This window comes from Triturus cristatus, chromosome 3_1 (genome assembly GCF_964204655.1).
Source record: "Triturus cristatus chromosome 3_1, aTriCri1.1, whole genome shotgun sequence".
Taxonomy (NCBI): domain Eukaryota; kingdom Metazoa; phylum Chordata; class Amphibia; order Caudata; family Salamandridae; genus Triturus; species Triturus cristatus.
Genome location: NC_140583.1, coordinates 95,938,739 through 96,010,827, shown reverse-complemented (window position 1 = coordinate 96,010,827; position 72,089 = coordinate 95,938,739). Strand labels below are relative to the sequence as shown.

General features: G+C 43.1%; 1 protein-coding gene across 1 annotated transcript; it reads right to left on the bottom strand.

The window, feature by feature from the left end:
• Window positions 1-49,453: 49,453 nt before the first annotated feature.
• LOC146859743 (endogenous retrovirus group PABLB member 1 Env polyprotein-like) lies at window positions 49,454-51,001 on the bottom strand. Its single transcript, XM_085646113.1, has one exon. It carries the CDS (start codon window positions 50,999-51,001, stop codon window positions 49,454-49,456), a length of 1,548 nt encoding a protein of 515 aa, XP_085502239.1.
• Between the last annotated feature and the right edge of the window lie 21,088 nt (window positions 51,002-72,089).

Here is a 72,089-nt window from a genome sequence, read left to right as displayed (position 1 = left end):
TTATCTGTCAGCAAATACATGATGTTACCAAATGCTTCTCTCACAGTGGTTCCCAAATGCACACAGACTCACAGTGTGATTCTAGACAAGCAACACTATCACTAGGAGTATACCAAAACTCATTCACTACTGTGGAAGGGGTAAGGGTACTGCACACAATCTACATATTTAAGTACTGCACTTTAGTGTCAAAGCCTGACTCATTTTATCAATGCATAAGCAAAGACTGGCTTCTAATGGTACTAAAACTTGACAACATGACCGGTTTTAAAACAGTTCTCTGTCAGCAAATAAACGATGTTACCAAATACTTCTCTCTCAATCCTTACCCAAATGCACACAGACTCACAGTGTGGTTTTAGACAAGCAACACTATCCTAGGAGTTTACCAAAACTCATTCACTGGTCTGGAAGGGGTAAGAGTACTGCACACAATCTACATATTTAAGTACTGCACTTTAGTGTCAAAGCCTGACTCATTTTATCAATGCACAAGCAAAGACTGGCTTTTAATGCTACTAAAACTTGACTACATGACAGGTTTTAAAACAGTTATCTGTCAGCAAATACACGATTTTACCAAATGATTCTCTCACAATCCTTACCCAAATGCACACAGACTCACAGTGTGATTTTAGATAAGCAACACTATCCTAGGAGTTTACCAAAACTCATTCACTACTCTGGAAAGGGTAAGGAGACTGCACACAATCTACATATTTCAGTACTGCACTCTAGTGTCAAAGCCTGACTCGTTTTATCAATTCATAAGCAAAGACTGGCTTTTAATGCTACTAAAACTTGACAATATGACTGGTTTTAAAACAGTTATCTGTCAGCAAATACACAATGTTACCAAATACTTCTCTCACAATCCTTACCCAAATGCACACAGACTCACAGTGTGATTTTAGACAAGCAACACTATCCTAGGAGTTTACCAAAACTCATTCACTAGTCTGGAATGGGTAAGGGTACTGCACACAATCTGCATATTTCAGTACTGCACTTTAGTGTCAAAGCCTGACTCATTTTATCAATACATAAGCAATGACTGGCTTCTAATGCAACTAAAACTTGAAAACATGACAGGTTTTAAAACAGTTATCTGTCAGCAAATACATGATGTTACCAAATGCTTCTCTCACAGTGGTTCCCAAATGCACACAGACTCACAGTGTGATTCTAGACAAGCAACACTATCACTAGGAGTATACCAAAACTCATTCACTACTGTGGAAGGGGTAATGGGACTGCACACAATCTACATATTTAAGAACTGCACTTTAGTGTCAAAGCCTGACTCATTTTATCAATGCATAAGCAAAGACTGGCTTCTAATGGTACTAAAACTTGACAACATGACCGGTTTTAAAACAGTTCTCTGTCAGCAAATAAACGATGTTACCAAATACTTCTCTCTCAATCCTTACCCAAATGCACACAGACTCACAGTGTGATTTTAGACAAGGAACACTATCCTAGGAGTTTACCAAAACTCATTCACTACTCTGGAAAGGGTAAGGAGACTGCACACAATCTACATATTTCAGTACTGCACTCTACTGTCAAAGCCTGACTCGTTTTATCAATTCATAAGCAAAGACTGGCTTCTAATGCTACTAAAACTTGACAACATGACTGGTTTTAAAACAGTTATCTGTCAGCAAATACACAATGTTACCAAATACTTCTATCACAATCCTTACCCAAATGCACACAGACTCACAGTGTGATTTTAGACAAGCAACACTATCCTAGGAGTTTACCAAAACTCATTCACTAGTCTGAAAGGGGTAAGGGTACAGCACACAATCTACATATCTCAGTACTGCACTTTAGTGACAAAGCCTGACTCATTTTATTAATACATAAGCAATGACTGGCTTCTAATGCAACTAAAACTTGAAAACATGACAGGTTTTAAAACAGTTATCTGTCAGCAAATACATGATGTTACCAAATGCTTCTCTCACAGTGGTTCCCAAATGCACACAGACTCACAGTGTGATTCTAGACAAGCAACACTATCACTAGGAGTATACCAAAACTCATTCACTACTGTGGAAGGGGTAATGGGACTGCACACAATCTACATATTTAAGAACTGCACTTTAGTGTCAAAGCCTGACTCATTTTATCAATGCATAAGCAAAGACTGGCTTCTAATGGTACTAAAACTTGACAACATGACCGGTTTTAAAACAGTTCTCTGTCAGCAAATAAACGATGTTACCAAATACTTCTCTCTCAATCCTTACCCAAATGCACACAGACTCACAGTGTGGTTTTAGACAAGCAACACTATCCTAGGAGTTTACCAAAACTCATTCACTGGTCTGGAAGGGGTAAGAGTACTGCACACAATCTACATATTTAAGTACTGCACTTTAGTGTCAAAGCCTGACTCATTTTATCAATGCACAAGCAAAGACTGGCTTTTAATGCTACTAAAACTTGACTACATGACAGGTTTTAAAACAGTTATCTGTCAGCAAATACACGATTTTACCAAATGATTCTCTCACAATCCTTACCCAAATGCACACAGACTCACAGTGTGATTTTAGACAAGCAACACTATCCTAGGAGTTTACCAAAACTCATTCACTACTCTGGAAAGGGTAAGGAGACTGCACACAATCTACATATTTCAGTACTGCACTCTAGTGTCAAAGCCTGACTCGTTTTATCAATTCATAAGCAAAGACTGGCTTTTAATGCTACTAAAACTTGACAACATGACTGGTTTTAAAACAGTTATCTGTCAGCAAATACACAATGTTACCAAATACTTCTCTCACAATCCTTACCCAAATGCACACAGACTCACAGTGTGATTTTAGACAAGCAACACTATCCTAGGAGTTTACCAAAACTCATTCACTAGTCTGAAAGGGGTAAGGGTACTGCACACAATCTACATATCTCAGTACTGCACTTTAGTGACAAAGCCTGACTCATTTTATCAATACATAAGCAATGACTGGCTTCTAATGCTACTAAAACTTGACAGCATGACCGGTTTTAAAACAGTTATCTGTCAGCAAATACGTGATGTTACCAAATGCTTCTCTCACAGTGGTTCCCAAATGCACACAGACTCACAGTGTGATTCTAGACAAGCAACACTATCTCTAGGAGTTTACCAAAACTCATTCACTACTGTGCAAGGGGTAAGGGAACTGCACACAATGTACATATTTAAGTACTGCACTTTAGTGTCAAAGCCTGACTCATTTTATCAATGCATAAGCAAAGACTGGCTTTTAATGCTACTAAAACTTGACAACATGACAGGTTTTAAAACAGCTATCTGTCAGCAAATATATGATGTTACCAAATGCTTCTCTCACAATGGTTACGCAAATTCACACAAACTCACAATGTGATTCTAGACAAGCAACACTATCCCTAGGAGTTTACCAAAACTCATTCACTACTCTGGAAGGGGTAAGGGTACTGCACACAATCTACATATTTAAGTACTGCACTTTAGTGTCAAAGCTTGACTCATTTTATCAATGCACAAGCAAAGACTGGCTTTTAATGGTACTAAAACTTGACGACATGACAGGTTTTAAAACAATTATCTACAAGCAAATACATGATACTACCAAATGCTTCTCTCACAATGCTTACCCAAATACACACAGACTCACAGTGTGATTGTAGACAGCCAACGATCCCTTGTACAAAATTCATTTACTAGTCTACAAGATCTAAGGTGACTGCACACATTGCAGAAAATCTTCTACTACAGATTAGTACCAACATGTTTCTCTCAAAATGATTCCTAAATGCACACAGACTCACTGTGTGATTCTAGACAAACAACACTATCCCTTGCACTAAACCAAAACACATTTCTTAATCTACGAATATTACATTTTAGTGTAGAATCATTGCTCATTTTGCAAATTCATAAACAATGACTGGTTTCTAATTGTAACAAAATATTTAAAAAGCACAGTTATCTGTCTGCAAACACATGGAAAACACAAATGCTTATCACAGGATGGTTTCTACATGCACACACACTGTCAATAAGATTGTAGACAAAAAAAAGTACTCCCTGCACTTTAGCAGGAGAAACACATTAGTTTGATTAAAATCAAAATAGACCACATACATCCCCTCACAATTAAATAATTCACCTTTGAAGTTGTTTTGTAGATTAAGAAGTATATCAGTCACACACCAGATTTTCTTATACAGAATCTCTGCACTCTGCACCTGTCAGCAAAACCAAAGAATGGCAAAGATTCCCTCTCATTTTCCACACATATACATGTAAACATCAAATAACATTCCTTCCCACATAAATTCAAAAGCTAACACACATTTCTATTGGTTAAACATTTCAACCCTTACCAAGTGACATAAATTTGAACCCTACCCCCAATCTGCCTTCTGCCTGTTACCATAGAAACAGGTCATGGAACACTGAACTGAGCACACAGGTCACAAGTTCAGCACACAATGTTGCTAATCAATACAGCAAGTGTGCTTGACTTTTCAACATATCAGCTTATCATATATAATGTTCCTTTCAATCAGTTTTTGTTAAACAATAAGAATCATGCGTGTAAAAAGCAGAAACATGCACCCTAACTTTCAGTGTAGAAGGTTGTCAAACAACCAATGATTTCTTGTCTTTTTTCAAAACTGCATCTTAGCCACCATTTTAGAAAAATCTTACTTTTCAAACTGTCATTTCATTTACAGAAACCATCTGAGTGCATCCAGACCTCCCTTCAAGATGCTTAGAGTGTGGATTGTGGGACACAGCTATATTTTCTGGAGCCAAAGGTATGCAGAAAACAAAGACATTCACAAAGACCTAGGTTTGCCAAATGTAGACATTAAATGGATTGGACAGAGAGGGTTAAAGTGGCACCAATTTATGCCATAGGTAAAATCCTTTATGCATATCCAACACCCTGACCTCATAATAGTGCACTGTGGTGGCAATGACCTAGGCACTTTGACTGGGGTAGGTCTGGAAATGCTTATGAAGGACACTTTTGCAGAAATGATTTCACTTTTTCCCAAAACTGCCTTTGTGTATTCTAACATATGCCAAAGGCAGAAATGGAACTGGTCCAATCATTTTTGTCCACAAATTGATAAAGCTAGGAAACATGTGAATAAATCTGCTTCTGCTTTTCTCCGAGACTATAGAATGGAGTCCATTTAAAATAACAATCTGCGCTTTCATATGCAGGAGATGTATAGGAGAGATGGAGTACACTTTACTGATGAAGGGAACAGAGTCTTCCTCAACAACTTTAGACTGTGTATAGGTACTTACTTATAAGTACCAAAAACTCTCAATGAACACAACGGCTCTTTTTAGAGCCACTCAAGAACAAAACACTTAAGCTTGATGTTTATCTCCAAAAAATTTCAGTTTTTTTTCCTTGGGTCCGCGCACCCAATGCGTTAGGAACCGCGCACCCAACGCGTGAGAAACCGTGCACCCAACGCGTTAGGATGCGCGACTCCTAATTTTATGGTAAAAAAAAATAGCCCCTATCACTAATTTTTATTATCCCTGGGGACCCCATGCCTCGGGGTTTATTAAAAAATGTTGGGGACCATGGGGGGAGCCCCCACGGTCCCAGCCGGCTCTCCGCGTCCTTCGGGAGCCGGCATTGCTTTTCCACATGGGGAGCTGCTAACATGCAGCTCCCCGTGTGGAAAAGCAATATCGTTTGGATTTTGAAAGAGAGAGGAGGATTCCCTGCTCTCTCTTTCAAAATCCAAACAAAGTTTTCTATGGGAGGGCGGGAGACTCCCGCCCTCTCTTAGCAAACAACAGTGTGCTGGTGGTGGGCACCCCAGGTCCCCAGGGCCCTCAAGGGCTCCAGGAGCGGCCCACGCAGCGCCCCTCCCCATTTATTTGTAAATATTTTGCCCCCGGAGGCTAATTATTAACGAAGCACGGAAGCCCGCGCTTAGTTTTTTTTTTTTCCGGCCGGATCTGCGCACCCTGCGTGCATTTCGCAGATGTTTTTTTTTTTTAAAGGGGGTGCCAGGGGGTCCTCCTGGGACCCCCTAAGCAACACTAGAGGGTCAGAGTATTTATACCCTGCCCCCTTTACATCTTTCACAGACTTATTTCCCTTACTTAATCAGCCTCGCTTCTACCGAGGCACAAAATGGCTGCCAACAGTTCCTGGTTTCGAATGTAGACAGACACTTGACAGCCAATTAGCATTCAGTGCGTGATCGGGAGTGTGCGTGCTCGGTTCGCAGAGGGTGCGCTTAGGGTGCACATAGGGTGCGCGGATCCTCCGAGGATTTTTTACTCTAATTTTCTCAGGAACCACTGAACGGATTTACACCATTTATGCAAAAGGTACAAGTCTGAACTGAGGACTACCTCTTTGCCAAATTTGGTGTAATTCTGTTCAGCAGTTCGGGCTGTAGCTGCGTCAACAGGTCCTATGGGAAATTGTATGGGGAAAACGCATTTAGGGACCCCCTTTTTTCTCGGCCACCGCTTGACAAATCACCACGAAACGTTCAGGATAGTAGCGGAACACAGCTGGCCAAAAGTTTGGAAAATTTCGCGAAGATTCGTCAACCGGCACTAGACTTATTGGGAATAGAATGTTGCGGATTTCCTATGGAAAATAGGTCCTAACTATAACTACCTACAGGCGACCGCCAGTAGGTAATATATATCTATATCTATATCTGACAACATAATAGGGGAGGATCTTCCATCTAACCCCCTTATTACATTCAGCTTTTGGGACATTGCAAGGTTTCTTCCCATGCGGCAAGTGTAAAGCCTGCAAAGGAAGTAAGAGGATTCTTTTCTGTGACATCCCTAATGTGAGCATTCGTAAAGACATCAGGAAGTTTCTGACTTGTACCACACCCTATATAGTATACTGTCTCACATGCCCATGTGGCTTGCGTTATGTGGGCAGCACTTTTCATCCTACTAAGATCAGGATATTGGAGCATATGCGGGCGATAGCAAAGGGGGATGAAACATACCCTGTTGTGCGGCACTTTGATAAGGTGCATGATCGCAACAGGGATTTGCTCTGGTTTTTTTTGCCTCGATCATGTACCGATTAATCCTAGAGGGGGGGGACAGGATTTTGAGAGTCTGGAGGTTGGAGTCGCGTTACATAATTGATCTTCAGACAAAGACACCTTTGGGTCTTAACAGTAGCGAAGAGTTTGCCATTCATTTGGGGGAGTGAGACATCTGCGAAAATTAGTCTGACCTAAATTAGACATCTGATTGAACAGTTGTGTATAATTTCAAGATACTCTCTATAAGGGACATATTTGTATATAAGATGATCCATGTATTTCCCACCGTTACTCTTTTCCTCCCTTTCTTGATTTCTTGATTTTTCAATGTGATTTTCTTCTCTCCTCTCTGATTCTCTTTGATTGTCACCAAGATTTGATTTGGAAGTTCTAGCCCATTTGTATATAATTGTATATAACTGTAGAAAACTGAGTAAAACATGCGATATGGAAATAGGCTTCCCAGAGGCATGAGGACATCTTTTATAAACTAGTGTCAATTTTCTCCAGTGTGTTGCCCATACAAGGCGAAATGTGTTGTTTTGTTTGGTTTTATTAGCCAAAATGAATTTTTTGAAATGGCGCCGGTCTTTATACATTACCCATCAGTGGGTGATATTTGATCAATGTTTCGCATTCCATGTGCAAGGTATTTACTATTGTGACCGAGAATTACAGTTTCTTGAGTTGTCTGTATATATAGATGACATCATTCAGTGAATGTGGTTTAGTTTGAAATTTAAATATGTATTACATATATACCAATCTGTATTGAAGATTGAGTGGATATATAACTGTCTGGATGGAGGATTTAGTAGCTGTCTGAATGTCTGTTTAAGTGAGTAATTAAAAGTGTCTCACTTAATACATGGATTAGTAGCTAAACTATGTGAATGTGTGCATCACTGTCTCTGTTGTTGTATAACATGCTACATCAGTTGGTCACTAACTACATGAGTGTGTATATTAGTTATTGATTAGTTGGCTGAGTATTTGTATGGGACACTGAGTTTGTGTGTGGTTGGATGGGGTGTGTGTAACTCTATGCATAGATGTGTGAATGGTTGATTGACTAGGTGTATAGGTTTAAGAGTGCATGTGGAAACAGTTGTTTGGGTGACTGAGTGTATTTATTTGTGTGTTGGTGAGCGGATATATGTTTTAGTTGTACATCTTCAACAAAGTAAAAAAATAAAAGGCATTGTATGTGAGAGTTTGTGTATATAAATAAGTATATATAAGAGTGAGTTATTGTGAGAGGAACTATATGAATGAGTGTATAATTGTAATGGTGATTTTCTAACATATTAACTATGAGTTACTATGTGTTTGAATAAATGAGGTGTTGTGTGTATAACTGTGTAAGTGAGTAAATGTATGTGTGATTAATTTTTTTCATGAGTGAGTAGGATGACATAACCAACTAAGATGATGTGTCAATGTCTATATATGTGTATGAGTGCATTTGATAGTGTTCTATTAATTAGTGACTGCATGTATAAGTGATTCTGTTGTTGAATGGGTAGTTGTGTGTGTAGACTTAGGAATCAGTGAGTGGGTATGTAGTAACTGGTATTGGGGTGTCAATGGTTTCAAATATGGTACTCTGTATTTTACAGTGAGTGATGAAAGTTTATACTAGTGTATGATGAGGTGTGTCAGATTGTCACGTGGATGATGTCATCAGTGATGTCATCAGTGATGTCATTTGAGATGTCATCAGTGATGTCATCAGTGATGTCACTGACCATGTCATGAATGATGTAATATGTGACATCATCAGCAGTGCATTGCGGGCGCGCGAGTTATAGTTAGCAGAACTAACTATAACGGAGGAATTTCTATGGTTTTGTACGAGTGAAATGTGCAGCTAACTATAACACCCCTGAAATCTATAGTTTTTTTTTCTGTGAATTTCTAAGGTTTTATAAATGCTAATTTCTAACTATAACGTCTCTGAAACCTATGGATTTTTCAGTGAATTTCAAAGCTTTTTTAAATGCTAATTTCTAACTATAACGTATCTGAAACCTATGGTTTTTTCTGTGAATTTCAAAGGTTTTTTAAATGCTAATTTGTAAGTGTAATAGTAGTTATACCTATTTTTTTGTACTGATTTTCTACAGTTTTTTAACTGTTTATTTATAAATATTTTATTCATTAAATAACATTATATATTTTTCTGAAAATTGCAAAAAAAACTAACAAAAAATAAAAACTGAAATATTGTTTAATTTTTTTGTTAATCTTTTTATTTTAATATATTTATATTATTTTCTTTTTTAATTTTTTTCCCCAAAATGTTTTCGGAGTCGTGCACCCAAAGCGCACACATCACGAAGGGGGTGCGGATTCTAGCCGCCATTTCGTGAAGGATCCGCGTACGGTGTGCGACGGCTGCGTGTTTTTCAGTTACATCATATACATTTACGTGATGTGCGCGATTGGTATGCGACCAGTCCACGACTCCTGCGCATTCGTGACACATGCGCATTATGGTACGTGACGCTTGTGCGGTGGCGAGTTCTGCATGATGTCATATACCTGCTGGGGCACGCTGGGTGCGCGACTCCCGCAAAAAAATGTTGTATTCTAAAATTATATGTATGTGTGTTTGATATACATATTAGGGCAAGAGACTATGTAAGATATTCATAAAAATAATATATTTGTACTTATAATAAACTTATAATATTTTTAAATATAGTCACGTCGGGTGCGTGCTTCGTGAGCGCAGAGTGCGCGGATCCCATGTGACCTCAAAAAAAATTATTTCATTGGTTCATAACATTTTCCACTGTAACTATTGAAGGACCCTACCCCTTTTAATCATTCTTGATGGAGCATCTTTAGAGAGACATCTCTTTTCCTACAAGAACCCTTTTTGCTTGTTTTTTTTGGTGTTTTAAAAAATATCAAAGAAAATGGCATCTGGACAGCAGCAGCAGGAGAAAGTATCTTCTGAAGAAGAATTCTTGCAGGAGACACCACGTCCACAGAGGTCGGAATCTGTTGTGTGGAAATTCTTAACTTTTCCACCTGGAGAGAAGAAAGTAAATGTGAGAAAGGTGACGTGCAAAATTTGTGACCAAGTCTTGTCAAGAGGCAGTGAAAAAAAATACTCTTGTGGCACTGCTTCTATGTACAAGCATCTCCAGACCACACATCCTCTCAATCTTGCTCGGGAGGAAATGAGGCGAGCTGCTTTGAACCCCTCACCTGCTGTGGCAAGTACATCTGGAGCCACCTCAGGAACACCTGCAATGGACATTAGGCCAGAATTCGCATTTCTCGAGCAACACTGTATGAAGTGTAAGAAACTTATATGCTTCGGTGAGCAGTCGGTGGATGCAGTTTGTACTGCGCAATGCAACCATCGTTGTTAATTTTTTTGTTTTTTTGTTTTTGGAATGATACGTAATTCCAAACGTTTCCTGTTTTATTCGTTCTTTTTTTTGTTCATTTTTTGAAAAAACACAAAAAAAAGAAGAAAAAAAAAGTTATTATCAGAACTACCGTATCTCGTTAAAGAAAGAACTATAATTGCAAGATAATGTGTGAAAGTTTGGTTGAATATATGTATGCAGCATGATTGACTGAAAGAATGCATTAGTAGTGTATGCTGAATTTATAGGTGAAGATTTATGAGGAAGTACTGCAGCGTGACACTGCAAGCTATTTAGCTGCACTGCACTGTGGCACTTCCAAAGCACAGGGATGTGACATACGTACATGAATATGTTGCAACTCTGTGCTTCCCTCTGCACTGCTGCACAAACTGCAGCCATGCGGTGACACAGGCACCCTTGCACCATGGTGCAAGGATGTCTGTGTCATGTGGAGATTGTTTTTGTGCAGGAAGGGACACCTTCCTGCACAAAAAACAATCAGTAAAGGCATTTTCCTCTTTCAATGTATGCTGTGGAATGCAGCATGCATTGAAAGAAGAAAAAATTAGGAGAAATTAAAACAATTCTCCTTATTGCACCTAGCTACACCAACTCTAGGATGGCGCAGCATTCACACACATCTCCAGATTTACGATTTCTCATAAATCTGGACATGTGTCTTGTTCTATGGGTGTTGCATGGGAACACCCACAGCAACACCTATGGGAAGCCCCTTCAACGCAAATTTCTGTGTATGAAGGGGTCGTATTTACAAGGAGAGGAAAAACCACGCAGGGTGGCTTTTCCTCTCTTTGTAAATATGAAGGAGTGCCTGGCGCCATCACTACGTTACAAAAAGTGACGTACTGGTGGTGCAGGGTGCTTGTAAATCTGCCCCATAAGTGCTTAGGTATTGGCAGACTGATACAATAGGAACATAGTGCTGGATGGGTTATTGAAGAATTGCATGAGACCGACAGGAGGTATTCTACACTGCATGGGTACTACTACAGTATTTAATGGAGTGGACCAATAGTATGTATCTGCTTAGAGATTTGTAGGGATTATGCACAGAATATTTTATGTGTACTTGTGTTGGTGCCTTAGTCATTTTATAAGAATACCACTAGTAACTGGAATGATGACAGTGCTGCAAACAGAGTGAACACCTAATGTATAAGTGCTTACGTATTGGTGGAGTGATAGGATAAGTAGATAGTGGTAGATAAGTGATTAAAGAAGTGCATGGGACAGACTGGACAATTCATACACTGCATGTGTACTAACTGGGTATTTAGAAGAGTGTACCAATAGTATGTAGCTAGTTAGAGGTCTGCTTGGATAGTGCACAAAATATTATAGATATACTTGTGTTGGTAGCTAGGCCATTCCATAAGTTCATGACTAATAACTGGAATAATTACAGTATTACAAACAGAATGTGTAGTGAATTTATAAGTGCTTAGGTATTGGTGGAGTAATAGGATAAGTAGATAGTGCTGGATGGGTGACTGGAGAAATGCATGGGACAGGCAGGAGGATTCCTACACTGCAGAGGTACTAACTGGATATTTAGAAGAGTATATCAATAGTATGTAGCTGGTTAAAGGTCTTCATGCATCGTGTACAAAATATTGTACCTGCACTTGTATTAGTGGCTAGGCCATTCTTTAAGTATCTGACTAATAACTGGAGTAATTTCAGTGCTGCAAAGAGACTGCATGCTCAATTTATAAGTGCTTAGGTGTTGGTGAAGTGATAGGATACGTAGATAGTGCTGGATGGATGGATGGAGAACTGCATGGGACAGACAGAAGGATTCCTAGACTGTATAGGTACTAACTGAGTATTTAAAAGACTGTATCAATGCTATGTAGCTGATTAGAGACCTGCATGCATAGTGCACAGAATAATGTAGCTGTACTAGTTTTTCTGACTAGGCCATTCCTTAGGTACATGACTAGTAACTAGAATAATTTCAGTGCTGCAAAGAGAGTACATGTTGAATTTATAAGTGCTTAGGTATTGGCGGAGTGATAGGATACGTAGATAGTGCTGGATGGGTGATTGGAGAAATACATGGCACAGACAGAAGGATTCCAACACTGCATAGGTATTAACTGGGTATTTAGAAGAGCGTATTAATTGTATGTAGCTTGTTAGAGATCTGCATGCATAGTGTACAAAACATTGTACCTGTACTTGGGTTAGTGGCTAGGCCAATCCTTAAGTATATGACTAATAACTGGAGTAATTTCAGTGCTGCAAAGAGAGTGCATGCTAAATTTATAAGTGCTTAGGTATTGGCAGAATGATAGGATACGTACATAGTGCTGGATGGGTGAATGGACAAGTGCATGGGAGAGACAGAAGGATTCCGAGACTGCATAGGTACTAACTGAGTATTTAAAAGACTGTATCAATGCTATATAGCTGATTAGAGATCTGCATGCATAGTGCACAGAATATTGTAGCTGTACTAGTATTGGTGTTTCTATGGTTTCTAGAATGGTAGTCTGTATTTTAGGGTGTGAGCAGGTGCATCAGATGATCACGTAGATGATGTCATCAGTGATGTCACTGACCATGTCATGAGTGATGTAATATGTGAAGTCATCAGCAGTGCATTGCGGGGGCGCGAGTTATAGTTAGCACAACTAACTATAACGGCAGAATTTCTCTTGTTTTGTACGAGTGAAATGTCTAACTAACAATGACGTCCATTAAACCTGTGGTTTTTTCAGTGAATTTCTGAGGTTTTTTAAATGCTAATTTCTTACTATAATGTCCATAAAACTTGTGTTTTTTTCAGTGAATTTTATATATATGTATTTAATCTCCTCTCACTCTTACAAGGAAGGAATCAGCACTCAGGTTGTAGTTTGGAAGTATTTAATCTGCAAATGACGTGATCCACGCGTTTCGGCTCGTCCGAACCTTGATAACGATACAAGACATCATTGTAGCATCCTTATTTAAATGTACAAATGCCTCCGGTTACCAAAATTTCCAAAGGACTACATATTACTTTAATCCAAAAAGCTGGCTGCCATATTGACCTGGTCACGATGTGAAAATTCAGGAATTGATACAATAAAGAAAAGAAAACAAGTGTTAATATGCACACAATGTCATTACAGCATATCTTGCCCAGTGACCGCCATACCTGTATGTTCGTCAACGTGACTTATTCATAATAAACATACTTAGAATTGCAAATATCAACATAAACAATGAACTACACATTACTTTAAAGTGAAAGGCTATCGGCCATATTAACCCCTTCAGCGCGGTGCAGATTTTCGCGCTGTGCTGAAGGTTCTATTGCGCGGGTGGGGCCATGACGGAGCGGTTTCATCATGCGCACAGCGCAACCAACGCTCATGACGGAACCGCTCCATCATGAGCGTGGAAGGGGTTAATCTGGGCACGTTGCGTATTATAATGGTTCTTACGCGAAAGAAAAGGAAAAAAAGGGGTGTTAATATACACACACTATCCCTAAATAAAGTTCTAGCGATTATAGTTCCATTCCATTCACAGCTCATTTGAGATGTCATGAGTGATGTCATGAGTGATGTAACTGACCATGTCATGAATGATGTAATGTCTGAGATCATTAGCAGTACATTGCGGGGGCGTAAGCTATAGTTAGATCAGGTAACTATAACTGCTGAATTTCACTGGTTGTGTATGAGTGAAATTTGTCTAACTATACCGTCCCTGTAATCTTTGTTTTTTTCAGCAAATTTCTAGTTTTCTTTTATGTTAAGTAAGATGCATTTCACAATGGATGGTGTGGGGTTGGAATCAGGGCCTGGCATTGAGCTGCCCCCACCCAAGCTTGCTGTTCCTGCCTTCCCTCCTCCTAGCCATCCATTGTCCAAGTCTATGTCCCTGCTCCCTTATTACAGCCCTGTGTGGCCGTTGTCCTGCCACTGGCATTCCCGCCTTCTCTGAAGAGTTAGTGTGCTGCCCCATCCACCTCCTCCCTATCCTCTGTTGTCTGAATCCATGGACTAGCCTCCTCCCTCCTGCCATGCATGGTCTGATGTGCTGCCACTGCCCTCCATTTAGCATGATGTACCAGTCCACTCCTCCTGCTCTCCATTGTTCAATTCTATGCCCCATCATTGACCTCCTGCTGGCCTCTGTGCTTAGCTTGCTGCCCCTATTCTCCTTCCCCCTGCCCTCCGATGTCTTTGTGCATGCCCCTGCTCCATCCTTTTTGCCCACCATGTTCCATGGACCTGCCACTCCTATCTACTCTGAGTGTTCTGTTGAGCTGCCACTCCCCTCCCACCTGCCTAGCATTGTCAGATGACTGTAACCTGTCCCTGCCACCTCCACCCTGCCTGTCCACATTCCATGCCCCTATCCCCTTCCTCCTGTCCTCCATGGTCCATTTTACTGCCACACCCTTCTGCCCTCCCTGGTCTGTTGTGCTGCAACTGCTCCTCCTGCTTGCCCCGCATGGTCTGTTGTGAGGCCCCTTCCCCTGAACTCTCTTTTCTGTGCACAGGTCCTGACCCTCCCTTCTATCCTCCATGGTCCTTTGTGCATGCCCCTACATTTGTGCTGCCACTAACCCTCCCGCTTGCCATGCATTGTCGTCTGTGCTGCCACGGCCACTCCCACCTTCCCTGTGTGGTCAGCTAGCTGCCCCTGACCCCCTCCCACCTTCCCTCCATGGTCTGTGTGTATGCCATCATAGTCTCACTGTTGCTCTCCATGGTGTGTCTTGCTTCTAGTGCCCATCCTGCCTGACCTCCATGGTCATCTTGCTGCTCCTGCCCTGCCCCCTTGCCCCAGCCCTCTGTTTCCATGTGCAGACCCCTATTCCTGCCCTCCTGGCTTGTCTGTTCCATTGTAATGTCCCTGATCTGTCCCTCATGCCCTTTATGGTCTGTTATGCTGCAGCTTTCTCTCCTGTCTGTCCATTATGGTCAGCAAGCTACCATTGCCTCTTTCCCCTCTGTTCTCTGTTGTCTATGTGCAGACCCCTATTCCTGCCCTCCTGGCTCGTCTGTTCCATTGTAATGCCCCTGATCCGTTCCTCGTGCCCTTTATGGTCTGTTATGCTGCAGCTTTCTCTCCTGTCTGTCCATTATGGTCAGCTAGCTACCATTGCCTCTTTCCCCTCTGTTCTCTGTTGTCCATGTGCATGGTCCTGTCCCCTCCCTATTGCTTTCTATGTATTGTTGTGCTGCACTCCCGTCCCGCATGCCCTGTGTGGTGTATTGAGCTGCTGCAAACCCTGATGCCTGCCCTGTAGGGTCAGTTTGGTGCACCTCTCCATGTCCCTCCTGTCCTCTGTTATCCGAGTCCATGTCCCTACCCCAATTCCTCCTGCCTTCCATGATCCAATGTACCATACTTGCTAACATTTTGAACTTGGTAAGAGGGAGATTTTGAAAAACAACTGGGGTATTGATTTTCCCCTTTGACTTACATTAAAACAGAGGAGATTGTAGACAGGAGACAGATCAAATAAAGCCCATTTGAGCTTAAAAACATTGGACGTTTCCTGGCTGAATCGGGTCTGTTGGCATGTATGGTTGTACTACCACTGCCTCTTCCTTCTGCCCACAATGGTCTATTATATTGCCACAGCCTCTCTTGCCAGTCCTGTATTGTTGGTTTGTTGCCCCTGCCCCCCTTTCCACTGCCCTCCATAGTCTGTTGTGCTGCCACTGCCCTTCCTGCCTGCCCAGTGTGGTCAAATTGTTGACTCTGCACCCTCCTGCATTCCTTCAATTTTCAGAGTCCGTGCCCCTGGCCTCTGCCTCTCAACAGTATCCTAATGAACAACTAGATTGCTAACATTCTATATTTATTACAAAAGTGTGGAACTCCTGACGTCATTTTGATGTAATCAAAACTGTAATACCTAGAGAATTTCCGTTAGAAATTACATATATGAGAGGGTCTTATTTGCATCAAAATTATGGTTAGTGCTCTAAAAAACTAAAATGAGGACATAGTTTCTGAGTTTTCAAAAAGCGACAAAGCACTTTTAAATTATTTGTTATCTTTATGTTTTTTTATCCCGATGACCACTTGATTAAATGTTGCACTTAAGGGAGAGGATGTGGTGTTACTTCCAGAGCTGCAGACTTTGCAACTGGGGAACCAGGTTGGAGTTTCTGCTTCAGCTCGTCATTCTGTGATTCTGGTCAAATCACTAAGGGGCATATTATCAAGACAGATGATAAAATTATCGCCACTTTAGCGGCAGAAAACTGCCGCTAAAACGGCGATAATGGCCTTGATAATATGCGCTATGGAATTCCAATTGAAGCTCAGGTTAGATGTCATTCACATCTACCATGGGCTTCAATTGGAATTCCATAGAGCATATTATCAAGCCCATTATCGCCGTTTTAGCGGCAGTTTTCTGCCGCTAAAGCGGCGATAATTTTATCGCCTGTCTTGATAATATGCCCCTTAATCTCCCCATGTCTACAATCAAAATGAATGTGTTCTTGTATGATGTAACCAATGCTCATGTAAAGCACTCCAATACTTAACAAGTCTGCACTATATAAAACTGCAAAAACACAAAAAATAAAAAGTGTTTTGCACACTTCTGTCATTGGGCTACATGTGGGCTACATCTGGGTGATATTTGTGCTACATTTGGGCTCTTTTGTCTCTGGTGGCCATCTTGGGAGATTTATTTGTTATGAAGTTTCCTAATTTCCTCATTTACTGCAGTCTCCTCAGTAAGAAATGCTTTCAGTTTTTTACTTTGATTCCATCAAGAAGGTATTCAGATATGTCACACATTTGCCATAAATTCTGAATGTTTGCTCTCTAGTTGCTCATTAGATCACTGGAGTCAAGATACTGCTCACCACGGTTGTCTGGTGCTGGTATTAAAAGTGCATGTTTCAGTCTGCATGAAAGAATTTTTTAATGAAATAGAAGAGGATTTGAGAAGTCACTCAAAATGTGACCTAATTTTTCTTTCTGCAGCACTAATTATACTTTCTACGGCAAAATGAACCCCCTCAATTTTGTTCCTTTTTATATTAAATGTTTTAAGAGTTACCACATTATTCCAATCAAGATGGCTTCAGGTATACAATATTTTTGTCATAATTAGGACTGTTAGCACTCTAGTTGTTCTTTAGAACACTCTGGGAAGCTGCAGTAGAACACAAAGGAATCAACTGACAGTCTCTGCCCTTGTTGGATGTACATGTTTTACTGAGAATGTCAGATTTCATTCTCACATGACTGAGAAAGATAATGTGAATTTCTAGAAAATATACTCTCAGTTTAGCTTATAGATCACCTTCCAAACCTCTATGGGAAAAGCATGAGAAAATAGTTTTCTCTCAAACATGATTCATGATATCCCAGCAGAAGGCTTTTTCACATGGTAAAATCACCTTAGAACACACCACAATTCCTAAAAAGGGTATGGTACCATCAACAAATGATTTATAATGTCACTAAAGTCTTAAAATCTTCTATTAACTGCAATGCTTTTTAATGAGGTGCTATCATGTATATTGGTCCCAAGATGGCCGCCAACACTTCTTGGATGAAGTGCTTATAGCCAATCAGATCTCATGATGAGATGTGTGGTTAGGCTCCGCCCAGATATATATTTCTTTTTCCATTAATATTTTAAAAACTACTGAACGGATTTACACCATTTAACTAAAAGGCACAACTCTGAACCAAGGGCTACCTTTTTGCCAAATTTGGTTTAATACCGTTCAGCAGTTTGGGCTGTAGCTGCGACTAAAGGTTCCTATGGAAAATTGCATGGGGAAAACACGTTTTGGGACCCCCCTTTTTTCTCAGCCCCCGCATGCCAAATCATCCCAAAACTTTCTAGATAGGAGCGGACCGGAGCGCCCCACGAGTTTTGAAAATTTCACGAAGATTCATCAATCGGCGCCAAAGTTATTGGTAATAGAATGTTGCGATTTTCCTATGGTAACTAGGACCTAACTATAACTACCTACTGGCGACCGCCAGTAGGTAATATTATATATATATATATATATATATATATAACCATAGGTTTCACGCCTGATATAGTTAGGAATTAGCATTTAAAAAACCTTAGAAATTCACTGAAAAACAATAGGTTTTAGGGGTGTTAGAGTTAGCTGGCCATTTCGCCCGAACAAAACCATTGAAATTCCTCCGATGTAGTTAGTTGTACTAACTACATCTCGCGTGCCCGCAATCCACCGCTGATGATGTCACATATTACATCATTCATGACATGGTCAGTGACATTACTAATGACATCTCAAATGACATCACTGATGACATCACTGATGATATCTTCCAGTGAATGTGGTTTGGTTCGTTATTTAAATATGTATTATATATATATATATATATATAGCAATTTGCATTGAAGAATGAGTGGATATATAAATATAAATATCTGGATGGAGGATTTAGTAGCAGTGTGATTGACTGTTTACTTGACTAATTTATAGTGTCTCACTAAATATATTGGATAGTGACTAAACTGTGTGAATATCTGTATCACTTTATCAGTTGTTGGGTAAACTGCTGCACCAGTTGGTTACTAGCTACGTGAAAGTCTATATTATTTATTGATTAGTTAACTGAGTATTTGTATTGGAGAGTGAATGTGTGTGTGGTTTGGTGGGGGGGGGGGGTGACTGCCCAAAGATGTGTGAATAGTTGATTCAGTAGGTATATGAAGTTAAAACTACATGTTATAACAGTTGTTTGGGTGAGTGAGTATCTTCATGGGTGTGGCGATGAGCCAATATATGTCTCAATGGTACATGTCCAACAAACTAGGAAAATAAAAGCCAGTGTATGTGTCAGTTGTTGTATATAAATAAGTATACATAAGACTCAGTGATTGTATGAGTGACTCTATGGATAACAGTATACTTGTAATAGTGTTTTTTATAACACACTAAGTATGAGTTATTATCTATATGAATAGATGAAATGGTGTTTTTATAAGTGTATAGCTAAGTAAAAGTAAGTATGATCCATTGTTTGCATAAGTGAGTAGGATGACTTCATAAGTGATTAGGATGTGTGCTGGTGTGTAAAGTCGATATAGGTGTATAAGTATATTTGATAGTGTTCTATTGATCATTGACAGCATGTATGAGTGAATTTATAGGTAAGTGATTAGATGTGTGTATAGATCTAGGAATCACTGAGTGGGTGTTTATAAACTTGTATTGGTGTGTCAATGGTTTTAAATCTGGCACTCTGTATTTTACAGTGAGTGATGAAAGGTTATACTAGTGTATGATGAGGTGTATCTGATTGTCACGTGGATGATGCCATCAGTGATGTCATCAGTGATGTCATTTGAGATGTCATCAGTGATGTCACTGACCATGTCATGAATGATGTAATATGTGACATCATCAGCAGTGGATTGCGGGCGGGCGAGATGTAGTTAGTACAACTAACTATTATCGGAGGAATTTCAATGTTGTTGTTCGAGTGAAATGTCCAGCTAACTATAACACCCCTAAAACCTATTGTTTTATCTGTGAATTTCTAAGGTTTTTTAAATGCTAATTCCTAACTATATCAGGCCTGAAACCTATGGTTTTTTCAGTGAATTTCAAAGGTTTTGTAAATGCTAATTCCTAACTATATCAGGCCTGAAACCTATGGTTTTTTCAGCGAATTTCAAAGGTTTTTTAAATGCTAATTCCTAACTACATCAGGCCTGAAACCTATGTTTTTTTCAGTGGATTTCAAAGGTTTTGTAAATGACAATTTTTAATGTGTTAATTGTTATACTGATTTTTTTTATACTGATTTACTACATTTTTTAAACTGTTTATTTTTAGATATTTTATTTTTTTAATTACATTATACATTACAATACAAAATATACTTTCTCAGAATGAATTACTTTAGTTTAAATACTTTGCAAATAGGCAATAGACTTTTAAGTACAGTAGTTACAGTTGTTGCAATGGGCAACACAATTTCAAACACAATGCAACATTGAGCTCAATGTGAATTTCTAGTCAAATGCAATTAGTTACTTTATGGATTACTTTTCTAACCACAGAACTGGATCATAGATTCAGTCCTTGGACATCTCCTGTAAACAGTTGAGTAAAAGCGTTTTGGTTGCAGTAATTATTTTTAAGGAATATTATTGTATTTTAAAAATTGACACAGAAACTTTTTCACATAGAATCACCAATGTTATCCTATGGCCGAAAATTCACTTAGCAGGTAAGTAGTGTTATTGTTACTTTTTCTTACTCAGTGGTTGATCCTGGATCCAGCACTGGACAATCTCCTGTAAACAGTTGAAAGAATGTGTTTAAGTCATACAGATGATTTTTTAGGAATATTTTTATTTTGTGAAAATAGACACTTAGAAACTTTTCTGATGAAACCTACACAATGGATTCCTATAGAAGGAAATACAAGTTACTGGCAAGTACGCTTAGAATTACTTTTCAGAGTCAGTGCTGGGCTAAAAGATGCAGCCCTGGGTTCTCTCCTGAGAACAGGTGAGTAAATCGGAATTCGTAGTTCGGCTGATTTTAGAGGAATATTTGTACGTTTCAAAATTGGACACTTAGAAACTTTTCTGCTGAAAACCACACAATGGATTCCTATGGAAGGAAATACAAGTAACTGGTAAGTACACTTAGAATGACTTTTCAGAGTAAGTGCTAGTCTAAAAGATGCATCACTGGTTTCTCTCCTGATAACAGGTGAGTAAATCGGAATTCGTAGTTCGGCTGATTTTAGAGGAATATTTTTACATTTCAAAAATCGACACAGAAACTTTTCTGGTGAAAACCACACAATGGATTCCTATGGAAGGAAATACAAGTTACTGGTAAGTACTCTTAGACTTACTTTTCAGTGTCAGTGCTGGTCTAAAAGATGCAGCACTGGGTTCTCTCCTGATAACAGGTGAGTAAATCGGAATTCGTAGTTCGGCTGATTTTAGAGGAATATTTGTACAATGGTGATGGACGGGGGCGGGGCCTGAGGTGACGTTCGCCAACACGCCCTGTGGCACATTTTATGTTGGGGAATTAATTCCTCTTCAATCCTAAGGTCCCCTGGCGGCCAACTAGCCCACCAGGTACCTCTAGTAGGCGCCAGGGAGCTGCATTGCAGAGTGTTGTAAAAAGGGGCGTGGCCTCTGAACACCTCTCCGCAACGCAGCCCCCTGGTGCATACTGGAGGTTCCTGGTGGGCTAGTTGGCCCCCAGGGACCCCCAGTATTTGAGGGGAATTAGATCCCCCTCTGAAAACGCGCCAGGGGGCAAGGAGGGGGCATGGCCTCCAGCCCGATCCCTTCTTTTTTTTTTTTTCTTGTTATAGAAGGGGGCTGTGTAGCCCCCCTTCTTTTTCTAATTTATTGGCTGCGTGGCCCCCCTCCCGAGGCCATAATTTGCCCCGGGGACCCCACCCCCCCGGGGCATGGCCCTTTTAAAAAAAAATTGTTTTTTGGAGGGGGGCTGCCTTGCCCCCCTCCTGTGGCCCCTTTTGACCCCAGCGACCCCATCCCCGGGCCGTTTTTTAAATGTTATTTTTAGGAGGGGGGCTATGTGGCCCCCTTCCTGGGCCACTACTGGCGCCGGGGACCCCATCCCACGGGGTCTGGCCACCTCATTGGGGACCATGGGGGGTCTCCAATCCCCCCATGGTCCAAGCCGGCTCCCCGCCTCCTGCGGGAGCCGGCATTGCTTTTCCACATGGGGAGCAGCTAACATGCTGCTCCCCATGTGGAAAAGCAATCTGCTTTGCTTCATTGAAGCGAGAGCAGGTCTCCCTGCTCTCGCTTCAATGAAGCGAAGCAGTTTGCAATGGCAGGGTGGGAGCCGTGAGGCTCCCGCCCTGCCATTGCAAACAGCAGTGTCCCGGAGGTGGGCACCCCGGGACACTGCAGGAGCCGGCCCTGGGGGGTAGCGGTCCCCAGGGCCATCATTGGCTCCAGGGGGAGGCTGCGCGGCCCCCCTCCCACTTAATTTAAGGCCCCGGGTGGTGGTCCCCGGGGCTTGTGTTAAATAATTGGTGGCGATCCACGGAGCATGTGGGGGGGCTTAACCACCCCCCCAGGGTTTATTTTTTATTTTTCAAACAAGCCCCGGGGCCAATGAGCCCCCCCACCCATGTATAATAAAGCCCTGGGGGTGGCGGGCCCCGGGGCTTGGGGGGCCCCTCTGGGCCCCCCATTATAATATACTTATTGCCCCGGGACTTGCCCCCCTCTGGGGGCTAAATAAAAACGAAGCGGGATGCGCGGATCCTAAGCGCATCCCGCGATTTAAAAAAAATATATATATATTTTTGGGCCTTGGGGTTCCTTGTGGGATCCCCTGAGCAGGCCTAGAGGGTCAGAATGTTTCTACCCTGCCCCCTTGTTGCATTTTGTGCCTTTTTGGGGGGTTTTTCTTGTGCCTCAGTCCTACCGAGGCACAAGATGGCTGCCAACACTTCCTGATTCAGAGTGTTGGCAGCCAATTAACATTCAGCTCGTGCTCGGGAGGGTGCAGGGAGGGTGCGCGGATCCACAGAGGCCATAGATATATCTATCTTTTTAACTCTAATTTTCTCATGAACTACTGAACGGATTTACACCATTTAAGCAAAAGGCACGAGTCTGAACTGAGGACTACCTCTTTGCCAAATTTGGTGTAATTTCCGTTCAGCAGTTCGGGCTGTAGCTGCGTCAACAGGTCCGATGGGAAAATGCATGGGGAAAATGCGTTTTGGGACCCCACTTTTTTCTCGGCCCACACTTGACGAATCACCGTGAACTTTTGAGGATAGGAGCAGACCGGAGCTGCCCAAAAGTTTGGAAAATTTCGCAAAGATTCGTCAATCGGCGCCATCGTTATTCCAAATAGAATGTTGCGGATTTCCTATGGAAAATTGCTCCTAACTATATCTACATACTGGTGACAGCCAGTAGGAAATATATATATATATATATATATATATATATATATATATATATATATATATATATATATATATATATATATATATATATATATATATATATATATATATATTACCTGTTAGGACCCTGTTTCCATAGGAAATCCGCAACATTCTATTTTGAATAACTTTGGCGCCGGTCGACGAATCCTCGCGAATTTCTCAAAATAGGTGGGGCGCTACGCTCCGCTCCTACTCTGAAAGTCTCGGGGGGATTCGTCAAGCGGGGGCTGAGATAAAAGGGGGGTCCCAAAACGCGTTTTTCCCATGCATTTTTCCATAGGACCTTTAGACAGGGCTACAGCCCGAACGGCTGAACAGAATTACTAGAAATTTGGCAGAGAGGTAGTCCTCAGGTCAAGGAAGTGCCTTTTGTAGGTTTGGTGTAAATCTGTTCAGTAGATTCTGAGAAAATAGCCTTTAAATCAATATATATATCTGAGCCAGCTTACGGTACGCTTACCGTAAGCTTACCGTACGCGTACGGTGGTGTGCGCGAGCACGATTCTGATTGGCTGTTACATCTAAGTAAACATTCGAATCGGTCAAAACCAGGAAGCGGCGGCCGCCATTTTCTCTCTCGCACTCTGAGGGGGGGGCTGTAAACAAAGGCAAAAAACATATAAAGGGGCTGTTTAGACAGCGCCCATGCACATAGCCATGTTAGTTGAGTCCTCAAAGATCCCCCAAGGCCAAAAACGGTAAATTTTTATTTTTTGAAAATTTCGCCGATTACGCTTACCGTACGCGTACGGTGCGCTTACGCTAAAAATTTTAATAAAAAAAAAAAAAACACTCTCTGTGCATGGCATATTATTGTCATCACTTACAAATTAAATTTAACAGATTACCTATCAAAAGGAAGCGCATAATATGTCCTCCATGTGCGCACGGTGCGTGCCCACCTTGCGTGTACGGCACTAACTGCGTAAAGTGGGCGCGCGGTGCGCGAAGCGCACCGCGTGCTCACTGTGCGCGCACGGTGCGAACTGCGTTAAGTGGGCGTGCACGCCACGAATGGCGTAAAGTAACTTAGCATTTAAAAAACCGTACAAATTCACTGAAAAAACCATAGGTTTCACACACGTTATAGTTAGGAATTAGCATTTAAAAAACCTTGCAAATTCACTGAAAAAACCATAGGTTTCACACATGTTATAGTTAGCGGAAATTTTACTGATAAAAAACCAATGAAATTCCCCCGTTATAGTTAGTGCAGGCAACTATAACTCACGCGACCGCAATCTTCTGCTGATGACATATGTGTCTTTATGAAAAAAAAATATTTGTAATATATGTATAGCTAAAAATGTATGGAAGAAGACATGTGCAAATAAGTGTCTAAATACAGTATTAGCATCAGCAGAGGATTGCGGTCGCGTGAGTTATAGTTGCCTGCACTAACTATAACGGGGGAATTTCATTGGTTTTTTATCAGTAAAATTTCCGCTAACTATAACATGTGTGAAACCTATGGTTTTTTCAGTGAATATATATATATATATATATATATATATTGTTATAAATGGGATTTCTGTTTGGCTAAGGCTTGCGCCAAAGCCAGGCAGAAACCACCAGGCTTATCTCAGAGGCAATATGTAAAGCGTTTGCGCAACACACACACACAGCAACACACTAGGCACACCACAAAAGAAACTCCACATAAGGTTATATAAAAAATAGCCTTTCTATTACCATAAACTCATTAGAAACCTAATCACACATTTATACTTTGCCAATTGGCACGGGCAATATTCACAGGGGATTATATACAGGACCGGGCCAATCGGGCCACGGTCAGAACCATCACAATGCAAGTATGTAAATCTAAAACACTACCAGTCACTACTGGTACTATAATGACCTTAGCATTATATCACATTAGCATAAACACATTATGCCCTAGGCCTCACCAGCATAACCACAGTATGCCATAACCTCCTAAGCCTAAATACATTTCAAAGCATGTGACACAAAGTATAAAGATTTTCTTCTTTATTTCTCTTGGTTGGAGATTTCTTGTATTTCACATGTTCACATAGCCGTTGGCAGAGATGATTCTAACACATAATGCTTTCTTGCATAATGGTGAGTGGTTCTTACAGCGACGCGGTACTGCGATGGGCTCCAGATTTGCTCCATCTTATGCAAACCTCTTCATGGGGCTGTATGAGGTGGAGCATGTCTGGGGTCCAGGAGCACAAGCTTGGGTTAATAATGTGATCTTCTATGCACGATACATAGATGACATCATTATGATATGGCATGGTACGATTGAACAACTAAAGGAATATCACGGTTATTTGAATACCAACAATTTTAATGTAAAACTTACTATCCAACACTTTGAAACCAACATAGAGTTCTTGGATTTAAAACTGTTTATTGTGGATGGTAACATACACAGTGACATGTATAGGAAAAAGACTGCCTGCAACAGTTATTTGCATGCCACAAGTGCACACCCACGCTCAACCATAGAAGCAATTCCATTTGGAGAAATGCTTCGCGCTAGACGAAATTGCAGTCTTGAATCTGATTTTAAAAACAATATCAAGAAAATCAGAAGTAGATTTACACAGAGAGGCTATAATCAAACATGTTTGAATAAGGCCGAGAAAAGGGCTATGACCCTCAAGAGGAAAGAGCTATTAATCACCAAGAGAGAGAAAAAAACAGATAAAGAGAGTAGTGAATCTGGGATATATTTCATCACAGAATACAATGCCTTAAATAATCATGTATATAACATCTTAAAGAAAAACTGGCATTTTCTCTCAAAGGATGGCTCGATAAGCACAATAACATCTAAAAAACCGAAAGTAGTATACCGTAGAAGCAAGACCCTTAAGGAAGTTCTGAGCCCGAGTTATATCAGGGATTCTCCTATTCTGAGGTCCACGTTGTTACCGGATAAACCACCTGGATTCTACACCTGTGGTAACTGTTGTATATGTCAATTTGGTGTTAATAAGAACAAAAAATTCAGCAATAGCTCTAGGGAATACACCATAAACTGTTTCATCAATTGTAACACGGAATTCACGGTATACATGATCATATGTGCCTGTCAGAAGAAATACATTGGCAGCAGTATACGCAGCTTAAAATTACGTATACAAGAACATGCCATAGCCATAAAGAATGGGAATGATAAATATCCTGTCTCTGTGCATATACAAAGCGAACATCCAAATGACAAGAATTTCAAATTCTATGGCATCGATCATGTCAGGATGCCAGAACGAGGAGGCAATAGGGAACTGATTTTGAGGCAGCGGGAGGCGTCATGGATATGTCGTCTCAGAACCGTACAGTTTGGTCTTAATGCCAATGATGAAATGCATTATTTCCTATAACATCCTAGGAATTACCCTGAATAATGAGGGAGCTGAGGATATGTCACTATGGAAACATATATTCTTGTCCATAAAGTTGATGATCAAACAAAAATGCCAATATAGCTAATGATGAATTTTGTTAGCAGTCACATAATTAAATATCTTGTGTGACTATTATTTAATTGGGTATGGCTTAGAAAACCACACCCAATAATCTGGGAGCAAAACATCTGTAATTGTTTTTGTACATATACATAGACAACACATAGAAAGATCATGCAAACATCACAATATTGTTGTCGTCTTTAGTCTGGGTACAATTATAATGCCAATATAGTTAATGATGAATTTGGTTAGCAGTCACATAATTAAATATCTTGTGTGACTACTATCTAATTGGGTATGGCTTAGAAACCACACCTAATAATCTGGGAGCAAACATTTGCAATTGTTTTTGCATATACACAAAGACAACACATAGAAAGATCATGTAAACATCACAATATTGTTGTCGTCTTTAGTCTGGGTATAATTAAAAATAAAGAAATTAGTGTCATGGAAAGCTTTTTGGCCATTCAAAGATGGCCGCCATAGTCGTTAATTTTTACATAGTTTATGCACAATGTAACCTATGGACACAACTTTGTGAGGCATGCGTCGAATTCTACCAGATAATATTGGTCTACATCATATTGAGGTTTGGAATTACTTCGAATTATAAAGATTTTGAATTTATTTACTCGACATTTCCTAGAAACAAGCTTACATCGTGGGACATGATATATGCCACCGTGACTGCCAGGTACTTGAAAGTGATAGAATTCAATGGATAATCAGAAGAATATTGATTTAATAATGCTACTATTCTTGATTACCACTGTTTTATGACATATGATGATACTAATTCATCGGAACGCCTGGCCACTTAAAGATGGCCGCCATGTTCTCCTGTTACTCTGATTACACCGAGGTATCAGGCTAGTCACATGACTTTGTGACTTCCGGGGGCTGATTATAAGAAACCGCGAAAAATGCATGGGCGGTTTTGCTGCAACCATGATTTGAATACGCTGGCTATCAGACCGCTACAAGTAAGTTACTTAAACAATCAGCCGTACGAAATTGCATGCTACAAAAGTTTTGAGTGCAGGTATATATAAGCGAGACGTACTTTGTCATCCCTAATTCTGTTTAATTTGGGTTCGCGTGGATCGCAAAGCAGGCACCAAATGTGTTGCTTAACTTAAATAATCACTAGACAAGCAATTGGACCATGCCCGTAACCGTGAATATAGTCTAGCAAGTCCTATCACAAAAAAAAAATAATAATAATTTGAATGACCCATTGGCGCCTCGACGAAAGATAAACGTAGAAACGGCAGTTTGTGTATTCGCCGCAACGGCGCAAGATAAATATAAAACGGCACTATACGCTACATATGTCATGACTTGTAATCATTATATCTAGAAATATTAACATAAGATGAAATACAGAGTATTAACGGGAATCTTTTAAACCGAGTAGGTGTTTTTAAAAAATAACGAGTATAGGACCTTTTTGACCATACACATTAGACGATGAGAGTGTATGAAGTGATATTATTAAGGATTCTGTAAAACTTGTCCAGATCTCTATATGTGTCTAAGTTTTAAAATTCAACAATGAGTTTACATATTATATACTATACTGCATCTATGTTTATGCCGTGGTGTTTGAATGCACATGTGTTGAACAAGGGAGAAATTACATAAACAGCATTGGTCTGCAGTATACTATATGGCTCTAAAAACAAAACTGACAATTAGCCCATGGACATTTTAATAAATTGTAAGCTGATAGCGCAATTACTTTCTATCTTACTCACGACATTTGTTAATAAGAAATGTTGTGACTGACGTTATGATTGTGTATATATATATATAAAAAAAAAATTATTTTAGTACAATATGTGGCTTTGAGAAGTATTCATCGCAGAATCCATACCATAGGAAATTTCCATTACAGAAGGATCGTATACATGATATATTTGAGGTATGCGATATATATATGGTTTGGATATGAAATAACATATAGCAACAACTTCTATAGTAGGAATCACTAACGCTAAATGAAATTGTCATATTAGAAAATATAGAGTGTTCACTTGTCATAGAACGTCCTTGTCGTTATACATCTTGTGATTTGCGATAAACTAGAATAGTTTTCATGTAATTAAAATAGTATGCATGTCTCTAATGAGTATGCCGTAGAAGGTTTAATACAAATTGAATAAATGAATGTGCTGAATTCAGAAAAAATGATATCATATACTGGTGTCTATGGAAAACCATGCATATGTTTATGAAGCTAATAATGTGGTTAGCCTATGATGCAAGATATACACATTCTATTGCAAACAAGTTTTTCTCCTATGATTTCATGCCTCGGCCTTTTTTTTGTCTTGAAGTTGGCAAAGTAATTGAATTGTTAGAGGTGCCTTGTGGTTTTTAAAGAAATAGTATATATTTTTATAATATGTTTGGAGAAATTATTATAAAATAAGAAATTTGAGAATTTTTCATGTATGTTTTCTTGGTAGCCCTGAAGAAGTCTCGTGTGAGACGAAACGCGTTGGCTACGGCTATGTGAACATGTGAAATACAAGAAATCTCCAAAGAAGAGAAATAAAGAAGAAAATCTTTATACTTTGTGTCACATGCTTTGATTATACGATAGTGTATAGTGTATAGTGCTGAACCTTTTGTGTTTATATATGTTGATGTAGGATTTTATCCTGCACCTTTGGGAGTAAAGAGGGGAGTACTCTCTGGTTTCGTGCACTACTATTCACCGATTACGGTAACCACTGACATTTGCTGGGTGCGGATTCAATCAGCCTCTACCCTCAGTTTTGTGCTTTTACTAAATACATTTCACATTAGATCAGAACATTGCGCATAAATATCCTAAGCATAAACAAGGTATGCGATCACTGTAGGCATGAACATTTATGCATGGGTCATCTCGTTAGGGCCTGGCGCCCTACCAACACTCTCAACTTACCCCCAGGCCAACTGGCCTTTTCTAGGGCTCAAATGCCCTATGTCCAGCAAAGTCATGGCTCTACAGGACCGTCTACTGGCCCTCTGGCTGCCAAAGCAGCAAACAAGAAGTGCGCAATGCACTGGGGATTGGGGGAGTGTGTCTCACCCCTCTCCTCATCACCAAAAATGCCCCCAAACATTGCAGCTGTCCGCCACGGCGGTACAGCTGGGAACCAAACAAAGAGGCACGGGTACCACTGTCCCATTCCGGGACTTCTAACTACCAGTTATGGCCAAGTGAGCACCGATAATGTGCCCCGATCGTCGCAGCTGCCCTCTGTCAAGAGGGGCAGCTGAGAGAAATGCCTTGGCACTACGGTGCTCTGGGAACCCTCAATCGGTCCCAACCATTTAAAAGAGAAGCCCCACTCACCCGGGCTTGGCAGACTATCCTCCCGCTGGGCTCCTTTTCGGGACTCTGCAGGGGGACGACTCTGGTACTGCGCTGGGATCGGGCGGACACAGGCTGCTACCCCTGTACTCCGCTCCCATCTTCATGTGGCACGCGGGGCTTCCTTCACTGGTACGGGAGACCCACCTCGCATCCAGCACCGTGTCTGCCTGTTTTCTGTTTCCTGAGTAAATTAATTGTTCCTACCTTGCTACACACTCCCCGGTCTACCGCGAGTCTAACTCGATTGTTGTGGAGGGAGTTACAGACATTTGCGGTTTTGCAGGGAGTTCGGCGTTCTAGCGGCCCGGCTCCCCCATAAAACCGGATGCTCTCTGCGACGTGCAGCGAACACGTGCAGCGGGCGCACCGGTGGCACGCCAACGGCATGCCAAAGGCAAGCCCGTCTGCGCCCGTCCGCGCCCTTCCGTCGCCGGGAGCAAGACACCCTGCTCCTTCAACATCACCTCTCGACAGAAGTATTAAGATCGTTTATACCAGTAGTGATCTAATGAAGATGAGAGGGCATTTACAAGCAGGATGTAATTGGCATAAACACGTGCAAAATCCTAGTTATTTAGAGGGACCTTTTGCGTGCAGAGCATGCAGATTCCAAAGCGTGGACAGCGACTCTGTGCTCTCTACCCTTGCCAACCCACCCACCAAGACCACCCATACTAGGAAGACAGAACGGAAGCTTAATAATACTAGCACATCTACATCATTGGAGTGGAAAGGTTTTCTCGACAACATTAGGTCATTGCCGAAACACGCCTTAGAAATATGGGACTGGTTGGATTCTGAGAAACCGGACTTTGGCTTTCTGACCGAGACCTGGTTAAAGCCCAGTTCCACCCCTGTAATCACAGTGGCTCTCCCTGAAGGTTATAAATTACAAAGACTAGACAGACAACATAAAATGGGAGGAGGCATAGCCATTGTATATAGAGATTGGGTGACAGTTACTGTTCTGGAGGAACTAAGTAACGAAAAAATTGAGATTCTTGTGTTTCGGTTAGATCTCACCCCTCAGTCGAGATGGAAGGGAGCTTTAATCTACCGACCCCCAGGCCCCATTGCAGACTTTTCAACTAAGCTGGTGGAACTTATAGCGCCACATGCTATTTCTACCAAACATTTTCTCCTACTTGGAGATGTTAACATACACAGTGAGTGCGCGGATAATGCCGAAGCAATGGCTTTCCTCGCCGACCTTGCAGCTCTAGGTATAACTAAAATCAATGATGGTCCTACTCATACAGCTGACCACACCCTGGATATTATTCTCACAAATTCACCCCGTATTACTTGTGTATCTCCTTGGACAATTAGCTGGTCAGACCATGCTTTCATTGATTTTATGATTTGGGGACCCAGAGATATGGAATAGTCGGGCTTTGTCACCCCTGAAGCCTATTCAGCCATTTTCCATACCCATGGGATGGGGAACATGAAAAGGTAGAGGAAGGATTAGCTCGCTTTAATGCTTTGGCAAAAGCTGCTATTGATCAACTTGCACCTTTAAAAACCTCTATGGGCAAGTCAAGACAGGTTCAAGCAGCTTGGTTTACCGTGGAATTACGCACAGAGAAAGGACACTGCAAAAACCTTGAGAGACGGTGGAGACGGTCCCACGATATTGGTGATAAAGAAAAATACAAGATTATACTTGCCCAATACCACAAAAATATTAAAATCGCTCGGAAGACTTTCATCGCATTGCAGTTAACCAAGGCTGGGAGTGCCCCAAAAGTATTATACCAGATCCTTAAGACCTTCACAAATCCTAAAGCGTGTGATCTGGAGGAATCTCCCTACCAAGCCTTATGTGACACGATCGGGGAATATTTTGAACAGAAAATAGAGGCTATCTATGATAAAATCATTACAGCTAGCAATTTGAGTCCAGCCACAACTCATGAACATCTTTCAGACATAAATGGGGACACCTTTGATGAGCTTCCCTCCTCTGACTTGTGAAGAGGTGTAAGCCTTATTACATACCGTCAGATCAGGCTCGCCCCTTGATGTTGTACCAGCCAAAATATCGGCAAGCCTCTCAAAACAACGGTCTGCCCCTACCTGTTCCCTTTTGAATGCATCACTAAAGGAAGGTCATCTACCTATAGAATGGAAGGCAGCACAGATCATCCCACTACGTAAAAACACCAAGGCATCCATGAAAGATCTATCTAACCTGTGACCTATATCTCTCCTTCCGCTCCTGAGCAAAATGTTGGAAAAACATATCAACATACATCTATCAGCCTATGTCGAAGTGTCAAACTGCCTGGATGTGTCACAATCAGGCTTCAGGCCGAAATATAGTACAGAGACAGCCCTAGTGGCAGTCACGGACAATATTAGGCTATCATTAGATAGAGGTCAATCCACCTTATTGGTGCTTTTAGACCTCTCGGCGGCATTCAACACCGTAAACCATCAAATTTTGCTCAGAAGATTAGAGGAGTCCGGGCTAAAAGGAAAGGCATTGCAGTGGATGACCAGCTTCATCTCTGACTGCTCCAAGACAGTTAGCTTGGGTTCGTATATGTCCAAGTCTAAGAAGTTGTCCATCGGAGTACCACAGGGAACCTGTTTAAGCCCTACTTTATTCAATATCTACATTGCTCCCTTGGCCAACCTTATGAGGACATTTGGATTTGTTCCAATATCTTATGCAGATGACACCCAGCTTACCTTCTCCTTTGATAAACACTCTACTACAGCCCAGACTAACTTCTCTGCCAGCATGCTAGCAATATCTCAGTGGATGAGTACCAACTATCTCCAACTAAATGCCAGAAAAACAGAGATTATGTTTTTTGGAGAAGCCACCTTGTTGTGGAGACCAGAATGGTGGCCCAGGGAGCTAGGTGCCCTCCCCGCCCCGAAGGCATCAGTAAAGAATCTTGGGGTGTGCATCGAACAGAGATTAAACATGAAGGAGCAGGTGTCTCAAATGGTTAGCTCATGCTTTCATGTATTAAGCCTTTTGAGGCGTGTGTTTCCGTTTTTGTTCCTGATCACACACGGAAGACTCTTGTCCAGTCTCTTGTCATAAGTCGACTTGACTATTGTAATGCCCTACTGATATCGTCCAATGAGGCTGCGCTGGATCCTTTGCAGGTGGTGCAGAACACAGCAGCGCGTCTGGTATTGAACGCCCCCTACAGATCTCCATCGAACTTGCTACTGCAGAAACTGCACTGGCACCCGGTGCGCAAGCGAATAGTATTTAAGGTCTGCTGCATTACCCACAAGGCAGTATACAGCAACAGGCTAACATACTTGATGGAGAAGCTGTGTCATTACACTCCCCTTAGAGACCTGCGATCCAGCTCAAAATTACTTCTCAAAGTTCCGCGCATCTACAAAGCTAGGATCGGGGGGAAGGCTTTTTCCTACCTTGCCCCTTGGAACTGGAATTCACTTCCCTTAACACTGAGGCAATGCACGGACTACCTCCGCTTCAGAAAGTCCTTGAAAACATTTGTATTCTAGATGTCTCTTTCAGCATCGTCTTTTTTCCCTATTTGCCCGCAAGCGCGGAGATACCCTTTCGGGGGTGATTCAGGCACTATATAAGCAAATACATAAATAAATAAATACATTTTACACGCCGGCCGCGGACTTCCCTCCTGCCTAACTTCCGGCTCTTAGGCCCCGCCCTCCACAAGGCCTCCAATGCCTGACTTCCTCCTCTTCTGCATGCGCCGGGAGATGGGGAGCACTGCTTTCTTCCGGGAGGGCATGATGTCCCGCCCTCGCTGACGAGGTCACCGCGCCTCCCCTCTACTTAGCACTGCCTCCGTTGGGCTTCCTGTTGCCCGGGTAACCGGCCGAGTCCTGCCGAGGGCCTCGGCTGCGGCTCCCTGCAACTTGCAAATCGGAAGCACTTCACCACGTGCTAGGCATCTCCTTGAGCCAGCACTGGGACTGGCAGACGGCGCCCTGATCAATGCTCCTCATGCGCTTCCTTCTCTTCTGAATGCGCCAGGAGATGGGGAACACTGCTTTCTTCCGGGAGGGCGCGATGTCCCGCCCTCGCTGATGAGGTCACCGCGCCTCCCCTCTACTTAGCACTGCCTCCGTTGGGCTTCCTCAATTCACGGGGAGCCCAACCCTCTCCATGTACCGCTCCACGACATGCGTGGAAAATAAGGTCAATGCGAAGCGCCCAGCCTCTACTACTTCTGCACATAGCATGGCCACATGCTGCTCCTCGGTGCTGGCTGGCAGGGGCAATGCAGGTAGTGCGCACATGAAGTGCTGGTCAGCAGGAGCCCTCCTGGGCTCAGGGAAAAGCACTCACCACGCGCTTGCTGCTAAATAACCATCTGGAAGTCTGGGCAATATTCCAAGGGGCTCCCTCCTGCAAACATTAGCAGGAAGCCCTCAGCACTCCCCTACACAGAGTGCACAGGCAGGCCAGCGCACTGGGGCTCCAAGACAAACAGCAGACCCTTCAGCTGCCAAGCAGGGCAGCAGGTCAATCCCCAGCGGCTGTTCTTCCTGGTAGACCGGCAGCCTGCCGGTCTCAAGTAGCACCAAGCACAACACTTTCATGGGGTCACAGCCCCTTCATTTATAGGACATTTTTCTTTTTGTCACAGCACAGGGCTTGGGGGAACCAGTTGCAACTGGTTCGCGAGCACTCTGTTTACCAAGCTCCTGTTTCCTATTGTTAGGTGGGGGCTCGTCATTAGACACACCACAGGGGGGCGGAGCCAGCATTCACTAAGGCAGGAACACTCCTATTCAGGGACAGGGGATTACTCCTCCCACTACTCCCAGCCCAGGTGTCCCATTCAGCCTAGCGCTGACTCATCCTGCACCTCATGGAGCCGCCCACAACATTCTGCCCCTGTCACTCACAAGCCAGACATGCAATTCACATCAGGCAGGCAGACACATTAAACACAGAAATGCCAACTTCTAAAAGTGGCATTTCTAAAATGACCACAATAAATTTGCGCACAACATTGCGCAGCATTTATTCACACAATTTCATACATACCAGACTTGACCACACTACACCTCTCATAAAAGGAATAACCACTGACACACACTTATCAGGGAATCCCCCATGCATTCCTATGGGAGGGCAGACCAATCTCACTAAACGTAACACAGAGCGGACGCACTTTACACTGGACAGCAGTGCTAAAGTACCTAGAGGCCTAAAACCACCAACACTACATAGGGAAAAGGCTGGGAGACAAGCAAATAGTTTAGGGGTGAACCTGCCAAAAGGGCGAAGTCCAACACACATATATATATATGAGGTATAGTTAGCTCAGCTAACTATACCTCGCACCCCCGCAATGCACTGCTGATGACATCACATATTACATCACTGATGACATCACTGATGACATCTCAAATGACATCACTCATGACAATCATCCAGTGACTGTGTGTTTCTTTAAAATTTAAATATGTTTTATATATGTGCCAAGGTGTATTGAAGAATGAGTGGGTGTATAAGTGTCTGGAAGGAGGATTTAGTAGGCGCGTGATTGACTGTTTAAGTGAGTGATTAAATGCGCCTTACTGAATGCATGGGTTAGTGACTAAACTGTGTGAATGACTGTATCAGTCTGTCTGTTGTTGTATAAGCTGCTGCATGGGTTGGTCAGTAGCTACATGAGTGTCTACATGGGTTATCGATTGGTTGCCTGAGTATTTGTATGGGTGCCTGAGTGTGTGTTTGGGTGGGTGGGAGGTGTGTGACTCTGTGCATAGATGTTTGAGTGGTTGATTCACTGGGTGTATGGGTTCAAGAGGGCATGCAGAAACAGCTGTGTGGGTGGGTGAGTGTGTGTATGGGTGTGTGTTGGTGAGTGAATTATTGTCTCAGTGGTACATGTCCAAGTAACTACATATGTAAAAGGCAGTGTATATGAGAGTTGGAGTATATAAATGACTATACGTGAGAGTCAGTGATTGTGAGAGTGGCTGTATGGATGAGTGTGTACTTGTATCAGTGATTGTATAAGAGAGTAAGTATGTGTTTGTTTCTGTATGAATAAGCAATGTGGTGTGTGTATAACTGTATAGGTGAGTAAATGAAAGTGTGATTGATTCATTGCATGACTGACTAGGTGTGTGAGTAACTCTGGATGAGTGGTGGTGTGTGAGTGTCTGTAAAGGTGTATGAGTGCATATAATAGTGTTGTATTGATGAGTGACAGCATGTATGAGTGATTGTATTGGTGTATGAGTGGATGTGTGTGTAGACCTAGGAATCAGTGAGTGCATATGTAGCAACTGGTATTGGTGGTGGAGAAGGTGCATCAGATGTTCATGTGGATAATGTCATCAGTGATGTCATCAGTGATGTCATTTGAGATGTCATTAGTGATGTCATCAGTGATGTCACTGACCATGTCATGAGTGATGTAATCTGTGACATCAACAGCAGTGCATTGCAGGGGCGCGAGTTATAGTTAACTCAAGTAACTATAACGGCTGAATTTCTCTGGTTTTGTATGAGTGAAATGTCCAACTAACTATAAAGTCCCTGAAACCTATGTTTTTTTCTGTGAATTTGTAAGGTTTTTAAATGCTAATTTCTAACTATAACGTCCCTGAAACCTATGTATTTTTCAATGAATTTCAAAGGTTTTTTAAATGCTAATTTCTAACTATAACGTCCCTAAAACCTGTGTTAATTTCAGTGAATTTCTAAGGTTTTTGAAATGCTAATTTCTAACTATAACGTCCCTGAAACCTATGTTTTTTCAATGAATTTCAAAGGTTTTTTAAATGCTAATTTCTAACTATAATGTCCCTGAAACCTATGTTTTTTTCAATTAATTTCAAAGGTTTTTTAAATGCTAATTTCTAACTATAACGGTCCTGAAACCTGTGTTTATTTCAGTGAATTTCAAAGGATTTTTTTAAATTCTAATTTCTAACTATAACGTCCCTGAAACCTATGGTTTTTTCAGTGAATTTCAAAGGTTTTTTAAATGCTAGTTTTTAACTATAAGGTCCCTGAAACCTATGTTTTTTCAGTGAATTTCTAAGGTTTTTGAAATGCTAATTTCTAACTATAACGTCCCTGAAACCTATGGTTTTTTCAGTGAATTTCTAAGGTTTTTAAATGCTCTTTTCTAACTATGCCTACATAGGTAGGGCATGTGCAGAAAGAGGAAGAAAGGTGCAGTAAGAAGAGCGAGAAAAAACCATGAGAGGTGCAGAAAGAGGCCTTGTGGCAAAGTCATCCTGTGCCCTGGACACCCCCCAGCTTTTTTCTGACTGGTACTGGACGAGTGTGTGGGTAATGCTTGGTACATTGCATGACTGCATGGATAGTGCCTGAGTGATTGCATGAGTGCATGGGTAATGCCTGGGTAATTTTATAACTGTATGAGTAGTGTCTGGGTGATTGCATGAGTACAAAGGTAGTCCGTGGGAAATTTGTAAGTGCTTAGATATTGGCAGACTGTTTACATGGGTAGTGCCTGGTGATTGGAGGAATGCTGGGTGATATCTGGGTGATTGCATGAGTACATGGGTATTGCCTGAGTGACTGGAGAAGTGCATGAGTAGTGCCTGGGTGATTGCATGAGTGCATGGGTAGTGCCTGGATGATTGGAGGAGTACAATCATAGTGCATATTGATGATTTTTTAAGTGCATGCTAGTGGCTGAGTGATTACAGAAGTGCATGGGTAGTACATGGGTGATTGGAGCAGTAAATGGATAGTGCCTAGGTTATTCCATGAGTCGATAAGTACTGCCTGGATGATTGAAAGAGTGCATGGGTAGTGCCTGGGTGATTTCGAAAATGCTTAGTTACTGCTTGGGTGATTGCATGAGTGCAGAGGTAATGTATGCATGATTGGAAGACTGCATGGGTAATGTTTAATTGATTGTATTAGTTTATGTGTAATGCCTGGATGATTGCATGAGTTGCTGGGTAGCGCATGGATGTTTGTAAGAGTGCAAGGGTAGTGTTTGGTGATTTTATAACTGCTTCAGTATTGGTAGAGTGTTTGGATAACTGGATGACTAGTAGCTGGGTAATTGGAGGAGTGCATGGGTAGTGCACAGATGAATAGAGCACTGTATGGGTAGTCCCTGAGATATTAAATCAGTGCATGAATAGTGCCTGGCTGATTGGAAGAGTGCTTTTGTAATGCCTGGGTGTTTTTGTGAGTGCATGGGTATTGCTTGAGTGATTTTGTAAGTGCACGGGTAATGCCTGGGTGATTGCATGAGTTTGTGGGTAGTGCCTGAGGGATTGCATGAGTGCATAGGTAATGCCTCGGTGATTGCATAAGTGCATGACTAGTGCGGGGGTGATTGGAGGAGTGCATGTCTACTGGCTGGTTAATTGAAGGAGTGAATGAGTAGTGTCCGGGTGATTAGAAGAATACATGGGTAGTGCCTGGTTGATTGGAGCAGTGCATCAGTAGTGCCTGAGTTATTGCATGAGTGGATGAGTAGTGCATGAGTGATTGGAGGACTGCATGGGAAGTGCTTGGGTGATTTTGTAACTACTTGGTTAATGTCTCGGTGATTGCATGAGTATGGAGGTAATGTATAGAGGAATGGAAGAGTACATGAGTAATGCTTGACTGATTGCATTACTTTATGGGTAATGCCTGGATGATTGCATGAGTGCATGGGTTGTGTCAAGGTGATTGCAAGAGTGGAAGAGTAGTGAGTGGTGATATTATAAGTGCATGGGCATTGGTGGAATGCTTGGATAAGTCTATGGTCACTAGCTGGTTGATTGCAGGAGTGCATGGGTAGTGCATGGGTTATTGCAGCAGTGCATTGGTAGTGCCTGCATAATTGTATCAGTGGATGAGTAGTGCCTGGGTGATTGGAAGAGTGCTTTTGTAATGCTGCGTTAATTTTGTAAGTGCATGTGTAATGCGTGGGTGATTGCATGAGTTTATAGGTAATACCTGGATGATTGCATGAGTATATAAGTAGTGCCTGGGTGATTGCATGAATGCATGGGTAGTGGCTGGGTGACTGGAGGGGTGCATGGGTACTGCCTGGGTGATTTTGTAAGTGCTTGGGTAGTGGCAGAGTGAATGCATGAGTGCTTGGATAGTAACTGGGTGATTGGAGGATTGCATGAGTGCATGGGTAATGTCTGGGTGATTGGAAGACTACATTGCTAATGCTTGATTAATTGCATTAGTTTATGGGTAATGCCTGGATTATTATATGAGTGCATGGTTGGTATCTGGGTGATTGCTGGAGTGTGTGAGTACTGCCTGGGTCATTGGAGGAGTGCAAGAATAGTGCATTGTGATTTTATAACTGCATGAGTATTCACAGAGTAATTGGATAAGTGCATAGCTATTGATTGGGAGCTGAGCGCTAGAACACGTGGTCTCTGCAGAAGGCGCTCTTCACACTGGGCTGTCTGTCCATGTGGGCTTGTGCCTTAGCATCATTACACACGCCGGTTTGTGTGTTGTGTGTTATAAAACAGAAACAGCATATTCACTAACGAGTCTGTTACACAGCACACCCAAAGAGGGAGTGCTAATGATTAAGTGCCCATGTGCACACTGGTAGACCACGGTGCAAATTAAGCAGTAGTTTAAAGTCTAAAATTGCCAAACTGATGTAGCAGCATGGTTGCCTGCTCCTAAAAGATGAAAGCCTGAACGCTAGAACGCTTGGTCTCTGCAGCAGGCTCTCTTCACACGGAGCTGTCCGTCCATGTCGGCTTTTGCCTTAGCATCATTACACTCGCCGGTTTGTGTGTTGTGTGTTATAAAACAGAAACAGCATATTCCCTAACGCCAAAAGAACAAGTGCCAGTGATTAAGTGCCCATGTGCACACTGGTAGACCCCGACGCAAATTAAGCAGTAGTTTAAAGTCTAAATTTGCCAAACTGGTGAAGCAGCATGGCTGCCTGCTTCTAAAAGATGAAAGGCTGAGCGTTAGAACACGTGGTATCTGCATCATGCTCTCTTCACACTGAGCTGTCCGTCCATGTGGGCTTGTGCCTTAGCATCATTACACTCGCCGGTTTGTGTGTTGTGTGTTATAAAACAGAAACAGCATATTTCCTAACGAGTCTGTTACATAGCACGCCCAAAGAGCAAGTGCTAATGATTAAGTGCCCATGTGCGCACTGGTAGACCCCGGCACAAATTAAGCAGTAGTTTAATGTCTAAAATTGCCAAACTGATATAGCAGAATGGTTGACTGCTCCTAAAAGATGAAAGGCTGAGAGCTAGAACACGTGGTCTCTGTAGCAGGCTCTCTTCACACTGAGCTGTCCGTCCATGTGGGCATATGCCTTAGCATCATTACACTAGCCGGTTTGTGTGTTGTGTGTTATAAAACAGAAACAGCATATTCCCTGATGCGTCTGTTGCACAGCATGCCCAAAGAGCAAGTGCTAATGATTAAGGGCCCATATGCGCACTGGTAGACCCCGGCCCAAATTAAGCAGTAGTTTAAAGTCTAAAATTGCCAAACTGATGTAGAAGCATGGTTGCCTGCTCCTAAAAGATGAAAGGCTGAGTGATAGAACACATGGTCTCTACAGCAGGCTCTCTTTACACTGAGCTGTCCTTCCCTGTGGTGTACTGTAGTTCCTATTTCCCTTAATGGCTCTGCGCATTGGAATAATATACACTATAGTTTTTGCATAGGACTTAGGTCAGTATGCTCCTATCGAGTACATGAAACTTAATTACTTGTGTGTGCCAGCTAACTCAGAGGTCACTAGAAACTTCTTGAATGAACAAGAAGGGATTAGTATCTGACAACCGCATAAACATGACAACTTTGTTTCTCTTAGAATCGGAACGCATCTAAGAATCGTGGAAACAATAGATAACAGTTTCACTCAGTCAATCGTGCATGCTTAGTTTCTTCAGAGTTACACGGAAATAGATAGACGGGCGTTTCAATAAAAGGGTTAATTGAACAGTCTTGTTTCTCGTGTAAGAGATATGAGCTGTTACAATCATTAGACAGTAAGCAAGATGTAATACGCACAGCGTAAGCAGTAACAAGGAATAATACTGCAATAGCATTGTCTTTTAGTTATGACATATATTCATATATACATACATAAATAACACAGGCTAAAAAGTGAATACTCGTCTAATGCTTCCAAATTGTTCTACCAGAGTGTACCTAACCTAAGTGTAGTATGAGGGAAGAAGAAGGTGCTGTTTTTTATAGTATGGTGTATACTAAGTTTAGTATGCCAAGAGTCCGACTAGGTTCTAGTCAGCTCCATACATTAGAATGAGAGAGGTGGGAATCTCTTTTCGGGTCTCAAACTCTAACACCCCGCGAAGGGAGTCAGAAAACTGGAAGCTGGATTTTCTGCAAGCAGGGATGACAGCATCTGGTCTGTGCGTCAGGCCAGGATATTGTCTCCTCCGAACTTGCCGTGGCAAACCGTGCAGTCAAGTCGTGCTGAGTCGTGCCGAGTCGTGCCGTGGTTTGCCAGGGTAAGGGAAGGTATATTTATACCTGGAGGGTGCTTAGGAATGCTAGCATTGACGTAAAGTCGGGCAGAGGAAGACGTCATGGATGAACCCCTAAGGAATAGTAGTTCATGCATAATAGATGAGTTCTTGGAGAAATCAATAATCCTAGCTAGGGAAAGTCCTGTTCGGCTTAAGGGTCTGGTTTCTAAGAACACTTTGTGACGCGGGATGGACAGATGTAGGTGACCATGCCTGTATTTGGATAGCAAGGCTAATGCCTAACTAAGGACTGGGTTTTAATGCCTAAATAAGGGCAATGTGAATTGTGCCTATATAAGGACATGATTCAGGGAAGCCTATTTTGGGTGTCTAAATCGAAACACAACACCCACTCTATTGACGAATGATTGATATTACTAAATGCTAAATATGCTAAAAACATAAATTGAATATCACGTATTCACTAAAAACATTTGTAAAAGCATACTAAAAAGAGTCCTTGTTAAATGTTTGCTGCACATGCAAAGTTGCTGTACATATTAAAGCAATGTTTCATTCTAAGCATATATTTACAGGGAATGCTAAGTGAATGAACAGAAATATATAGACACATATGTAATGAAATAGTCCAGTGTTACAGAAAGGAAAAAACAGTTCAGAGCCATTTCACATCATGATTACATAAATGTGGAAAAAGTCGACAATGTGTCCCTGGAAGTGTTTCAAAGAAGTCTGTTCTCTATGAATAGTTCTACTGTAAGCAGAGCTTTAAGCCATAAAAGAAATAGTCAATATTCACAAAAGTGCGATCTTAGGAAAGATCCAAATTTTGTCTTTTTGTTTTGAAAAAATGAAAGCCGAATTTATAGATTACATGGTACACTGTGAGCCAAATCAAAAGTTATTTGAAGATGCTGGGGAAAACATGAAATCCTCTAATCCTGTAGACAAAAAGTTGTCTATTATTGTCGGTGATGGGTCAATGACCTCGTTTAGAAGACTAACTGCACATAGATGTGATGCATTGTCAGTAGCAGTGTTTGTTGATACCTGTGTGCCTGTTGATCCATCTCGTACCTCAGCAGTAGCATGTTGCGTCTGTGAGATCTCAATGAATGCCGTCATCAGGATCGGTAGCCTCTGGGGACAACACATGGCATGGGCCGTTATCAGGTCCAGCAGAGTATCGATATTCGTTGGCACGACTGATGGGAGTGTTAGACAGATGTCTAGCACGCATTCTTCACCGCAAAGCAGGCAGCGTAGAACAGGTAAGATGCCATCTTGCCAGATTGGTCTGAACGACAGAAACAATGTGGTATTTAGTTCTCGTAGACAGGTAAACCCAATAGTTGTACTATGCGCTCACAACACTTCCTTTCCAGGAGAGCATTCTCCAAGCCCCAGGGAGTGACGCTGGTGGATTGGCTTGCCATAGCGCAGCAGTAGGAATAAAAATAGGATTCCTGCAACGAGTGCTAGAAATAGCGGCAGACCACCAAACACCGAGTGCATGAAGTTTGGAATGATTCCGAGGACTGCTTGAAAAGGTATTAACAGTTCCAAACATACGGTCTTAAATACATGCACAATACCGCTCGTATCAGACATGTTAAAGATACGTCCCAACATTTCTGTGAAATGTGTAGGGCAATTTGTCCTTAACAGAGCCTGTATCACAGCCGAAGTCCTTGCGACTTGTAGATCATAGGTTTCTTTGGCCGAGGTCAAAGGCACGTTTGTTGTAAAAGAATGGCTTTTATTCTGCTTAAAGTATCAATTCGTATAGAAGAGATGTTCGGTGAAGGCCATAAAGGTGACTCCCTGACTGTGTCTATTTGGGGAAACAAGACTTGCATACAGCAGTTGACCCTGGAAGTAACCGTCACTAGATATGGGATACCTGGCAACATGCCACAACAGCTCTGATCGTTCAACATGAGGTAACTCCCATTTGAAAATTGTCCAAACGTTGGATTAATCACAGCGGCTGGTGAACCTTGTAGGTGGTAGGATACATTTGCAGTGGAACCGCTGCAGGCCCCGTGTAAACTAATATCCCGACGCATGAGTGAACCACTCAGTGCATTTTTACAGTGTGTACCGCTAATAAACACTTCACGCCTCCCACTCCAACATCTGTGTGTGTAAGGTAAATCCCAGGATGTCCTGATGTATTCTTTACCCTACCTTTCATATTTGCCTACTGACATGTGTTTAAGGCAATACTGAAAATGGAAAGTTGTAACAGTCAGAGTTATTTTGCCATGTATGATCCATTCTGTAGCTGGTTTTTCTGCTACCGTAAATGGCAATTTTTCCAGTTTTTCAATGCTCAGCACTATATACTTTGCTCCCCTTTGTGCCAGTTCGATCTGTTTATCAGTGAGATTGTAATCAGAAAACAGAGAAGACGTGTTGATGAATCACCAAGGCACATAGCCTGCACATAAGTTTTGTAGCATCCAGCCTAATAGCAGAATAGAACGTAATTGAGACTGGCCTTGACGCAGCAGGACAAAATCTTGTTCCACAATGTCTATAGCAGAGGATACAATTTTGGCCAATGAATATATCCTGGATGGCAGAGTCGTTAACCCATTGTCGACCACAGCAAGAGATTTCTCTAAATTAATATGATCAATTTCTCATATTCTTTCTGCAGCGTCTGCTTGGGTAACCTTCCATATTTCATTGTAAGCAGCATTGATGCCGGCATATATGAAACGTTTTTGACGCAGTTTTCTTGGACCTAGCAAGAATTCCCTATGGTCTGCATCTTCTTTAAGTAAAGATAAGTGTTGTTTCACATCCTCTAGTGTAGATGTCTGTAGCCAATCAAGGCATAATTTTCCTACTCTGTACGTTGTTACTACCCCTGGATGCTGTCTTTGAACATAGCGTGGGTCTGGCCTATTGATTGTGAAACCTTGTGTTTTGTTCAGGAATCTTTCTTAACAGATGTTTGTGTCTGTGGGCCAGAGCAACCATTTTTTCCATTCGGAAGCTGATCTGTTGTTTTCTAAGATAGTATGTACGTCGACCACACCCTGTGTAGTGCTATTACTTGCAGGTGTAGGTATGGACAGTTTGTTCATGTCTTTGATCTTGGCTAAACCAAGGCAAGACGTTTATTGGACAGTGTCATTCAAAAACATTATCTGCTGTGGGATGATGCAGGCTCTAAACAAAGCTTCTATCCTCTGCACTTGCCAATCTTTTGTACCCCAGACAGATTTTGTGTCAATTGTGTCTTTCCAAAAGTCGAAATCCTGTCTAGACAGTTGAGTAATAAAGGCTACAGAATAAATCTGTTTGGTATTTGCTAACATATTTTTCGTTCCTGTTTTGTTCACATTTTTAAAGTAAAACATTTCTGGATTGGATGTATTGTACCCTAAAAAATATGGAGACTTCATTTCAAACGTTTTTGAGCTACCTCTTGGTGGTGTAGGACAATGTTCTCATTGGTTATACATAAATATATTTCTAGGTGTTGCAGATTTATGCAAGAAATGATCACCATAGTGGTTGAACCCTCTAAGTATTCATGGTTAGAGAATGCAGCAGACCTTTCTAGATCAGACATCATGTTATTAACAGTCTCAAAGTCCCAATCATCATAATAGGTACTGGAGGTAATAATGTCACTTAATGATATCTTAAATAAATATGAATCTTCAAAAGTTCCGACGGAACAAATATATCACAATCCGTTTTTTCCCAAACTATACCATCTTGTATAGGAACGACTGTGATGTTCACTGCTGACAAGTCACTTGCTTCACAATGGGATGATTTGTGTGGTTTCAAAAGTAAGTTCACATTTTTACTGCCTGTGTCCAAAGGAATATATCTTCCATCTATCAACATGCTCAGAGTTATTACTAAAGCTAGCCAAAGTAGAAAGAAAAATATTCCAGTAATAACCCATAGTTTAATCCATGGTGAAACCAGATAAATCTTTTTCACATGTTGAACAAAGTCTTGTGCTTGTTCTTTGAAAGTTATTTTTGCTGGCGTCTTTTCAGGCTTGATGGGATCCTCAGAAAAAGTATCAAAGTTAATGAAGTAGCCAGAAGCAGTTCTGTCAATGGTTGGAATTGCACCAGGATTCGTTGAAATCGCTGGAACCAGTGGATCACTTGCTACGTTGGTGTAGTCCGGTGTATCAGGACGAACTGTTATTTGGGTTTCAAGAGGAATAAGTTCCATAGCATTGTTGCTTAGTCCTTCATTTCTTACTGTTGGATTCTCAATGGTGATGAGTCTTTCAGTTTGAACCTCTTGGATAGTAGCTAGAGGAGTGCGTCTGCTACTTGGTCGGAGTCCACATGGCCTACTGCTTAGTATCGGCCACATAGTGTGGTTTGATGAGGTCGATGGACACAAATCTTTTCTCCTTTTTACTAGCAAGGGGCGGCAGAAGTACTGTTCTTGATCCGTGGATTGCTAGGACAGGTACCGGTTGTCTGTAAGAAGGCCCAAATTCCTTCTTGTCCGCGATCTTCTCTCTGACTAGATCCCCGAGCTTTGGGATCCAGACAGGCCTTGCTGGGATAGCTGGATTATCCTAAGTGGTGGTTGGCTTCAGGAACACGTTGCTTTGTTTCGATCTTAGCTCATTTAAGTCCTGTAAAACAGCCAAACGATCTTTGATATCAAATGGTTTATTTTCCACCACTGTGCCTTTACATTCGAGATCAGGAACCTACATTCTTGTCCCAAATAGGACCTCATATGGAGTGACCCCCCCTAGAGAACATCTTGGCAAATTGTTTAATGAGCGTTGGACCCCATAAAGATGTTTAACCCACCCATCACCCGAACCTAATACCCTAGCTGTTATAGACCGCTTTATGTCCCGGTTTTTCCTTTCCACAACCGAACTTCCCTCAGGATGGAATGGAGAGGAGTACCGCAATGCAACGCGCAAACTGGCCATGGTTTCTTTGTGAGCCCGAGAGCTAAACGCAGGGCCCTGGTCAGAGTGTAGCATACCTATTGCGTATGTGCCGATAAAGACTTGCAAATCTTTTATAACAGATCGAGCGTCAGCCGAGCTCTGAGGCCACATCCATAGGAACCTTGACTTAGTGTTTGTGGGATTGCATTCGTCCAAGAGGACGCCTGTACGTAGATAGTCCAATGCTGTCTAACAATGGTGTCTGTACTGGGCAGGCTACTTCGCAGCCTGGTGTCTGGTGGCGTTCTGCCCTGCGATCTCTATTGCAGTCTATGCAGTTATTGATGAAGATGTGAATAAGTGTATTCAATCCAGGCCACCAGTACATCTCTTTTAATGTTAAAATTGTTTTAGAGATCCTCTGATGTGACAGACCCTCTCCCAGATGTGCTTCATAAATCAAAGCTGCTCTTCGTTCCATTTTGGAATTACCCTCTCCCCCACTCCAGGGATTCGTGCAAACGGAACGCTGTTCGCATCAATTATATACAAGTATTTGAGTGGAAACTTTTTAGGTAATGCTGCACCGCTGCCTTTGCTTGAAGCATTGACATCCAACAATATCTCACTGTCTATTTTCATTTTTGAATAAGTGATCGCAGCTACGGAAGTGGTTTGCACAGCCCCCTTCGTGGCTTCGTCAACCAATGAATTCTCTGCAACGTGTACGCCATCACGTTGATGACTCAGCGTGTGTATCACATGAGTGTTTTTTAGTCCGTTTCGCAACTGAACTACCTGTTCCCAAAGGGTTTTATGCTTGGTTGTGCCTCCTTTTGCATCTTTGAAACCATTTTGAAGCCAAATCTGTAAATATTAATTGTATGATTGTACACAGTAAAAAGAATCGCACACTATAAGTGTGGGGAATTACTGATCCGTATTTTCAAGTGCCAATTTGAATGCTTGTAGTTCAGCTCGCTGAGCTGTTCAATCTCCTAGAGATTGTGTTTTAGTGACCATCGGTCGGAATTTACTATTGCGCATACAACCTTTAACGACCGCGCAGGCTGCACGGTAAGCTTGCTTACTTTCCGTAGCGGGTTGTGCTGATCCGTCAGTATAAATTATGAATTCATACTGGTCAAGAGGGAGAATCTCAACAGGCAGAGGACATTTGTGTTCATATTGCAGGAATGCTTGTGTTTTAAAATTAGGATCAAAAATATATTCAACATCTGTTGCAGCAAGAGAATTAACCCATTGTATCCATCTTGGATGTAAAGCTTTTGCATTCGGAATGCTCGCTTGGTACTGGCACTGGTAGACCCCAACACAAATTAAGCAGTAGTTTAAAGTCTAAAATTGCCAAACTGATGTAGCAGCATGGTTGCCTACTCCTAAAGGATGAAAGGCTGAGCGCTAGAACACGTGGTCTCTGCAGCAGGCTCTCTTCACACTGAGTTGTCCATCCATGTGTGATTGTACCTCAGCATCATTACACTCGTCGGTTTGTATGTTAGGTGTTATAAAACAGAAACAGCATATTCCCTGACGAGTCTGTTACACAACACACCCAAAGAGCAAGTGCTAATGTGTAAGGGCCCATGCGCACACTGGTAGACCCCGGCACAAATTAAGCAGTAGTTTAAAGTCTAAAATTGCCAAACTGATGTAGCAGAATGGTTGCCTGCTCCTAAAAGTTGAAAGGCTGAGCGCTGGAACACGTGGGGCCCGATTCACAGAACTAACTTAAGACAAAATCCTAAACTTACTACTATTTTGGTATTCACAGAAGGCACTTACTCATTTTGGTATTCACAGAAGACACTTACTCACTACGGTATTCACAGAAGTTAGGAGTCCTAACTTTAGGACTCCTAAATGCCTTCTGTGAATACCGAAAGTCTTAAAATTAGGATTTTTCTCAGTTTAGGAGTCCTAAAGTTAGGACTCCTAACTTTACTACTACTGAAGGACTGGGCTATTCTAGAACCCAGCGGTGCCAGGGGACAACACCTGAAACCTTCGTGGGTTACCTGTTCCGGCGTACAAAACACAGAGACACGGGACACTTCCTGTGGCGTCAAAGATCAGCATTTATTTACTGCAGGGATACAGAAATCGCAAGAAGTACACAGCGTGTAGGTTCTGAGAGACTGCTTCAAATTGCACAAGTGGATCGCTCCTTTTATACACATTTTCGTCATGATCAGTATGGCAGACAAAGGTTACAACTCAGTTCCCATAATAAACTTCAAAAAGATTGCATTCATGGTTTCAGAAACCCGAGACATAATTACAGCGGCATTGCCGGTTCCCAACTGTAAAAGCACATTAAACACATTCCATTCTGACCGTAACGAATTAGAGGAAGGGACAGAAACAGATGCAAAGATGCATAACAGTTTAGAAAACAGTGTAGAGAGCAATATCAGAAACTTGATTGCAGGATCAAAGAGCTCGTGACTAATGTATGCACGACTGAAACAATAGACTAGCATGGGAAGATGAGCCTCGAGCAGGGCCATCTACCCTTGCCGTGTCATCCCCCTCATCATAAAGACACCTTCAAAGGAACATGTGTCCTCCACGAAAGCTTGGGAATCCCAGGGTCACGAAGCGGACAATGTCCGTTCGCTGACTACTTGAGGGCAAGAGACAAAATGGACGTCGTATCCAAAATGGAACCCGAGGGTTCAGATGGACATACCCACAAATAAGACGAACCATACATGATAGCGTAGCGAAAACGCGTACACCCACTAAACTCGTCATTTGCGGTTCGTAGATACCAAACTCGTCCATATTCGAACATATCAAAAATGTCGTTCCGATTCTCACGGAACCTCAGACGCTCCTTTTGCCCTCATGTAGGCAAGCACTAGTCGAGATCAGAATCAATTTCGATATTCATCAAACCGTTCAGGTGTTGCTGGAACATTATTCTATCCGTCAACGTCTCTTTGGTGACTGATGGCCGTCTTATACACGTTGTAGCACAGAGGCCACATAAGGCCGGACCACACTGCACGCAAAGACAACACGTAAACAGAAACGTTACAACAACCCCCACGATCATCAGAATCTTCCAACCCCAAGTTGATATCAGGCCCCAAAACCATCCTAGAAGCGTCCAATTACCCTCGTCCACGTGTATGGACTCAGAAATTTTATGCAACTTTGAAATGGCCTGGTAAACGGTTGGAGCGTTGTCAGGAATAAAAATGCAACAGCTCGAATGAATCACCTTGCACACACCACCTCTATCTGCAAGAACAACGTCTAGAACCATACGGTTCTGCAACGTCATAAGTCTATCCGTCTGAAGTTCTGCTGTTAAATTACCAAGAGCACTCGCAGTTATGTTAGCAGTTAATTCCACCACACGGGTCAACTGTCTCAGGTTCCTACTATTAACCATAGGTCCCCAAAACGGCAAGAAACCCTTAAAGAAGTCTCCTGCTTCTTGACCCGCAGTGTCCTCTTTGCTAATAACGCCTCTCACAACTCTGATCTTGTGATAGTCTGAGCCGACCGTAAAGGTCGGTGGCAAAAGATTTGCAATATAACGGGTACCCGAGAAGTCACGAGGCAACCATGTATAGGCACGCTCATAACATACGAAATAGGTACCCTTGGCAGTCAGAAAAACAGGGGAAGAGAGCATCGGTAAGACGTACGTGTCAGTACAAGCACTCTCTCCAAGCTGGGCTCTCGGATTTCGACCAAGACCTTTCAAGCAGAAGTTACCGAGGTGGGGTACGATCCATATCGGAGACGAACTTTTGAGCTGTCTATCACCCACTGATGTACTATACTCCGTCTCACTCAGGTCTTTGTATGCTCGTACCTCTTCATCTGGAATAAGCGATGGATCGATAATATCTCTATCTAAATCAGCAATCGCTATCGGCAAAGGCTTGTGGTACGGACCAGAACCAAAGTTTGCGGAACGTGGCTCTCGACTGGGGTAGGAATCTAGTGCACTACAAAACATAGTTTGAAAGGCTCGCGCTGACCCTTGGGAACTGTAAGGAAGAACCAAATACGGGATGCCCCTATCCATGGTATGTGGCATTAACCCACACACCCAACAGTTGGTAGTATTCATCACCAATTGATGCTGATGTAGGAGTTGAACAAAGGAGTTATTCATGAACTCCGCACGTCTAACCTGTTCATGTTGAGGCAGAGGATGAAAGGAATGTGGAGAAACAGTAGTCATGGTACTCAGTTTAGGAGGAAAAGTAGGCGAAATGGAAGGTAATAACAACTGTATCCCATAATACACTCCTCCCACCAATAGCATAGAAACAGTCAGAAACAGTAGAAACACCTGAAACAAAAAACATTTCGTTCGCACAATCTTATGCAATTGTGGCCTTTGCGCCGACATCCCTTCTTCTTCCAACAGCTTAGAGAATGACATCCTCTAAAAACCGTCCGTACGTTCTTGACGCACTTCGTTCTGAGTAGCGATTATCAATTCCCAGGAATTCCCAGGAATCGACAAAAGGGTAACTGACCTAGTGTCCGGAACCTGCTAAACAGAAGGGAGCACCCGCACGGCCCTACGTTTAACCCGGATGATAGATTTTTAAACACACATTCAACTTAATAAAAAATCTCTTGGCTGTAAAAAGTACACATAAAAAGAAATACAATAATCAGAAAAGGATGTAATCGGGCTCAATGTTCGTGGCAACAGTAAGGAAAAATACAGAAAAATTTTATTAATCTTTGTTGCGTGAACGAAGAAAATATCGGCTTCTTCCAGGTCGAGTCTGCTCTTCAAATAATTGTTCAACTGGTGAAACAGTGTTCAATCGATCAGATGACGATTCAGACCTTGAGTTCTCCAAAACTGACGATTCAACAAATGTGTCCGACTGCAATGAATTATCTACCACAGGTTGAGCATCACTAAACGGCACGTAACGTAGAGGGGTCTCAGTTTCAGTTGTCACAATATTAGCTCTCACCCAACTATCTGCTGGTGAAGGGATCAAAACCTTCTTGGTATGGGCGGCAGGCACCCAGTTCTTTCTACCTTCCAACCGAACTGCAATCCTTGTTGCTAACAACACTTGAAAAGGGCCCACAAATCTTGGCTCCAGATTGCGTTTTCTGCCAAAATTGCGGGTAACAACCCAGTCACCCGGTCGGAGCCGATGTCCAGGACCCTCTGTCTGTGCCGGTAAAGCTTCAAAGACCTGTTGATGAAGTAACCTTAGTTTAGCAGTCAGATCATGAAGATAGTCAATTAACATCGGATACTCAAGGCTATCATAGGCCTTAGGCCTCGGGACTCCCCAAACGTTCGCAGGGCGGCCGAACACAATCTCATATGGGCTAAGCCCTACTCGAGAGTGCACAGTCGCCCTGGTCGACAAGAGAGCCAGAGGCAGAGCATCGGGCCATGACAAACCAGTCGTAGCTTGTATCTTGGCAAGTTTTAGTTTCAGAGTACCATTGTACCCTTCAACCAAATCCGCAGCCTGAGGATGGTTGGCGCTATGGAATTTCTGTCGAATTCCAAGGCCCTTACACACACTCTGCATCACACTTCCCACAAACTCACTTCCATTATCTGACCATACAATCCGTGGCATTCCATACCGAGGAAAGTATTCCTTCAGTAGGACCTTCGCTGTGGACAGGGCAGTATTATCCTTAAGAGGATAAGCCTCTATCCATCTGGAGAACGCACAAACCACAACTAAAACATACTTCAGGTTATTGCATCTCTCCATATGGATAAAATCCAGCTGGATAACTTCAAAGGGACATGTAGGAGGGGCAAAATGGCCAGGTGGAGTGGGAGTGCCCTTGCCAGGATTATACATCAAACACACCATACAATTCTTAACCACCCTCTCAGCACATTTAGCGATACCATCATTCTTCCATACAGGAGATAATAACTTACATATACCTTTCGCGCTAATATGTGACAAACCGTGAGCCATAGTCACAACAGCTAGCACATATGCATCTGGTAACATCCACCTCTGACATTCCGACAAGTCAATCCAACATCCATGGGTGTCTAACTTCCCCGTACTTTCTTTCCACCTGGTCTTTTCAGTTTCAGTGGCCTCATTCTGAATTGCTTTCACGCTCTCAACAGTATCTTCACACATACCAGTCTCCGTCGGCCATCTCACTGAACTCGTAACATACATTCGGGACGCAAGATTCTTAGCCGTTTCCTTAGCAATTTCATCCGCAAATGCATTACCACGACCAACATCATCCGTAACCTTCCGATGCGCACTACATTTAATTATTGCCACCTGTTTAGGCAATGTAAGTGCATCCAAAAGATCATTCACAAGCTGTCCATGTTGGATCTTCGTACCATGCGATGTCATAAATCCTCTCTCTTTCCACAATCGACCAAAGCTATGCGCAACACCAAACGCATACTGACTGTCGGTAAATACATTCACTCGCTTTCCCTTAGACAAGACACACGCTCTCGTCAACGCAATCAACTCTGCCGCTTGTGCTGAATTCTGACTCAATCTCGCAGTTTCCACAACCGTACTCAACGTCACTACATCATACGCAGTCGTCATGTCACCATTCGGCAACTTAAAACATGCACCATCAACATACAAAGTGCCATCGGGGTCTATCAATGGTGTGTTTTTCAGGTCCACACGACCCTTCGTCTCTTCCTCAGTTCGTAAATAGCAATCATGTGGTGGTACATCATCTGATTCCATAATAGTCGGCAACAATGTCGCCGGATTCAGCACATTACAACGCTTGATCTGTATATGACTTGCCAAAAGCGTCAACTCATACCCAGACAACCTTGCACTCGTCAAATGTTGAGTTTTTGTACGATTCAGGAGAGTGTCAACTGCATGCGGAACCATCACTGTGAGCATATTCTCCATAACCAGACCTGCGGATTGTCGAATAGACACCGCAGCTGCCGCTGTCGCTCTCAAGCAACTCGGCAACGCTCTAGCTACCGGGTCTAAGGTCGAGGAAAAATATGCACATGGACGCTGCTTACCACCAAATTGTTGCGTCAAAACACTCAACGCACAACCTTCTCTCTCGTGAACGTATAGTGTAAACGGTTTACTGTAATCAGGAGTACCTAACACAGGAGCCGAACACAACGCATCACGTAGTTCAGAAAAACTTTTCTGACATTCTTCCGTCCATGGCAAAGGAGTTGAAACATCCTTGCACGTAAGAGCTATCAATGGCTTCACTAACAGTGAAAAGTTTGGGATCCACTGTCTGCAGTATGACGTGATACCTAGAAAGGCACGCACATCTCTCTGAGTTGTTGGCACAGTCATTCGGGCAATCGCTGCAATTCTTTCTGGGGTCAACCTTCTTCCCTCCTTTGACAATAAGTGACCTAGATAGGTTACTTCTTGACAACAATATTGCAGTTTAGAAGGTGACACCTTGTGATGTAAGTCACATAGATGCTGTAACAGTGATACTGTAGCAGTTTTGCAAATCTGTTCAGTGTCAGCAGCTACCAACAGATCATCAACGTACTGAATCAAGGCCGCACCAGCTGGTAACACAAACGCATCAAGTTGACTCTTAAGAGCTTGGCTGTAGATCGATGGACTCTCACAGTAGCCCTGAGGTGCGCGTTTAAACCGGAAGCTGCGACCACCTAATGAGAAACCGAATAGATCTCTGCTTTCCTCAGCAATCGGAATGCTAAAGAAGGCATTCTTCAGATCTATTACCGAGAACCAAGACGCAGAAGCTGGAATCAGAGTCAGCAAAGCCGTAATGTCAGGCACCACGGGAAATTGTGGAATCACAATTTAATTAACCTCCCTCAAATCAATAACAAAACGATACACAGGAGGCTTGGATGGATCAGTTCGTTTCAAAATAGGTAACACAGGACTATTACACACGTTACCCCGAGTTTCTTCGGTGACATCCTTATCGATCAAATCATAAATGATCGCTAATAGTGCTCGCTCTCCATCAAGAGAGATACGATACTGGGGAATGCGTAGTCGCACATGTGATTTCAGCTGAACAACATAAGGCGGTATGTCCAACAGGCCCACGTCATTGGGACCCGTCGCCCATAAAGACTTAGGAAGAGAATTCAATTCCGGTGGGAGCTTATCAGTCGACAAATACATAGGCGAGATCACTTTCTGACCCAACGTAAGCTCCACTCCCGCAGGAGAACAATACAAAGTCGCGTGTAACCGCTTCAATAAATCCAGGCCCAAAAGATTCTCACCACAACCAGTAGTCAAAAGCAAAGGAGCATTTAACTCACAAGACCCAATCGTAAGGGGCAACGGACAAGAAACTGGATTGCTAACAGGGGCGCCAGAGAATCCAACTGAAACATTCGTGAAGGCAGACAAAGGCGCGCCAGGGAGTTTCGAATGCATAATGGAACTTTTCGCTGCACCAGTATCCAGCAAAAAGGGTTCAACTACGCCCATTGTGGCAACTGCGACGTAAGGCCCTCTCTGATCAACCGGAACTGATACCACTCCCTTTCTTTGTCTATGGCTGTCCTAATAAGTACCGTCAGCAGCAACATCATGCTCGGCATAATAGTCATCCACATGATACTGTGTAGATCTACCAGCCGATAAATCGCGGCGATCAAAGCAATTTTTGCGAGTCTGCTGAGGCAGCAAAACGCTCATCCTGATTCTGAGTAACACCGCGACCTCTACCACGTGATGCTTGTTGAGGACCACTACGACCTCCACGAGCCGAAACGCCATTGTTTCGGTCACGCAAAACTGGACAATTAAACTTCAGATGGCCCTCACCCCTACAATATGCACATTGATTATACCCCAACATAGGTCGTGGTATAGAGGAGGCAGTACGCGGTTGTGACCTAGGAAACTGCGGCTGTAATCGATGTTGCTGTTGCGAGTCATTTTGAATCGAGCGCGGAGGATACGCTTGCTGCAATAAGACCTTAGTTTTAAGATCCTTCGTTTTCTTATCTGCACGTTCGCTCTCCTCTTTCTCTCTATTTTCATAGTATTGGGCCGTCGCCAATATTTGAGCAGTGGTAGAAACAGCCCACGAACTCTCAGAGTTCTTCAATTTGTTGCTTAATTCAGGCAACAGATTTGATACAAATTTATCAACAAACAGTCGCTGGCCTCCCTCAGTGCTCATATCCTGACCACTGTGATCGATGAACGCCTCCTCAAATCTAGTAAAGAAATCGGAGACACTCTCGTCCTTCTTTTGTTTGCACGCGGACAGTTTGTCCCAGTTAACTCTCATGGCTGGCATAAGCGTCTTCATAAGTGTAATTATCCTCTGGGGCAGATTCTCAATGAGCTGCTCAGGCTTAGCCCCACCAACTTGCCGTGCGTCAGCCGCAGCAAGAGCAACCCAATCACCGCCCAACTCGGCTACGTGATTCTCTTGGCGGATCTTTGCCCAAATCGGTTGCGGTACTACATTACCAAATAACATATCGATGTCGGCAAGGTTCATAATAGTAGCAACCACTAATTGCGATAACTCCTTATTATAACCTGCCGGATTTTTGCGGGGGTCAGGCAAAGTTTGCTTCACCTGCAACACTTCCGATCGCTTCCATGGGAGGTGTATCCAAACTCTCTGAAAGTGTGGTAGAATGGCAGGGTTAGCAGCAGGATCACCTGGCATCCACACTGGAGGAACTTCCCGCATAGGGTACTGACCAGATTGTGCCATCCGCTCCTCAGCTTCACCCGTAAACAATGCTCGAGGTGCTACCGTAGATCGGAAAGATAACAGACGATCTAAAGCATGTCGAACATTAGCGCCCACAATCATACCACTCGAAAATCGATTCTGAAGGTCAGTAATCTCGGGCGGCATATCATGTACCGCATCATTATCCAACACTTCTCTCAAAAATGTACACATTTCCTCATACACAAATCTCTGTGTGGGCTCATTATACTGAGAGAACGTCTCGAAAACTATACGCGAAGTGTACTTTGCAGGATAACTAATCCATTTACGCGCTAGTTTCACTAACGACTCACGTTCTCTACCATCAGGAATTTGACTACGCCTCTGCGAGGCATCAGAAAGATCGGACCCAAGTATCGGCCCAAAAAGCGGAGAATAGAGATTAGCGACAGCACTAAATAGGCGACTACGGACAGAAGGAGAAGAAGGAGGAAGCACAGGAGTAGCGACATTAGGGGTAACCGTAGAAACAGTAGAAGTAGTCGAGATAGCAGGAGTAGTAACAACAATAGGCTGAAAAGGTACAGGCAGAGGAGCAGTAGGAAGAAGAACTGGCAGAGGAGGATGGACAATTTGCGGCACAATGGGATTCGGAAGAACAGGAGGACCGACAGGCTGACCAGCAGCCACTAAGACAGCAGGTTGAGGAGCAGGAGGAATCACAGGACCCACAGTATCTGGTGCATAGGGAGGTGGTGATTTCAATAGATAAGACAATAATGGATCCTCGACTGTTTCTTCTCCCGTCTTATCAGAACTAGACGGTAGAACCGGATAACATCCATCCACCGCCATATGATGCAATCTAGCAGAAACTTCCTGCTCCTTCTCATCCTTGTCTCGCTGATACTGTTCAGCATTTCACATTACCGCAATAACACCTTCTCTCTTATTCTTCTTAGACTGTTTAATTTCTTTCTGCTTGGCCTCCTTACGCCATAACCGAAAGGAATCAAACATGGCCGGCCTAGCCTTCTTTTTAAATAATTTAGCTTCAAGGTTATCCAATATTGCAGTTTCGAAACTACCATGAGGTGGCCAACTAAGAACACCATCTTTTTTAGTGTAACGAATCCAATATTCATTATATACAATAGGACCTACGCCATGGCGGCTATAGAGCTCATAAATTGGAGTTCCGACGGGAGGTATCGGACACGAATCCTCCAGTCGGGAATCCGTGCTGCAACATTGAAAGAAACCAAACAAAGCACTACGGCCAGGCATCGTGCACGCTGACCGAGTTTACAAACTTCAAGGGCTATCGAATTACGATGTCCTCGCAAAAATGCAAGACCCTCGGTTTTTGGCAATTGCAATTGTCAAATAAAACCCAACAACTAAGAACCAACAACTAAGAACCACAAATGCAATGGAACCATGCAAACAACCAAGTCTACTCTGGGAGCGACCCACAAATACTTAACTGAAAGAGCAATGGCGTCACCAGGAAGGCCCGTCTATCGTCTCGCCGTACAAAGGACAACGCCAGGCGCCAAAACAGGTCGACAGTCAGGGCATCAGTCCGTCGCAGCCGTCAGGAGGCGGGAATCTTCGCGGGAAAAGTCTTCGGGCCACTTATTTCGACAACTGGATCGATGAAGCGGGGTGCACCTTCCCTCGGAGATTTCACACGAAGTTCCTCACGATCGTCCGTCTTTGGACCGGTACCACTGATGTCGCCCCACGTTGGGTGCCAACTGAAGGACTGGGCTATTCTAGAACCCAGCGGTGCCAGAGGACAACACCTGAAACCTTCGTGGGTTACCTGTTCCGGCGTACAAAACACAGAGACACGGGACACTTCCTGCGGCGTCAAAGATCAGCATTTATTTACTGCAGGGATACAGAAATCGCAAGAAGTACACAGCGTGTAGGTTCTGAGAGACTGCTTCAAATTGCACAAGTGGATCGCTCCTTTTATACACATTTTCGTCATGATCAGTATGGCAGACAAAGGTTACAACTCAGTTCCCATAATAAACTTCAAAAAGATTGCATTCATGGTTTCAGAAACCCGAGACATAATTACAGCGGCATTGCAGGTTCCCAACTGTAAAAGCACATTAAACACATTCCATTCTGACCGTAACGAATTAGAGGAAGGGACAGAAACAGATGCAAAGGAAGAGCAAAGATGCATAACAGTTTAGAAAACAGTGTAGAGAGCAATATCAGAAACTTGATTGCAGGATCAAAGAGCTCGTGACTAATGTATGCACGACTGAAACAATAGACTAGCATGGGAAGATGAGCCTCGAGCAGGGCCATCTACCCTTGCCGTGTCATCCCCCTCATCATAAAGACACCTTCAAAGGAACATGTGTCCTCCACGAAAGCTTGGGAATCCCAGGGTCACGAAGCGGACAATGTCCGTTCGCTGACTACTTGAGGGCAAGAGACAAAATGGACGTCGTATCCAAAATGGAACCCGAGGGTTCAGATGGACATACCCACAAATAAGACGAACCATACATGATAGCGTAGCGAAAACGCGTACACCCACTAAACTCGTCATTTGCGGTTCGTAGATACCAAACTCGTCCATATTCGAACATATCAAAAATGTCGTTCCGATTCTCACGGAACCTCACTACTAAACTGAGAAAAATCCTAATTTTAAGGCTTTTGGTATTCACAGAAGGCATTTAGGAGTCCTAAAGTTAGGAGTCCTAACTTTACTACTACTAAATTGAGAAAAATCCTAATTTTAAGACTTTCGGTATTCACAGAAGGCATTTAGGAGTCCTAAACTTAGAAGTCCTAACTATACTACTACTAAACTGAGAAAAGTCCTAATTTTAAGGCTTTCGGTATTCACAGAAGGCATTTAGAAGTCCTAAAGTTAGGAGTCCTAACTTTACTACTACTAAATTGAGAAACATCCTAATTTTAAGACTTTCGGTATTCACAGAAGGCATTTAGGAGTCCTAAAGTTAGAACTCCTAACTTCTGTGAATACCGAAATGAGTAAGTGCCTTCTGTGAATACCAAAATGAGTAAGTGCCTTCTGTGAATACCAAAATGGTAGTAAGTTTAGGATTTTGTCTTAAGTTAGTTCTTTGAATCGGGCCCGTGGTCTCTGTAGCAGGCTCTCTTCACACTGAGCTGTCCGTCCATGTGGGCTTGTGCCTTAGCATCATTACACTCGCAAGTTTTTGTGTGTTGTGTGTTATAAAAGAGAAACAGTATATTCCCTAATGAGGCTGTTACACAGCATGCCCAAAGAGAAAGTGCTAATGATTAAGTGCCCATGTGCACACTGGTAGACCCCAGCGCAAATTAAGCAGTAGTTTAAAGTCTAAAATTGCCAAACTGATGCAGCAGCATGGTTGCCTGCTCCTAAAGGATGAAAGGCTGAGCCCTAGAACACATGGCCTCTGCAGCAGGCTCTCTCCACACTGAGCTGTCTGTCCATGTGGGCTTGTGCCTGAACATCATTACACTCGCCGGTTTGTGTGTTGTGTGTTATAAAAGAGAAACAGCATATTCCCTGACGAGTCTGTTACACAGCACGCCCAATGAGCAAGGGCTAATGATTAAGTGCCCATGTGCACACTGGTAGACCCTGGCGCAAATTAAGCAGTAGTTTAAAGTCTAAAATTGCCAAACTGATGTAGCAGCATGGTTGCCTGCTCCTAAAAGATGAAAGGCTGAGCGCTAGAACACGTGGTCTCCGCAGCAGGCTCTCTTCACGCTGTGCTGTCCGTCCATGTGGGCTTGTGCCTTTGCATCGTTACACTCGCCGATTTGTGTGTTGTGTGTTACAAAACAGAAGCAGCATATTCCCTGACGAGTCTGTTACACAGCATCCCCAAAGAGCAAGTGCTAATGATTAAGTGACCATGTGCACACTGGTAGACCCCAGTGCAAATTAAACAGTAGTTTAAAGTCTAAAATTGCTAAACTGATGTAGCAGCATGGTTGCCTGCTCCTAAAAGATGAAAGGCTGAGCACTAGAACACGTGGTCTTTTTTATTTTATTATGGGATGGGGGCTGCGTGGCCACTTCTGGCCCCGTGGACGCCATCCCTCGCGAGGTCCCACACCCTTATTGATTAGAAGCCCCGGGGAGGTAGCAGTCCCCGGGCTGCGGGGGGCCACTTGCCCCCCGGGAATAAATTAGAAAGCCCCAGGGAGGTGGCAGTCCTCTGGGCTGCGGTGGCCCCCGCGGGCCCCCGCTACATAAATCAAAGTGCCCCCAGGACCTGGCCCACCCAGGGGCTTTTAAAAATGAAGCGCTGGAGCACGCGCTTCGTTTTTTCAATTTTCGGATGGATTCGCACATCAGCACGACCCCCCCCCCAAAAATAAAAATCCAAATATGCTAACTATCAATATATATTTTATACGTTTATTTTCAGGAAGTTAACTTGGAATAGCCATTTTCTTCAAAGTGCAGATAATAATTGACATTTGAATATAATTATAAGGATTAGATAATGGTGATTGGATTTATGCCATAGCAGTGTTTATGGATTTAATGCATTTGCCATATAGTTTGCAAGTATAGTTTGTAAAATGTTGTTTCCAGTTCAAACTAATCCTGGAACATCAGTTAGATTTAGTCCCACATATTTAGATAACCTTGCCGCATAATTTGGTCCTCCATGCTGCATAATCCTAGTAAACCATGGCAAATGTTTTATATAGCTCTGCAATGTGGTATGGGGGCTTTTATTATGATGACAAAACTCATATTTCACAGACAACCATAAAATGTTTTCAGATGAACCTGTTCCCTGCTATATGGTGTTTTAAACCACTGCATTATGGGCAATGCAAGCATCAAAGCAATAATTAATATATACCACAGAGACGCACACACCGGCCAATAAATAAGTAAATAATGTAATCGAACAAAGTAAATAATATGGTCTGACAAGCCCATCTAACACACAACTGAGCCCTCCCCCCCCCCCCCCGGCTCCTCCACTCTGCCATCACTGCGGCACCGCACCAGCAGCTTCTTATATATTGCTCAGCAGACGCATTCATTTTCCCACACGTCATCTTTTAATAGTGAGCGACAAGTGAGATATTGGCTTTCCAGGAAGCCGGTCTTGCGTACTCCATGACAGTTGTTGTAATGGATAAGGAATTTATCATGTTGAAACGCATGTTGTGACTAGCTGTCAGCAGATATTTCCTCCCTGGTGTGTGCTGGATTCAGATGTACACCAGCTTCATGCACTGCTTACCTGCCATCCGCCGAGCCAGGCGAGCAGAGATGATGCTAGAGTTCGAACGCACAGTGAAAGGCTGCCTATTGGTTGGAGGACATGACATCTTTATTTCAAAACTCCGAGTCAAGAGCTTCGCACTCCTCTGCAGAAGGACTTTTGTTAGCTCAGAGTAGGAGTTTAAAGCCTACTTGCTTTCCCAAATTAGATATTTACAGCACCCGCAGGGTTTTGCCCTGAAAAGATTGGCAGGCAAAACCTGGAGGAGTTTGTGAGCTCAAATTATGTGGTAAAACCCTGCCCAGCATATCATTCTTCCCTCAGTATCAGTATTTTCGGGTGCGGTGTTGTTGCATTAAAATATCTGTCAGGTAAGAATTAGGGGCCTATCATATACAAGATGGTGCAAGGGCGACGCAAGTCCTATATGAGATTTATGAGGCCACGCAAGGCTGCTTTGCGTCTACCTAAATCTGGAGTATACTAATGCCGCGCAGATCACTGCATTGCCTTACTCTGTGATAGGGAGGCGTTCCATGGGCATTATGTCAGTGTTTCCACGCAACATCCATGGATTTTGATGCATTTCCAGATATTAACTGAACTGGTAAACCTGGGAATGTGCCGAAAAGATACACCTTTCAAGGGGAGCTGTAACGTGGTGAAATACCTTTATTTCTCCTTGTTATTTCCTCTTTCTATGTGTGCTGTACTCTGCAGCAGACATAGAAACAGGACAATGCCTTTCAGGGTATTTTTTGTGTAGGAAGGAGCTCCTGGATGCAACGGAGGCACCCTTGCCCCATTGTGCAAGGGTGCTTTGTTGGCACTAAGCTGCCAAAAGGGTGCCATCGCAGGGGAAAAGTCAGGAATGCACTGTATTGACTTAATATGGCACATTCCTGCAATTTCCGTGTCATACAGTGCAGTGCAGCAAGGTGACTTGCTGCACTGCGATGTGTGAACAGGACGTGAATAGGCCCTTGAGTATCTTGGGGTAAGTAGTGAATATATACAGACAAGAATTAAATCCTTTCAAGCTGCTAAAAAGAGCCATCATTTCAGTTTACTTCTGAAGGTGTTTTGAGGGAAGTACTCAGCTGGAGAACCTGAATTTCACTTGTTGTGACATTCTGGTGGTGAACAAGGCTTAGCCATATCTACAAGGCCATGTCAAGCCACCCTGCGTGGCTTATCATGGCCTTGTAGATATGGAGTAAGATGAGGCTGCGCAAGTTGCTGCCATGCCTTACTCTGCGCCAAAGGGGTTTCCAAGGGTGTTGCTGTGGGTGTTCCTCCTCAACATCTATTGAATTTGATGCTGCCCCAGATATACAACATTAGGTAATCCTGGGGCAGTGACACAACTTTGCACCTCCCTAGAGCAGGCGTAACGAGTAAAAATGCTTACATTTCTGCTTGTATTTACCTCATTCAATGTGTGCTACATTACATTCTGCAGCACACATAGAACAAGGACAATTCCTCTCATGATTGTTTTTGTGCAGGAAGGTGCCCCTTCCTGCACAAAAATAATTGTGCCAACAACACAGACACCCTTGCACCATGGTGCAAGGGTGTCTGCATTGACACATGGCTGCAAATTGTTCTCCATCGCAGGCTGAAAGGACAGGAGTGCACCATATCTTGTAAATATGGCGCATTCTTGTCCTTTCAAATTGGCGTAGGGCAGACTAGCAATATGATTTGCGATGCTGCCTTGTGTCAACTCCTTGCAAATATGCCACTATGTGATTGCATACATCACAGGGAGGTTGTAAGTCTGGAACCCCTTCCGTGTTGCAAAAAGGTTGCCCCTTGATCAACTATAAAATGCCTAGTTTTACCCCAACAACAACTTAGTCTAAATCTGGACAGTTTTTCTCTATGTCACTTGAAACCCTACTGGACAATACCTTAGGGGTAATTCACAAAGGCGTGCATGAGTAAGTGCAGTGGTGCTCCTATAATGGTATTAGAAAATGTACCGACGTGGATGTTTAGCTCTCTTGGGGGCATATCATCAAGGGCTTTATCTCCGCTTTTCTGGCTTTAAAAGCCAGAAAAGCGGAGATAAAACCAACGCCCTATCAGCAAGAGGGTGCTAACATGTATATTCGAATGTTAGCACCCTTTTACACTATGCCTACCTTTGTATCTCTAATGAGATGCAAAGTGGGCATTCCTGACATACACTACATGTCAGGAGAACAATAACGCATCTTTACGCTATCAGCAAGGATGCCCTTGAATTTTAGCAGACGTTAGTTTTTGGAGAAAACTGCTGTTTTCTCCAAAAACTAACGTCTGCTAAAATCCTGACTAAGCCACCCCTAACATTGAGGGTGGATTATGCTGATACGACCACAGGGTCGTATCAGCACGGTTATCACCCTTTTGCAGGGAACATCGCTGGAAAACCAGTGATGTTCCCTGCAAAACCGCAATAACATCGCTATCTCTGGAATTTTTATGGCCCTGGAGCAGCGCATTGATGATAACGCGCTACCAGGGTGATAAAAAGCAGAGATAGCCAGCGATAAGAAAATTGTCGCTAAGCATGGCCAGCGATAACTATCGCTGGTCGATGCTGATATGGCCCTTATTTCTCTTGTTTAGAGGTCTCCGACAAGAGGGTGAAAAACCAACCCAAACCTACCCACAAGTAGCTCTACAGTTGTACATGTGAGAATAATAAAGGAAAGTGACTAGAAAATGGGACATACATACTACAAAGTGGGAGGGAAAAGAGGATTTTAAGGAAGGGAGCAGAGAGAGACATACAAATATAAAGACACATCCACAAAAAGGTAACTCAGTTACACTTACATCGACTCCAGCAAGACTACACCCTGAAGAGCATCAAACAACAGGCCTTGGAATACACACTATGCATAGCCACGCAGAGGTACTGTATCGGAGTCACACACAAATAAATGTGGACGGGGAATAACATTACCATCAGAAAGAGCAACATATAAAATATTAAATAAATTTTTATAATATGGTCAGATAGCCTTATGCATTGCAGACACCAATATAAATCACATTGTAAAAGTGTTAAAAACGTGTTACGAAATACAATTAAGCAAATTAGTGGTCATATAAGTGTAGACATTGCAGCCACTCATGCAAATTACATTATAAAATATAAATATAACAGAAACATAGAGAATGACAAATATGTAAATTGCTACTAAATTATAAAACACACATGACTCATCCCATCTCTAGCAGTATAAACATCATGACAGACACACGCTCAGAATCACGCACCAAAAATCAACTGTAGCTGATGAGCGGATCCATGAAACCTTATAACAAAATAAGAAAAGGTCAGAACCCAGGTTGTTAGCTGCATCTTTTTGTTTTGCTTCTGCTTTTAATGATTGTCAGCAGTAGCGGTCCGTGGAGGAAGTTCAGTGGGGCAGTGAGGCGGGGTGGGGGAGGGGTAGGTTGGGGAAATGTAAACACCGGAATATGGATGTACGCAGGTAAGTACACATTTAAATAAATAAAAGGAATTTCGTTGCGCACGCTGCATCGCAAGTTCTAACGCGTGCTGCTTCCTTGTTCTAACAGTCGCTTGTTAGCTCCAATCTTCTAATGTGAGGGCTATCCTTCCGCTTTTAAAAACAGTTTTTACTGTCCACTGTTCCTGAGAGGATTGTTTGTTTGAACAGTGGGGGCCACGAGGAGAGGAGAACCACGCTCCTGCATTTCCCTTTTTGCTGCTATCCTGCGATCATCTTGTTGTTGCTGTTCCCACTCGCGTTTCCCGCTTCGCGGGAACCGCTCGCAGCTGGGGGGACCGCGGACCAGAGGAAGGCTCACTACATCGCCCACAATCCATCTGGGCCTGAAGCCGCCTCCCCGTCCCGCCCTCTACAGGTGGGATAAATTCAACCCCTGCACCGCGCATTGCGGGAGACTCTGTCCACTGTTCCTGAGAGGATTGTTTGTTTGAACAGTGGGGGCCACGAGGAGAGGAGAACCACGCTCCTGCATTTCCCTTTTTGCTGCTGTCCTGCGATCATCTTGTTGTTGCTGTTCCCACTCGCGTTTCCCGCTTCGCGGGAACCGCTCGCAGCTGGGGGGACCGCGGACCAGAGGAAGGCTCACTACATCGCCCACAATCCATCTGGGCCTGAAGCCGCCTCCCCGTCCCGCCCTCTACAGGTGGGATAAATTCAACCTCTGCACCGCGCATTGCGGGAGACTCTGTCCGAAGTTCGTGAGAGGATTGTTTGTTTGAACAGTGGGGGCCACGAGGAGAGGAGAACCACGCTCCTGCATTTCCCTTTATGCTGCTGTCCTGCGATCATCTTGTTGTTGCTGTTCCCACTCGCGTTTTCCGCTTCGCGGGAACCGCTCGCAGCTGGGGGGATCGCGGACCAGAGGAAGGCTCACTACATCGCCCACAATCCATCTGGGCCTGAAGCCGCCTCCCCGTCCCGCCCTCTACAGGTGGGATAAATTAAAACCCTGCACCGCGCATCGCGGGACGAGCCGGGCGAAGCCCGGGCAAAGGGCGGGCCGTCTGTGGCCGTCCGGGGCTGGACAAGGCTGGGCTGGGCCTCTGAAAAGTGTTCTAGGAGGTGCACGGGTAGCAAGTATTGTATTTTATGTGGCTGTCAACTGGAAGAATTCCTTTACTAGGCACAGCTAGAGGTTCAATTAATTATCTTTGCTGAGGCGTTTATGCCAATGTGTACACGATCTGGTAGGGGCTCGAGGGGGGTAGTTGGGGCTGGTGCTGGTTGTGTTTCCGGGACTATGGACCAATTTATTACCCGGGTTGTCACGGTAATTGAAAAAGAAATTGCCATGACAGAACGGGGTCTTTCTCGGGAACCCCTGATTGGCAAACGCTCATCGTTGGGCTCTCTGGCACTAGCCCCCTCCCCAGTACGCCCAACTGTCCCTCTAGTTAATGTCGCACCTGATCCTTTAGTTAACGACTTATTAGACCCTAACCATCCACGGGTTGCCGCGATCAGGGCTAGCCTGGACCGGCTAGAGAGCTTGTCTGCTGCGGCTCCGATGGGAGGTGAGAGCGTCCCGCTAGAGCCACGGCTGATTGAGACTTCTGCACTCTTGCTTCCTGTTGCTACCTTACCTCGCCAGGTGGATTCTTCCGCCCCTTCTGTGCCCTTACCACTGGCAGCAAAAGGCCTAGCTGCTAGTAAAAGGAAACGTCCGGCTTGTCCGCGTAAGGGCAGTTATCTAAAACCCTTTAAGAAACCTAGGAGAGTTGGAAGTAGGGTGGGTTGGTCTCATAAGGGTGCAGGGGTGGGTCCCGGTCATCCCCAGGGGCAAAAAGGGGGAGTAGCCACTGGTATTATTGTAGAGAAGACATGTGTGGACTTGACGTCTGACCCCCCTGTATCTACTGAAGGCCCCACTACCGAAATTCCATTAATCACCCAGCTTGAAAAAATCGTGAAATCATTGTTGATCCCGGTACTAGAGAGAGTGAAGGGGCTAACAGAACGACTGGACAGATTTCAGCAAGTCACCCTTGACAATTTCTTCTCCCTAAAATCTCTCATTAAACTTCATTCTAGGATTAGGGAGGATGGCTTAACTGGGAATCCTGCTCCGCGTGAACTACCTACTGCCCCAATAAGTCTATCTAATACCTGTGGGGCAGCCAAGGGGGTGGTTGAGGAAAATAGCCCTGTTGTACAAACTGCGGCCTCCTCTGGGGCTATCCCAAAGGTTGGGGCGGCCACAGTGGGGGTCTCTGCGAAATCTAACGCAGCACTAGGTAACATTGCCCATCCAGTGATGACTGCGGGGTTTGTGGGCCCAAGTACAAGCGGTACCGCTATGATAAATAAACTTAGCGATAATAACTGTACTGGTACTAGTAATACTAAATCTGGAAAAATAACTTCAATTCACACTTCTCAACCAAGAAATGCCCCAAGCATCGTGCCTGTCCCCATTCCTAATTTACCCCCTGACTGCCAACCATTTGTGGCAGTACTTACTGGGGTCCCTGTGCTGAAACCAGGCAAACAGGAGTCTTATGCCGAACTCAAGAATAAAATCTTATTTTGGCTGAAAGAAAATAGACATCTCCCTAGTTCACTGGGTGGTCGGGTTATCCATGTGAGGAGGGTTAGCTGGTTAGGCACCCGGCCCAAAGACATAATGGGGAACTGCATTATAGTCAATTTTGAAGACCCCAGGGTAGCCACCTATGTTTGCAGCTTTAATAATAGTGAGGGAAGTATGGGCTCCAATATAGGAATTGGTACACGTGACCTTAGTTTTTTTAATCACCATGCAGCCCCTGTACGGTCTGCTAGAGCGGCTAGTTGGGAGGGATGGAATGGCAGGCATACCTCTTATTATCCCCACCACTCCAGCCTGCTTCGTCAAAATTCATGCCCATACCTCACTTGGCCCTGGCAGAATTGTTGACAAAAGAGTGACCGACCTCTCACGAAGTCACCTGCCGTATATGTTGAAAAAGACAGCGTTGTTATAGATTATAAAGGGGTAGTTTTGGACCCACCCTGTCATAACCCATTTCTTTTTGAGGGTAGTGCTCCGTCCCTTATCGTGGAGTTAACAGGTTATTCAAATCCGATGAGTTTGCCTCTGATGCCCCAAACCAGGTGGAACTGGCGAGCGATGTACCAACCATCTCTGCATTTCAGGATAGTCTACCTGTGCAGAGGCTACCCCCTGCACAGGCTGCAGTTGATGTCGAGGTTTTGAAGATTGTCAGCTGGAACATAGCGGGCATTTCTCGTAATTTGGACATACCGGAATGGAACTCTTTTATTGAGTCATTCGGGATATGTTTATTCCAGGAAACCTGGTGTCTGGAACCCCGTTACAAGGTTGGCTATACTACCTACTTTGTACCTGCAATTCCTTCGTCCGCCGGGAGAGGTCGACCTTCAGGCGGTCTATTAATCTGGGTAAGCATCTTATTAGGGTATCACATAAGGTGCATAGAAATTAAGTCCCCAGACTTGCAGAGACTAGTGGTTAGAGGGTCTTCCGGGGGGCGGACTTTAGAGATCTTTAATATTTATGTTAGATCCCCGAAAGGGGGCACGCCCTCATTGACCCTACTGGGCTTAGAGGATGCACTCAGATCTTGTAGGACTGATTCGTATGTCATGTTAGCAGGGGACTTCAATTGCACTTTTGAACCCCTAGCTGAGGATGACATACTAGGCACCCAAGAAGAAGATGTTAGGAGAGGGATTCCATCCCTGTCAATTCCACCCATCAAGAGCTGGACCCAAACTGCTATCCATTTAAATGCCCTAACCCTGGAATATGGTTTGAGGGCAGTAAATGGACGGTCAAAGTCAGACTCTTGTGGGGCCCATACCTTCAACAGGGTAGGACATTCATCTCGAATTGACTACATCCTGTTGAATTTCAAGCTCTGGGGTCATCTGTTGGACATGGCAGTCCTCCCCTCATCTGACAGCGATCACAATCCGCTGTCTTTGACACTGTCCCCTATGTGGACAGTTGTGGAGAAACTGCAAGCCCATCATGTGTGGAAGTCAAAAAGTGACGTTTGCCCCTCGAATTGCGGGAGGCGCCTTAAATGGAAAAATGTGGCTCTTGACGAAGGCAAGATCGTGGAAATAAGATCAATCATGACCAATGTCTTGTTCAGACTAGATTCCTTTATGCCAAATGACCATGAGATCTCCACTCTTTTTAACCATACTACCAATGCACTAGGTGATCTCTTCACTATGCGAAACCCAGGTCATAGGGCCAACAAGACAGGGCGCCCCAAGGGTAACCCTGGCTGGTATTCTGCTCCCTGCAGAAGTGCGAAAAGGGATTTAATTATCACAGTTAAACTCAAGGATACCGTATTGATTAGTATAGCCAGGAAGTTGTACAAGGGTGCTATTAGCAAGGCGAAGAAAGAATGGGAGAACCAGTTCTGGAGTGACCTAAAATTGGCAAGTGCTGGGAGGGATTCGAAGGGTTTTTGGGATTTAATAAGAACCAGGGACAAACCCATGGATTCCCTTATAACATGTAATATCCCTGAGGCGTCATGGTTTGACCATTTTTCCAACCTTTATACTGTGACAACGGGGGTTGGAGTAGATCCAGTCGAAACATTTTTGGTTGATTCTTCAGGGTTGAGTGAGGATCTCCTGTTTACAGGGAAGGAAGTAGAGGATGCGATTTTGTGCCTTATCCCAAATAAAGCTGCGGGGCCGAATGGGCTACCCGGGGATTTGATTCGCATGAATTCATTAGAATGCGGTAAGCTCATAGCAGCATTGCTCAACGCAAGCTTCCATGATGCCCCTCTCCCAGACTCCTGGATGGGCGCTGAGGGTAACGAGTAAAAATGCTTACATTTCTGCTTGTATTTACCTCATTCAATGTGTGCTACATTACATTCTGCAGCACACATAGAACAAGGACAATTCCTCTCATGATTGTTTTTGTGCAGGAAGGTGCCCCTTCCTGCACAAAAATAATTGTGCCAACAACACAGACACCCTTGCACCATGGTGCAAGGGTGTCTGCATTGACACATGGCTGTAAATTGTTCTCCATCGCAGGCTGAAAGGACAGGAGTGCACCATATCTTGTAAATATGGCGCATTCTTGTCCTTTCAAATTGGCGTAGGGCAGACTAGCAATATGATTTGCGATGCTGCCTTGTGTCAACTCCTTGCAAATATGCCACTATGTGATTGCATCCATCACAGGGAGGTTGTAAGTCTGGAACCCCTTCCGTGTTGCAAAAAGGTTGCCCCTTGATCAACTATAAAATGCCTAGTTTTACCCCAACAACAACTTAGTCTAAATCTGGACAGTTTTTCTCTATGTCACTTGAAACCCTACTGGACAATACCTTAGGGGTAATTCACAAAGGCGTGCATGAGTAAGTGCAGTGGTGCTCCTATAATGGTATTAGAAAATGTACCGACGTGGATGTTTAGCTCTCTTGGGGGCATATCATCAAGGGCTTTATCTCCGCTTTTCTGGCTTTAAAAGCCAGAAAAGCGGAGATAAAACCAACGCCCTATCAGCAAGAGGGTGCTAACATGTATATTCGAATGTTAGCACCCTTTTACACTATGCCTACCTTTGTATCTCTAATGAGATGCAAAGTGGGCATTCCTGACATACACTACATGTCAGGAGAACAATAACGCATCTTTACGCTATCAGCAAGGATGCCCTTGAATTTTAGCAGACGTTAGTTTTTGGAGAAAACTGCTGTTTTCTCCAAAAACTAACGTCTGCTAAAATCCTGACTAAGCCACCCCTAACATTGAGGGTGGATTATGCTGATACGACCACAGGGTCGTATCAGCAAGGTTATCACCCTTTTGCAGGGAACATCGCTGGAAAACCAGTGATGTTCCCTGCAAAACCGCAATAACATCGCTATCTCTGGAATTTTTATGGCCCTGGAGCAGCGCATTGATGATAACGCGCTACCAGGGTGATAAAAAGCAGAGATAGCCAGCGATAAGAAAATTGTCGCTAAGCATGGCCAGCGATAACTATCGCTGGTCGATGCTGATATGGCCCTTATTTCTCTTGTTTATAGGTCTCCGACAAGAGGGTGAAAAACCAACCCAAACCTACCCACAAGTAGCTCTACAGTTGTACATGTGAGAATAATAAAGGAAAGTGACTAGAAAATGGGACATACATACTACAAAGTGGGAGGGAAAAGAGGATTTTAAGGAAGGGAGCAGAGAGAGACATACAAATATAAAGACACATCCACAAAAAGGTAACTCAGTTACACTTACATCGACTCCAGCAAGACTACACCCTGAAGAGCATCAAACAACAGGCCTTGGAATACACACTATGCATAGCCACGCAGAGGTACTGTATCGGAGTCACACACAAATAAATGTGGACGGGGAATAACATTACCATCAGAAAGAGCAACATATAAAATATTAAATAAATAATTATAATATGGTCAGATAGCCTTATGCATTGCAGACACCAATATAAATCACATTGTAAAAGTGTTAAAAACGTGTTACGAAATACAATTAAGCAAATTAGTGGTCATATAAGTGTAGACATTGCAGCCACTCATGCAAATTACATTATAAAATATAAATATAACAGAAACATAGAGAATGACAAATATGTAAATTGCTACTAAATTATAAAACACACATGACTCATCCCATCTCTAGCAGTATAAACATCATGACAGACACACGCTCAGAATCACGCACCAAAAATCAACTGTAGCTGATGAGCGGATCCATGAAACCTTATAACAAAATAAGAAAAGGTCAGAACCCAGGTTGTTAGCTGCATCTTTTTGTTTTGCTTCTGCTTTTAATGATTGTCAGCAGTAGCGGTCCGTGGAGGAAGTTCAGTGGGGCAGTGAGGCGGGGTGGGGGAGGGGTAGGTTGGGGAAATGTAAACACCGGAATATGGATGTACGCAGGTAAGTACACATTTAAATAAATAAAAGGAATTTCGTTGCGCACGCTGCATCGCAAGTTCTAACGCGTGCTGCTTCCTTGTTCTAACAGTCGCTTGTTAGCTCCAATCTTCTAATGTGAGGGCTATCCTTCCGCTTTTAAAAACAGTTTTTAC

Bases quoted from the DNA above. Each gene is read 5' to 3' on its own strand.
- LOC146859743 (XM_085646113.1), bottom strand. From the start codon at position 51,001: ATGTCATTCTCTAAGCTGTTGGAAGAAGAAGGGATGTCGGCGCAAAGG.